Source organism: Cnephaeus nilssonii (genome assembly GCF_951640355.1).
Source record: "Cnephaeus nilssonii genome assembly, chromosome: 9".
Classification (NCBI taxonomy): Eukaryota; Metazoa; Chordata; class Mammalia; order Chiroptera; family Vespertilionidae; genus Cnephaeus; species Cnephaeus nilssonii.
In genome coordinates, this window is record NC_137080.1 from 31,927,872 (window position 1) to 31,999,960 (window position 72,089).

The following is a 72,089-nucleotide window of genomic DNA, read 5'->3' on the forward strand; positions in this document are numbered from 1 at the left end:
AACCAGCCCAATTTCTCTGGCATTTGCTCCACAGCACACGCTGGAGACTGGGAGGTTGGTTGCTGCAAGCCAGGCACTGCCTTTATTCCGCCAGAGTTCCGACCCTGGCTGCACCTTGCACAGTGATATCTTGGGGGCAGATTCGTGTTTGGGTGCCTTAATTTCTTATTCTGCAAGATACTGGATAACACTACTACATGCCATATACATTACATATGCTATACATACCGGGTGCAGATGAAATCTAATGGAGTTGTACACTTGAAACCTGTATGGTTTTGAAAATCAATGTCACCCCAATGAATTCCATAAAAAAAAAAAAACCACTAAAGAAGAAGAAAGGCGGGGGGTAAACTAATGTAATGCCTTGAAGCTCACTCACTTCCTTGGGCTGAGTAGTCTGTGGTACTTGGACACCGCCTTTTAAAATGTGCTCGCACGATCGCGAGGGGGCACTGTGAGTCTGCTTTGGCCAGGGAGAGAGTGGGAGCTGCGCAGGGCGGAGATGGCCGTGTGCTTCCCGTCTCCGAGCACCGACCTACCCACCTGCCTGCGGGGGGCAGCGACCCTAGCTCGGGTTCCCAAAGAGTGTGACTGGGGGAGGGAAGAGAGGGGAGGCCATGGTGGCCCCACACCTTTTTGCCCTCATCCCTCTCCCCCCTATCACCAGGTTCCTTCTGCCAGCTGTTCTTAATTTGGGATCCGTGAGTCCGGGACTTGGGAACCCAGACAGCCTCCCCGCTCCCGCACCCCCTGCCCACTCCGTGCCTCCGGAACTGTAGGGAATATTTTTGGTGCGCTTATATCTGGTGTGGTCCTGGGCAAAAGGAAACAAGCTGTCATCTAATCTTTAGGGTATCTGTGCCCCCAAAGGGGTTAACGTCTTTTGATTTAGGGAAAGGGGGACCTCCCTGCCAAGGGCCAAATGCTCAGGACTAGAAAAATGCTCAAGGTTAGGGCTAGCCAGCGGCTGGCACATCCCACGCAGACTCCTTCCAGAAAAGTCCAGTTCAGGTTCTGGAATAGCTCAGGTGAGAAGTTGAACAGCCCTTCTGAGAAAAGGGAGGAGACAGTAAACCTGCCCAACCGAGTACCTAGACCAAACTCCTCTTTGCCCCCCAAATAGGTCAGATGTTCAGGGAAATTTATATGAGGTACCGGGTCTGTTCCATCTGCAGCTCCTGTCCCCACCCCCAGGCGCTAGCTCAGGCGTTGCACTCGATGATTTTGTTATTCTCCAGAGGAGAAGTGCGGCGGGCGGGGACGAATGAGCGCCCCGGTAAGGCAAGCTGGCTGGTGGGGTATCCATGTTCACACACCTCAGGGGCAGGAAGAGAGACATCTGCGCCCCGGGCTGCAGGACTGAACGCCCGAAAGTGTCCTGGGGGCAGAGTCACCCGGGGCGCGAGGGCAGAATGCAGGGCGGGGGGACTGGAGAGGAAGCACCGCGGAGGCGAGGCTAAGAGGACCCGGCAGAAAGTCTGGTGGAGGGCCGTGCGGAACGTCAACAGAGAGGACAGTACAACCCACCCCAAACTTTCACAGACCCGCGGGCCTAGGAAGGGCGAGCCAGGCAGAAGCACCTGCCACTCCCGCAGCCCCGCGCGCCCAGCTGCGGCGAGGAGGGGCCGCACGCAGCGCCGGCTGGACGCCCGCGGTCCCCGCGTCGCTCCCACCCGCGGGGCCAAAGCGCCGCCGCTCCGGGCACTGAGCGCCGTCCACGCGAGCAGCCAGTCCTCGGGGCTCCAATCTGCGCGCAGGCTGCGAGGAAGGGGGGTCCAACGCGGACTGGGAGAGGAGAAGGGAACTTGACCTCACAGCCGCGCCCAGCCAGGTGGGGCGGACAGGACGTGCCCTTGGGCAGCCCGAGGGCGCGCAGGCTGGAGTCGGGGAGGCTCCGGAGGAAGTGAGCGCAGAGATCTCCGCGGGCTGGAGAAATCGGATTAAAAAGAAATATGAAAAGCCATCCAAGCAGCCGCGGGAGCCCGGCAGTTTAGAAGACACCCCTCCCCACCAGGAGGACGACAGTGACACGCACTCGCGAAGACGAAGCGCGCCTGGGCGGCCGTGGGGCTGCGCGGAGGAGCCTCCTCCCCAGCTTGGGGCGTGCGTTCAGACGCCAGCAGCCGCCGCCAGAAAGCAGGATGCGCCGCGCAGCCCCGGGACGGCCCCTGCTGGGGAAACTCCGGGGCGGCGCCGCGGGCCGCTGACCCCGCGCGGGTCCGAGGGGTGTGCCGCGGCCCCGCCCGCCTCCGCCCACTCCCGCGTCCGCCGCGCGCCCCTCCCCGCGGCGGCGGTGGCGGCAGCGGCGCTTGCTGGGGCGGCGCGGAGCGGCTCGCCCAACCGCCGGTGCCTGCGAGCTTCAGGCTGCTTGGGGAATTCACTTTGCCGCTTTTACGCTTCGTGGTCCCCAGGATTCTTCTGATGGCTTTCTGTCTCGGGCCCTCCCCGTTCTTTTAAAAGGAAAACTTTACTGCCGTTTCCCTCTCCCCTTGGAGGAGAGGATTAAAAGTTCCAAGAACTGGTGCCGCCCGTGCGGCTCGGGCGCCGGGACGGTGTGTGGCGGCGGGGGTTCCACTCCCATCATGTGCACCAACATAGTTTACGAGTGGCTGAAAGCGCTGCAGCTCCCGCAGTACGCGGAGTCCTTCGTGGATAACGGCTACGATGACCTGGAGGTGTGCAAGCAGATCGGGGACCCGGACCTGGACGCCATCGGGGTGCTGGCGCCCGCGCACCGCCGCCGCATCCTGGAGGCCGTGCGCCGGCTGCGGGAGCAGGACGCCGCCGCCGCCGGCCTCTACTTCACACTGGAGCCGCAGCCGCAGCCTCAGCCCGCGCCGCGCGGGCCGCCCGCGGCTGCCTTCTCCACCGGCCGCCGGGGGGAGCCGCACGGCGGCCCGGCCCAGGGCACCCGCGGGGACCCCCGCAGCCAGACGACCGCCCCCCGCGGCAGGGAGCTGGTGAGCTATCCCAAGCTGAAGCTGAAGATCATGATCAGGGATAAGCTCGTCCGTGACAGCATCCACCTGAGCAAGCCTCCCTACTCCCGCAAGGTAAGGAGGCGCCGCCCGGGTGGCTCTGGGCGCGCAGCGGGAGGGGACGCGGCCCCGCCGCTTCAGCCCAGGCTGGTCAGCCCACTCCAGGTGACTGTGGGGAGGCAAGGATGCTTTGGGTATTTGGGGTTCTCTTCTATGTTCTTTCTGTATTCGCTCTTTATTCCTTCTCTCTGGTGCCTAGCGGGTTTAAGACTAGATCTTGGACCCAGGTGTTAATTCTAAACTAGGACCCAGTCTCCGTGTGGTCTCCCCGTGGTCACCTGTCAGGAACTGGACTCAGGGTGCTTCTCCAAAAGCACAAGGCAATCCTGATATCCTGTTGTAGAGTTTGCGTCTGAAGGGTACCAGGAGAACGGTTAACATCGACCTTATTTTCCGCCTTCCTTTTCCTCTTCCTTTTCCTCACCTTTTTGAGACACTCCCAAGGCAAATTGGCGCACTCTTTTCCTCGAAGAGTGAGAAATCATGCTCTGTTGTTCTCAACCCCGTAAGACCAAACCCCAGGACTGCTGCACATTTGAAAAGTGAACAGGGGCCTGGATATTCTGGTGGAAAAGTTAACGGAACACATGTCAGCCCACTTGGGGTAAATGTCTTCAGTTTAAGCATAGGGAGGTACTAGGTGCTGAAGGCTGGACGGCATGGGGCCACCAAGGAGTGTGCGGCGACCGTCTGTGCCGAGTCACCAGTTTGGTGCAGGGCCAATCCTGGAAAGATGAAGTAGGTCCAACTGCGACTTGTAGAAAGTCTGAGTGGCCTTGCGTTTGCCAGAGAAGGACACGGCACAAGGAGGTGTGATTTCAGGACCCAGCGAGGAATTCCCTGGGCAGGGAGCCTCCGGGAAGGAACTGGAAGTATTGGCAGCAGCTCTGTGCGGGAGGCAGAAATGTGGATTTGGGCATTGAATAGTTAAGTAACAGAAGGTCTTATTTCACACAGGAGTTCTGCCTCCAGCGGAATCTGTTCCACTTAGCTTTCTCCAGCCCTCTAGGTAGAGGGCCCTGACTTAAAAGGTAGAGGAGAGGAGACAGCACAGGTGATCCAGCCTGCCAGGTGTTACCCAGGATAAGGGCACCTCAGCTGGAAAATCAAGGCAGAGAGAGCCGCCCTCCCCCGCTCTGGGGGGATCTTACCCAGCACCCTCCCAGGGAAATGCTGGTAATCCAAATGTGTGCTCATCCTGGGCACACACACTGCTTTTTTATAGTCATGAGTAAAGGTCATAATGTCTGGGATTTAAGGAAGTTCAAGCAAAAACTTTGTAAAAAGTAGGTAACAGTATCTAGGGTGGACTTGAATAAAGGGTTTGACCTTATCCATATGTTATTTTGCAAACAGATAGGCAATTCAGAGAACCTGCTTGCGTATAAATTTGTTTTATAAAAACTATATAGAAGACAGGTTTGGAGGACAGTTTGCCTCAAATTAAACACATGTTCCAGTTACCCACCATAACTTTCCAGACTGGTAGAGTTAGAGTTACGTCTAAATGCGGATAGAGTTATGTCTAAATGTGGAGGGACTTGACCATCAGTGTAACAGCTCATTTCTGGAGTCAGCAGGTCAAAGGAGTTCAAGGTCAGACTATTGTGACTTCTGGCCCAGGAGGTGAGGTAGGCGTAGGTTGAGAGAATGTGAGTACCTGGGCTCATGGGAAGTTCAAATTCTGGCCAGAAAGGGAGGCAGAGAACAAGGGGTGTCATTAGGACTTGCTTATTCTTCAGGAAAAGAAATGTGTAATGGGACGGGGAAGGCAAAGGATGGGGCGGTGGTGTTGGAGGTGAGAGTGGTGTATTGGAAATCACACACTTGGATAATGATACTTAGACAAGCCTAGATGTCAAACATAGAAATTGAAAAAGATTCCTCAGTGGAAGAAGATTGAGTCCAAGGACATGAACTCTCTGGGCACAGGCAGTGGACTGTGGATTCCTGCCCAGATCAATGCATAATATCTCCATGCATTTGAGTGAGTGCAATTTATAGAAAAAAACTTCACATCGCATTGCGATGCCATTTACTTTCCATGTAAATAATTGTTTCAGTCAGCATCTATATAAATCCCATAACAATAATGCTTGAAAAATAAAGATAGACTCCCATTCATGTTCTGTACATATGTAATGGGGACCAAAAAATATGGAGCTAACAAATTTTATTGTAAAAAATATCCTGTTAGTGCATGTTTACATATTTGTTACAAGAAAAACAAACACTGACATTGAAACTAAAATATGATTAATGTACCCAAACTGAGCATGCATGTGTGTAGTATCAGATCATATTGGTCATTCTGAATTTGCTTATTAAGTTTTGCATTTTTAATTCTTTCAAAATTTGTTTTTTCATGCAGCTTATGTTTTTGCAAACCATGCTAGGACTTCTTTAAAATGTGACCTATGTTATAATTTCTCCAGATTCCTTGGCTCTGTCATGATCTGAATGTGTAGAGTTCATTATATGCATTTGGGATTCTACTTGTTAGAGAGGGCCTCACCTTTCCTTTCTTTCCTTTATGGGTATTTGCATCTTGATCCCTGTGATTTTTTGCACTTTGATGAGAATATTAGATGGCTTGAAAGTGGATTATACAAAGGGCAATCAAGGCAGGAACAGCGAATCTTTCAGAGGAAAGAAAGTTGAGAGATTTTTCCCAAGACTGTAGGATTTAGGATTTGCTACGGTGACATTCCTGTGCTACAGTGGTTTGTTTCTTAAATCTTATCTCCAATTGCCACTTCCCCCTCTGGGGTGAGTTAAAAGTAAGTTTTGCTTGCTTATGCAAAGGAAGTCTGAAAACCAGGAGCTGGGAAATAGCACCTGGACTCCAGTCCCTCTCCTGCTCTGTATTTAGCTACTCTGCCTGTCGAGATTGCTACCTTAGTGAGATGAGGATAAAATGTTTTCACAGCGCAGGGATTAGGGGGATTAGGCAAAGCTTTCCATACATCATTGCATTACTTTACCAAGCTTCTCTGCCAAAGCCTTCTGCTAGGCTCCAGCTTACTGTGGTTGGCATGATGCAGAGCCTGGCCCTCGAGGACTTGGGTTCTAGCAAGAAAGACATAAGGGGAATGAACGATACTGATTGTGCGATGACTGCTTTGATGGGGAACATGCTACCATGGACACGTGCATCTAGCCTAGTTTGCAGGAAGGTGAGGTCAAGGCAGACTTTCCAGAACTGGTACTTAATCTGAGAACTGAAGGTTGTGTGGGTTTAGCCTGAAGAAGAGGAGGGTCCTAGGAGACAGATGTTCTAGGCAGAAGGGACAGTGTGTGCAAAAGCCAGAAAGGGAGGGAGTTTAGCATGCAACAGAAATTTAAAGAAATTTAGCCTGGCTGGAGCACAGAATACTGGGAGGAAGTGGCAAGAGATGGATAGACAGACAGTGGCTGATCTTGGATGGCCCTGTCTGAGTTAGGAGTTTGGAGTGTATCCAAGAAGGGGAGCTATTGATGGATCCTGGCCAGAGGCAGGGTAAACACTTAGGAAGTCACTGAAGTGTCAGGAGAAATTTGCCCATGGCCTGGACTGTGTGGTAACAGTGGGAGAGGAACAATGGAGGTAATTGAATGACAGAATGGACAGAACCTGATGATTGTTTAGATGACGGGTCAGAGGGGAGAGAGGTGAGGATGACTTGCAGATTTCTGGTTTAGGATTGCAATGCCATTCCCTGGGGTAGAGGACCAGAAGAGCAGATAGAAGAAAGATGTTGCTTTCAGTTTTAAACATATACTCCCTGCCGGTGGAATAGAGGAACACAGTTGTGTAGGTGGCAGTTGGAAATTTGGCAGTGGAGCAGAGGAGAGATTCTGGGGCAGAAGGTCTAGAGTTGGGAGTCATCAGCACATTGTAACCATGAATATGAATGGGCTGTTGAGGGAGAAGAGAGAAAGGACCAGGGCAGGATGCTGGGAAACACCAGGATTTAGGAGATGAGCTGAAGAAGAAGAAGCCAGGGGGGCTCAAAGGGCGAGTGGAGAGGTGGGTAAAAGTGGTGTTCTGGGAGCCGATGCAAACAGTGAGGCTATAAGGAGGAGGGGCTGGTCAGGAGGGCCCCTAGTGGTCCAGTAGGACAAGAACTAAAGTGCACTCATAGGAAGTATCAACTGTGCTATTGGGGATCTCTGAAATAGCAGGTTAGGTGATGGGACAATAAGAGGAAGTAGGAACAGGGAACACAGATAATCTTTTTTGGTGCTTGTAAGACTTTTTTTTTTTTTTGAGCAGTTTTAGGTTCACAGCAAATTGAGAGGAAGGTACAGAGAGTTACTATATACCGTCTGCCCCACACATGCATAGTCTCCCCCATTATCAGCATCCCCCACCAGAGTGATACATTTATGACAACGGATCAATCTGAAACCAGAAAAGCCAGTGTTCCTGTGACCTGTCACTACCAGAACCAATAAGTAGAGACAAGGATTGAATCTTTATGGGCACTTTATTCAGATGGCCGGCCAGCTGAGAGGACAGCCTGTTACATGCCCTTAAAAGACCATCTTACATCTTATCTCGAGCCAACTCTTTGTAAGGAGAAGAAAAGTGTAGGTGAAGGGTTTGGAATTCAGGAAAAAGTAGGTAAGAGATTTGGAATTCAGGGAAAAGGTTAATCAGATAAAAGCTGCAGTCCTGTGAATTTCTGAGCTCCCTTTCACCTGCTGACTGGTGAAGCCTTGCCCTCAAGGAACTCGGGTTCTTTCTCTGCATCCTGGGCAGTGGGTGTCCTCTCCCTGGAGGAAATGACTCAGGTACTGTGGTCGCTTGCAGTCCTCCTGGGCCACAAAAGTTGAATTGCATCAGGTCTCCTGAAGTCAGGGCAGGTCCGGTCATACATTCCAGTTCCTGGAATAGCTTTCTACCTGCATTAATTGCCAAGCCTATCCTATGTCCTATATAATAAAAGGGTAATATGCAAATTGACCCTAACAGCAGATGGACCAGCAATGACTGGTCACTATGATGCACACTGACCACCAGGGAGCAGACGCTCAACGCAGGAGCTGCACCCTGGTGGTCAGTGTGCTCCCACCGGGGAGCTCCGCTCAGCCACACCTGGGCTGACAGCAGTGGTGGCAGGAGCCTCTCCTGCCTCCTCGACAGCCCTAAGGATATCCTACTGCAAGGGGGTGGGTGGGATGGGGAGTGGGCCTAAGCCATCAGTCAGACATCCCCCGAGGGCTCCTGGGCCAGTGGTCGGCAAACTCATTAGGGATGCCAGAGGAATGTCTGACTGCCAGCTTAAGAGGGCGCATTTAACTATATACCCCAGCTAAACATTTTTAATTTCTTGAGTTCCCCCATCAAACCTACATTATCGGATTATAATCATCTATAACGTCCATAGCTTACATTGGGGCTCACTCTTGGGGTTGTACATTCTGTGGATTTGGAAAAATGTATAATGACATGTTTCTACCATTATGTCATCACACAGAGTATTTTCACTGCCCTAAAATCCGCTTTGCTCTGCCCTCCCCCTCCCTCACAAGTTATTTATTTATTCTCTCCATAGTTTTACCTTTTCCAGAATGACATATAGTTGGAATCACACAGTATGTAGCCTTTTCAGATTGGCTTATTTTACTTAGTAATATGCACTTAAGTTTCCTCCATCTATTTCCATGGCTTGATAGCTCATTTATTTTTTTTATTTTAATTTTTTCAATTACAGTTGAATAGCTTGTTTTTTTGAGCACTGAATAATATTCCATTTCCTGTATGCACCAGACAATTTTTTAACAAAATTGGACTGAGAAGGTAGAACTGAGGCTACAGTTAGAGGAAGGAGGGAAAAGTTTTGTGGATTTGTATGGTTTGTTGTTTTTTTTTTTAAGGATAAGAGAAACTGGAATATGTCAGGGCATGTATGGGAGGCAACTGAACAATTTCTATCTCCCTTCCTCTCTTTCTAAAAATCAATAAAAATATATCCTTGGGTGAAGATTAAATTAAAAAAACATATAAACATTTCAGAATCTAGATATTCAAAATGAGCTCACTGGATCAATGACAGTGTTTCAGTTACTCAAAACATTTCTTAAACTGCCTCCTGCAGAACACTCTTTAGAGCATTCAGTAGCGGCAAGCCTTCCTTCTTCTTAGGTGGATCCAGTTTGGGGTGAACAGCTAAAGTAATCTGGAATCAAATCAGACAATGAAGAGTAATGACATTCAATAAAATGTGAAATGGAAAACAGAATCTGATAATAAAATGAGTATTTTTTTCTGGTTTGACAAACTGGTTTTAGATTTTATGATATTTTCAATCCTTTTCATACTTATGAATGCTTAAAAATATGCTCTGGGTGTGTATCCATGTTGCTAATATGGAAATTCCTCAACAGGCTTTTCTAAACAAAAAAGGCAATTCCTTATGTATTTGTAAAGAGTGAGGCACTAATCTTGGACTCTCCGAATAGATAATTAGTGTAAAGGTGACTGTGGCCCTAAAGGAGATGAATTAGGTAAATTGTGCCCAGCTAGTAAGCTGCAGCACTTGATGGGTTAATCTGAATTTGGGGAGTCTCATGGTGTTCTTTGGCTTTTCATTGGCTTGCCCTGTGCTTTGAAAGCTCTCTTTCCTACACTGCCATCTTAGGTCTTAAGGAAGTCATAGTTGTGCTCATTCTTTCGTCCTTACTTTTGGTGGGAAAAAAAAATGCTCAAAACAGAGGTAGCAGTGCTGGGGTTCTTGTCCCAGCCTTACAAAGGTTTCAGCATTCTGGAGAAAGGGGCTGTGCGTAGATTCAAGAAGGAGTCCAAGGACAAAAGATAATTTTGAAAGGCATTGGGGGGTCAGAGGAGCTTCAGTTAAAGGGAGCTAAAGACTTTCTTGACCAAGGACCCCTGCTTTTATTCAACACGATTTATCCTAAGGCAGGGTGGAAATATACACTTCAAAGGGTAAGGTATCAAAGCATATGGAAGCATTGTCAGTTTCAGGAATAGCCTACAGCTGTTCAGGTGTTTGGCCAACAGGAGGCAATAAAATGCCCTGAGCTATCTGGCAGCAGACAATTATTCTATTCAGGTGTGGGGGAAGTGCCCTTTAGCTGTTTCCAATGGGTAAATTACATGTCCCCAAGCTTCATCAACCTTTTGGTAAAACTCTTGTAATTATCACATGCTGGAATTGGTTCTCAGGCGGTAGCAGTATTAAGGATGCCCTCATTACCCTTGTTAGCTCTTAGGTAGTTGTCTAAGGTATACCATGAAAAATAAGAAAGAAATAACAAATACATTTTAAAAAATATATTTTTATTGATTTCAGAGAGGAAGGGAGAGGGAGAGAGAGATAGAAATAGCAATGATGAGAGAGAATCATTGATCGGCTGCCTTCTGCACGCCCCCTACTAGGGGTCAAGCCCACAACCACAACCCAGGCATGAGCCCCGACTGGGAATTGATCCCTGACCTCCTGGTTCATAGGTTGACCCTCAACCATTGAGCCATGCTGACCGGGTGATTTTGATAAAAAATTTTTTTAGATGATGTAAGTGCTCAGATCCTGGTTGACCAGAAAAACGTTCTGAAATGAATTTTCTTGAAGGAAAGTGACTCAGATGACATGGACTCGGCCAGGGCTGGTCCTTGACATAAATAAGGAGTATCCTAAGATATGTGGAAGAACATGGCTTGTGGTGAGGGGAAATTCACCGGGAACCATGGTAGCCATAGCTTCTCAAGGTCATGATGTTTGTAGAACTAGAAACACCATCGAGTCATTGGCTCTAACTAAGGCTTATTATTACTACTACTAGAGGCCCAGTGCATGATTGAATCATGCACGTGTAGGGTCCCCTACACGCTTTCGCTTTTGATCGCGGGGAAGCTGGGTGCCTGTCCGCTGGTGCACCAGGCCTTTCAGAAGCCTCCGGCGTGGCGGAGGCTTCTGAAAGGCCTGGTGCCGGAGCAGACAGGCACCCAGCTCCTGGTGCCGGAGCAGACAGGCACCCAGCTCCCCCGCTTTTGATGGTCCCTGGCGGGACGTGAGCTCGCTGCCCCAGAGGCCCCTTCTGTTCCGCAGCACAGCCATGGCACAGACGCTGAGCTCGCGCCGCCACTGGCTACATGAGCTCAGCGTCCTGCCGGCCCAATCGGCTACCCCGAGTCCCGCCCCCTGCGTCTCCCTCTGGCCCAATCGTGGGCGTAGCGGAGTGATGGTAATTTACATATTACCATTTTATTAGGTAGGATTAGCACTTTTGTTGAAAGGCTTTTAACAGCTATTTTCTAAATGCTATGGGAAAAAAATGCTATTTCAGATCAACCACTGATTTGGACTTGGAGAGGCCTGGGAAGTGGAGGAAGGGAATCCTTGTTTTCAATCAATATAAAAATGATTAAGGGCAAATAACTGTGGATCATGCCAAGAGGAATTTCGCATACAATCTCTCTTATGTTGAGACTAAGTGACATCTAATAGTTTAAAGAGTTTTCATTACTGCTTCTAATTGAAATAAATGGTCTAATGAGCTCTAATAACCTTACTGTTATGTTTCTGTAAAGTTATAAATATAAAAAAATAGATACATTTCATTTGGAACATGTCAGAAGGATAAGGAAAATAATTTATATATATTCTTTGTTTACCAAAATCATAATGAGCAGATTTTCCAAGTTATAAGGTGTTTTCCTTAGAACATAGGATAACTTTATAGTAAGATTAGAAATGTATCTACTGTATCTGACACCAAGAGTGTATCCTTTCTAACACCCACCTCTACTTGACAAAATTATTTTAAGTAATAGTCAAGGAATAATACACAGTAATTATTTTCTTTACATCTTCCTTAGTTTTAAAGCAATGAACAATTAAAATAAAGAATATATTTCAACTTTAAAGCATTTAAATTAAGTCAAAATATTTCATCTATGAAATAAAATTTGCACTTAATCAAAGTAAAATAGTACACCTTTCACTTTGTATTATCTCACTGTCTTGAATTTTCAACACAAATAAAAACTCCAAGTGGTCGCATAAGAATAATAGAATTCAGGTAACTGGAGTTTTGTTATGTTACTTTGTCAAATCATGGTGCTGGTATTGTTTACTTCACATCTGTTGTTAAACTTAGGAATATGTAGTACCATGGGGGAGACATGACCACTTTTACAAACTAGTCCTTGAAAAGGACTATTGTCACTAAGTTTGTGGGTTGATCCAACTGAAAAACTAGGAGTTTTCTGAATTAATTCCCCTGTAGAACTTGATGCTTATTCAAGGACAGGCGATAAAAGATGCTAATTTGATTGAAACACACACACATACCATCAAAACTCAACAGTAACTGTGGCAATGAGAATTGAAGCCAGCGAAAGATTGTTTTCAGGGAGGAGTATTTTATTATTGACACTGTTTAGAGTTCTCTGTCGGCCATGCTCATGACTTAAAGTTTTATTTTAGTTGTGAGGACCCCTTTCCTATCTGCAACTGGGGTGAACCCTTCCCTTTGTCTTGTCTTTGTAAGACTTAAGAAGTGTGATCATATTAGTTTAAGAGAAGTTATTTCTTCTGTGAAATGATGCCAGTATCTATCTCAAAGTGTTGTAGTATGAATTAAGTGGAATAATGTTTATGAAGTTGCTTTGTAAATTCTAAAAGAACTTTTTTTTTTAATTAAAAAAAATTTTTTTAAAAATATATTTTTATTGATTTCAGAGAAGAAGGGAGAGGGATAGATAGAAAGATCAATGATGAGAGAGAATCATTGATCGTTTGCCTCCTGCATGCCCCCCACTGGAGATCGAGCCCGCAACCCAGGCATGTGCCCTTGGCCGGAATCGAACCTGGGACCCTTCAGTCCGCAGGCCGACGCTCTATCCACTGAGCCAAACCGGCTAGGGCTAAAAGAACTTTATTGATTTAAGGTGTTCTTATTGAATGAACAAATCATTATGTTTGTAATAAAAAATTGAAAATATTTCTGGTTGAAAAGTAATACTGAGTTGGGAAAATTTGGAGAACAATGAAGCAGATCAATTAGGAATTTAAAAAGTCTGTATCATAATTTCTAAGACTACACTATCTATAATAATAAAAGTGTAATATGCTAATTATACCAGACAGCTGAATGACCTTCCAGATGTCCTTCCAGACGATCTTCTGGATGAAGCCAGGGCTGCAAGGGCCGAGGCAAGCCACCGCTGCGGCTCCAAGGGCCAAGCCCCTTGCACAAATTTTGTGCATCAGGCCTCTAGTATTTCTATAAAATCACTTATATGTAAGAATATATGTCTTGTACATTTACACAGATCTGGTATTACACTGTAAGTGGATAAGGGAAGGCTATTCCTATGCTGGCAGGTATCACTTAAAATGATTTTAATAGTAAGACATATTCTTAGTTTAGTGCCATAATTAATTTATTTATTTTATTGGGTTGAAACCTTACCCATGCTATTATTGATTACTAGTGGCCCGGTGCATGAAATTCATGCACAAGTAGGGTACCTAGGCCTGGCTGGCGATCAGGGCCGATCAGGGCCTTCCGGCTGCTGGCTGGGGCCTTCCTTCCCTAGCTGCCGGCCACCAGCCGGAGCCTTCCTTCATTCCGCGCCACCCCCTGGTGATCAGCACATGTCATAGTGAGCTATCGAACTCCCGGTCTCCTGGTCGAACTCCCAAGGGGACAGTTTGCATATTAGCCTTTTATATATATAGATTATACTTTATATTTGAAAATGTTGTGTTTGAGAAATAGTATTTCATCATTCTTCAAATTAGTTTTCTTAGAGTACCAGTTGAGATAATTTCATATTTGTGCCTTTTTATATTTATGTACTAGAGGCCTGATGCATGAAATTTGTGCAAGAGTAGGCCTTTTTTCTCCCAGCTGCTGGCACCGGCTTCCCTCTGGCACCCGGGACCCAGGCTTCCCTCCAGCCTCCAGCAGGCACCTGGGACCCAAGCAGCCCCGGGTTCGTCTGGAAGGTCATCTGGAAGGACGTCTGGTCTAATTAGCATATTATGCTTTTATTATTATAAATGGTCTGTTCATGCTGCTTGCCTGTTTTTTCTATTGGTATCAGACTTCTTTCAGTTACTTAGCAAGATTTCTTTACATGTTAAGGAAAATAATCTTTATTGCACAGAAGTTGTAGAGATGTTTTTTCTCCGGGAATGTGGCGTTTTATGAGATTTTAGGGGGGAAGGGGATGTCCAAAATTTAAAACACTCTTACATATTCTACCTTTATCAATAATTTTAGTTATTTCTTCTAAACTGAAGGAATATAGAGGGTACAGTCTCAGATAGAATTGAGCATGAATTCCTTTTTATCAATTACTTGGAAAAGTTATTTAATCTTACTAAATCAGAGTTGCCTCATCTATAAAATGGGTATAATATTACCTACTTCTGAAGGCTATTGTGACGAATCATTGAGGCGGTGTATGTAAAGGGCTGCATAGACTATCTGACACAAAGTAGTCACTCAAAACATCTTGCTAATACTTGTAGCATTACTAGCATATATAACCTAATGATTGTGAAGTTATTCACAATGCCAAGACATTAACTTAAATTGTTAGTTCATGTCCTTGCCATTCTGTTAATATTATTTTTTCATAATTTCAAAATGCTCTTTAAATAACAACATATAATTTTTTTCCTGGTATAACCATTGAAAATATTTTGCTGAATTTGTCATTTGCATCCTATGTTTTTCTTTTTTTTTTTTCTTAGTAGAGAAATAGAGGTAATCAACCTCTATTTTTGTGATTACTTTTATCCTTTTAAATCCTTTCTCTAGTCCAAAATAAGTTACTATTTACTTATGTCTCCTATTATTTTTTAAATTTTATTTCTGCATTTAACTAATCCATTTGAAATTTATGCTCTGATGATATACAGAATCATATGGATAATGTAATTTTATCACCTACTTTATAGGAACTGTAGCTTTTATTTCTGTGTTCTAGTCTTATTGCCTTGGCTGGAATTTTATATAGCGGTGTTAAATAATAATGATAATCACATAGCCTTGTCTTATTCCAAATTCTAATGGCAATGCTCAGGTTGTTTGTTGTTATTCTGCTATTGGCTGCCATCTTAAGATATTCATGGTGTTAAAATGGCATCTTTGTTTTCCTAATTTTTAGGCATTTTTATTGGGAATATTTAATGCTACTAAATGTCTTTTTAGCAACTAAAAATAATTGAGTCTTCTTCTTACTGGGGATTGCATTGTTACATTTTACATTAAGATATTTTCTACTAGTAAACCATCCTTACATAGCTGAGGTGAAGTAAACAATGAAATGATGTCTTTAGGAGCGAAAGGAGGAATTTTGTAATCTTGCTCCCAGATCATCCTGACATTCTTTTACATCCCATGTTCTTTCTTTCATGAGTAATGTTTGACCTTATGTTTGGTAACCACTTTGACAATTGTCATGATATATATATATATGGGTTGGCAAAAGTAGGTTTACAGTTGTGAGTACGCAAAACAGTTTCTTCTTATGTTATTTATTTATTTATGATTGTATTTTTATTTCTATTACTTATCTTCTTATTATTTTGTATTCTTCCTTATGACTTATCTTTTAGGTAATGACGGCTGCTAATTCACCCACTGTTGCCCACCCCTGTGTCTTACAGTTGACTCCCTGGGGACAGCTTTTTGGAAGTTGCACTCTGTCATTACAAGCACAAAGAGGCAGTGACCGCTGTGATGTGTGGGGACTAGCATTACACCCTTGTTGCTCAAAAGGCAACAGCCACGTAGTTGTGGGTCACAGTTTATAGTGTTCTGGTTCGTGCAGACAGTTTGGTTTTGAACCAGAGGGCAGAGACTCTGAAGGGGGTGAGGTTAGTTTGAATCCCTATTGATTTTACTGTTTTCACAGCGTCCTCCCACTCTTCCACTCACTGCCCCCCCGCCCCCCCGACTCCCCATCAACTCATCTGATCCCTCCTGCCCCTGCCCCTTCCCAGGTCTTTTAGTGGAAAATACAGATGGGGCTGCTTGCCAGATGCCATGCTGAGTTCCAAACCCTTATTTATAAAAGAAATGGAAGTGGCATTCATCTTAATTTGAAGGTCTGGCTTTGCATAGAAACAACAGCCCAATGTGCAACACACCTAGAACTGAAAGCCTCTGTTGAAATATAATTATAACAGATCTTTGGTTTACATTTACACATTTGCTAACAGGTCAAATGGAACGGTTTTTTTAAAGGTCACTGAAGCAAGGCTTAAAGATGGGGTACAGGAATGGTACATGGCTGGAGAACATAGCCACAGCAGGTGCTGAATTCAGCTGAGTTTGCAGAAATGGAGGCATCCACAGTTCTCCAAGCTAGCCATCAATCATGCAGTAAAGATGTAGCCACTTAAAGGGACCATGTATCAACAGGAATGGAGCATTGCTGGATTATGAAGCGCTCCTCTGGGAAACTCCTGATTGACAAAAGTCCGCACTGCATTAAGTAGCAGCAATATTTTCATAGCCAGGATGTCATAAAACCATGGTTAATCTTTATGAAGAGAAAATATGTTTTACGTTAAAAAAAACCAGCGAGCAACGTTGGGACTCGCTTCCTACAGGATCTGGTTAAGGTGGAAAGTCACTCTACCTAAAGGCGAGAGAAAAAGTCGTCCATTTGGTAAATTGTTCATTGCATCCAAGGTCTGTGCTCTAGTCACTGTCGTTCATAAGGCATCTAAAGAAAGGATGGAATTCGTTGCTATTGGGGAATCACACAAACTCACTCTACCTCTGGCTTGTTGAGGCTTGTACAGAAGGAAAAAATTCAGGATATGCATATTGTATCCATTATAGATTAGAGTTGAGCCAGAGGGTATGCAAAGTAATTACTCTTTTGAGATCTACTTCATTACCGAGAGGTGATGGAGAGCTGGGGTTAGGTGGGTGCCATTCACTCTGAGTTTTATTGCTGTGTCATTTTAAATCAGAGATTTTACTGCCACTTCTTGGCATCACAGCTTGAGCCAGTGTATTAATCTGATCCCTTCTGTTGATAGACTTACCTTGAAAACAGTGTTGGATGGAATCTTCTGATCTTCTCATGGTAGTTTATTAAAACACGGGCAGTAACATGCTTGAACTGCTGAACCATATTAGTCCTGTTCTGTATGATATCTTTGTCTCCACCCCCCCAAAAAAAAACATCGCTGTTTTGAGATTCACTTGCTAAATAATATGTATTTTAAAAGTGATTTGTGGGGAAAAGGGGAGAGTGATGGTGTTCTTTTGAAAGCAGGCAGATTGAAAAAGCCAGGGCTCCTAGAACAGCGAGCTCAACCTGTGTTCTGAAAACCTTTCGTTGTGCTTTGATTTCATTAATGGTGAAAATTAGGCTTATTCTTAATGCAACCAGATGCTAATTACTTAGGAATGTTTGATATTCCTCTTCACAGCTGGAGGGGACTTCTCTTCCTGCTTGCGCCATCTCCCTTGCTCTCCCTATAGGGTTTTGAAAGCTAAAATATTATTTTCCATTCCCACCCAGATTTACTTATTTTTAGTTAGACTTGCTTCCTGCTGTTGGAGGCCTCTTCACATATAACCTAAGAAAACAGCTTTGAAAGATGTAGAACAATAATAGTGGTAACAGTTTATATTATTTGTTGACTGCTTTACCACATTATTTCATTCAATTCTCATAACAGCCCTCGGAGGGAGGTGCTATTTTTGCCATCCCGGTTTAATAAATTAGGAAAATGAAGCTCAAAGAGATTAAGTAGCTTGTCCAAAGCCACACAGTTAGCAAATCTCCTTTAGAATCCCGGTGTGCTGACCCCGGAGCCCATAGGGCCCATCACATGCAATTCTGCCTGAAAACATTGTGTAAAGGGATTTGTCTGTCCTTCAGTTGTGAAAAAATAATTGTGGGGGAGTTCCTAGAGATTTTAAATGAATCTGTGAATGTATTTGCATGTGTGTGCACACACACATGCTCAGGATATGGAGACAGAGAAAAAACTAGAGACAGAGATAGAGGTAAAAACATCACTTGGGCTGTTCCCAGATCCTGGCTTTTGTAAATAATTCTATATAATAAAAGCCTAATATGCAAATTGTCCCCTCAACCGGGGAGTTCGACCGCTTGCTATGATGTGCACTGACCACCAGGGGGCTGCACAGAACATGGCAGGCATCGGAGATGCGCTGAGATCTCTCTCGCCAGCTACCTGGGGGCGGGGGTGACAGGGATGGAGGTGTGATGAGAGTGCGGGGTGTCTGCCGAGCTCACTCACACTTCCCCTGCTACTCTCCCCCAGGACGCCACCTGTGGGGCCACTCCACTGGACTGCAGGGGCCGGTTGGGCTCCCCGTGGATTCACACAGGAGCTGGTCTGCGAGGCTGGCCGGGAGAGAGTGTGCTGCCCGCCTGGCTTCTGTGCGGCACAGCTGGGTGGCCCAGAGGCGCATGCTGCGTCCTGGCCCACGGTGTCCAGCCGTGCTCACCGCATCTCCGCGTGGGGACTCGGGCACCATGACTCAGGCGGAGGGGGGTGCATTGGGGTCCCGGGGGCCCAGGTGCTGCCCAGGGCCCAGAGGTCAGCTGGGACCTGCTCTTCCATGCCAGATGCTCACGCTTCGATTGTCGGCCAGGCCTAGGGACCGCACCCGTGCATGAATTTCGTGCACCGGGCTTCTAGTGCTGCTATAAGCATAGGAATGCAGATATTCTTTCTAATTGGTGTTTAGGGATTCTTAGGATATATTCCCAGAATTGGAAAAAGAATGCACTGAATGGGAGAGCATATTCGCCAGTGATACATACAATAAGGGGTTAATTTCCAAAAAAATATAAAGAAGTTATACAACTCAACACCAGGAAGACACACAATCCAATTAAAAAATGGGCAGAGGACCTAGATAGACACTTCTTCAAAGAGGACATACAGATGGCCAATACACATATGAGAAAATGTTCAATGTCACTAATCATCAGACAGATACAAATAAAAACTACATGAGATATCACCTCACACCTGTCAGAAAGGCCACTATCAATAAGTCAACAAACAACAAGTGCTGGCGAGGATGTGGAGGAAAGGGAACCCTAGTGTACTGTTGGTGGGAATGCAGACTGGTGCAGCCACTGTGAAAAACAGTATGGAAAGAGGGATAGAAACATCAACGATGAGAGAGAATCATTGATCGGCTGCCTCCTGCATGCCTCCCAACTGGGGATCGAGCCTGCAACCCCGCATGTGCCTGACCTGGAATCCAACCCTGACCTCCTGATTCATGGGTCAATGCTCAACCACTGAGCCACACTGCCTGGGCAGTCACCTTCCAAGGCACTGGAGGGTAGGATTTCAACATAGTAATTTTGGAGGGGACACAATTCAGCCCATAACACTGACCTAAGGAGCTTTATCCATGCTATACCACCTGACAAAAAGTCGTGTTGTTGGGGCTTAAGTCAATCCGGATCACGTGGTTGGAAACTGAGCTTGGATCTAAGACTTGAGGAGGCTAATTGCTCAGAAGCTGATGGAACTAGATTGTTGCCTAGTGACAGTGATCCCTAGTGAAGAGCTCAGTCTCTAGCAAATCTAGGAGCAGTCCATATTAGTCATTTTAAGAAAATTTGGAAACCGTGACCATAAATCCATAGCATCATTGTATGACATTTACTAGAGAATAACAAACGAAACAAGTGCTAACCCGTTCAGTTAATGGGATCCCAGGCTCTCAAGTCAGATGCAGGAGGCTCCCTCCCTTTTGATCTGTATGATCTCAGGCAGATGGCTGAACCTTTGTCAGCCACTCTTTCCTTATCTCTCAAGGGAAGATAATGTTTCCTACCTCATAAGATTGTTCTGAGGATTAAATGAGAAAAATTTATGTCAAGCACTTAGCATAGTCCTTGATATGTATGTAGTAAGCACTCAATAAGTTAATCAAATATGTATTCCATGTTAGCTGTTATTAAAGATGAAAATGATAGATCTATTCACAGGCATGTTAGCAATAGAATTGTTAGCAAAATATTAGTTTTTTGCAGCCATATTTATGCAAATTGAACAAATCAGCTTTTAAGTTGGCAATCATATGTTTTAAAAATACCATGAGTATTATTTTTGTAACCTTACCAAATAAGACTACTTATTCTTGTATTATACTATTATTGAAGACTGACTTGTCTTAACTTTCTTCCAATAATTTGACAAATACCAATTTACATCTAACTTAGGTAGATTTAGCTTCTGGAATTGAACATTTGATTCTGCTAGTAGTATAAACTCGAAGTGTCTTAGTTATGAGGTATACACACAATAAGTTATTTCTTTGTGATGGTAAGATACACAGAAACATTGGATGTCATTATTGCTTCATTGTAGATAACATCGTGGGAAGGCTCCAGGAGTTTTGCATAAAGCAAAGGTAGTACTCAGAAAATGCTGGATACACTCATTAGTCATGACTTTACTGGACCTTTTGACCTTCCTGCCTACTTTATCTCCACCTCAGAGTAAAAGTGTATATTAATACTTTTCATTTCACTTATTTTGCTAGTACTATGCTCATCTTAGAACATTTAAAAATATCCAACAAAAATAAGTTGGGAACTTATAAATACTTGGTAATGTAAAGCTGTTTTGAATATTATCATAAAGTAATTCTTTCAGGGTTTCCCCAGTTTATACAATGAAAATGGTGACAGAGATACTTATGATTTATATTGCATCTTTAAAAGAATAACATTAGTAAAAAAGGTTTATTAGTTTTAGAGATGGGTTGAGAAGACATTTAAAAATACCAGCCCTGGCCCTAACTGGTTTGGCTCAGTGGATAGAGCGTCGGCCTATGGACTGAAGGGTCCCAGGTTCGATTCCGGTCAAGGGCATGTACCTTGGTTGCAGGAGGCAGCTGATCAATGTTTCTCTCTCATCGATGTTTCTAACTCTCTATCCCTCTCCCTTCCTCTCTGTAAAAAAATCAATAAAATATATTAAAAAATAATAAATAAAAATACCAGCCCTGGCTGGGTGGCTCAGTTTGTTGGTCTATACACCAAGAGATGGCTGGTTCAATTCCTAGTCAGGGTACATACCTGGGTTGCAGGTTTGATTCTCAGTCAGGTGCATGCAGGAGGCAACAGATCGATGTTTCTCTCTCTTTCTCCCCCTTCCTCTCTCTAAAAAATCAATAAAAGTAAAAATTCTATATAGAGTTGGGATTCTTCAGAATTTTTTCTTACGGCAGTCTTTTCTTTAAAGTGGGTTAGTCTTTACCATATACAGAAAGATATTTTTCTGACATTTAGGTTCTGCTTTAAAATGACAAACAGAACCATCCAACAAACATATTAAGGGTCTTTGCCACAGGAAGGGAAATTGTTGTCTATGTTTGAGATTTCACTTTAGTAATAATTGATTTCGTATTTTTAACTACACAGAGAGGTGACATGGGCAGGAGTCGCATTAATATGAGCGCACACACGTACATTGTACTTGTTGGCATTTACCTTGGAACAGGGCTGTGTGCAGTGTGCAGGAGGCAGGTGCAGACAGCTTTCCTAAGTGATAGGCATGTCAGTTCTCATTTCCTCTTGGTGGAGAAGTACGAAGTGAAGCAGCCCGCAGTGCCCTCTGGAGCCATCCAACTCCTTCCTTTGGTTGGCATCTTGGAGACATGCCATGCAGCCTCAGCCCCTGCCTCCTCCGCCACAACTGGCTTGTGGTTTTGTTTTTGTTTCGTTTGGTTTTTTTAATCTTTGTGGTTAGTGTTGAGGATTGTGCAACTGATTTAATAAGCAGAGCAACCTGTGAGATGCAGACCTTGCAGACAAAGGGTTTGTTGTAAATGCTAAGCATCACCAACTCAAAGGAAGAGAGTGGGCGTGGAGAGTGGCTTGGGCTGGAGTTGAAGAGTTAGTGAGATGTGGGGCCCGGCCAGTGCTTCCCAAATACTGGAAGGAGAGTCATGCTCTGGGTTCTGAGCTCTGGGCGTTTCGCATAATCAGCCTTCTTTGCAGTTTCTGCTGTTTAATGTCTTGATGTGTTATTCTGAGAACTACAAAATCATGGTACACATCTCCATGTTAACCCCTGTCTGAACTTGACCTACTTTCCTTTACAATTAGCCTTATTTAAAATTGTAAACTACCGTCTTTGACTACAGCCCTGTTAAAGACTGTTCTGTTTATAAAACCTCTGCCTTTTACTTATTTTTTCCCTACTGTGGATCCTTCCTTGCTTGAGAGGTCTATATAACAAAACCAGAATATATATTTCAATTATCCCAGGAAATTTAAACTTTCAAAGACTTAAAAAGAATAGTTTTTTTTTTCTGTGTTAAAAAATTTAGGGATTAAAGAGGTTCTTTGGGCTCTAAATGCTCAATTAATTTTTGTCCTAATATTTTGGAAAAACACTTTAATTTTGTTTATGTGAGTAAAGTCCAGTCCACATGGGAAATCTACATTAAAGTCATAATAGTCAGTTATGATTATGTACCTTGTAGGAGTGAATTTGGCAAAGCATTTAAAATATTCTGCCGGAAATTGCAGTATTTAATTATAATTTCATGTTATTAGCACGATAATTGCTGTTTTATCTGCTTAGTTCCATAAGATGTGAAGGTCGGCCCATGTGATACTCGGCTCTTTAGCCCCAAGGCCCCGCACCCAGCCAATGTTGCCCTGAACGGAATGCTTACTAAAAGGACACTTGCCTCCATTTGCGTCTTATTCACTAATGTATACAAACGTATCAACCACCATTCATGTCAGAACTATACTCATTATTATAATACTAGAGGCTCGGTGCACGGATTCGTGCACAAGTGGGGTCCCTCAGGTTGGCCTGCGCCCTCTCATAATTTGGGACCCCTTGGGGGATATCGGCCTGCCAGTTTCGGCCCGATCCCCGCAGGTCAAACCAGCAGTCCGACATCCCCCAAGAGATGTAATAGTGCACGAAGCAGCAGGCGGCCAGGGAGGAGCCCGAGCCCTCCTGCTCATCCCAGCCCCACTGCTCCCGCTGCTGCCGCCACTTGGTAGTGCTGCTGAGAGGCTTGTGCCGCTGCAGCTGTGCTTGCCAGCCATGAGCCCGGCATCTGGTGCCCATTGGTCAACTGAGCAGTGCTCCTACTGTGGGAGTGCACTGACCACCAGAGAGCAGCTCCTTTGTTGAGTGTCTGCCCCCTGGTGATCAGTGTGCATCATAGCGATAGGTTGTTCGGTTGTTCGGTTGGTCGGTTGGTCACTTAGGCTTTTATATACATAGATAGGTTGTATAGGGTGGCTTCCAATAGAATAATTTAGTCCATGTCAGCAGAAGCATTCTGTGGGAGGCAGTTGGAAAGTGGAATATACAATAAGGCATATTATAGAGTTTATTATCCTTTTGTAAATGGTATGCTACATATTCTTCATGGCAGTAAAATTTATAATAAATTTATGAATGTGTATGTCTACATATATTTCCATGCCATGACCCCCTGGAGAGCCAGCTATTAAATGTTTAGCAGCATCACACTGAGGCCTTCCTATTATAACTTCTATGATTTTGGGTAGTAAAGGTTAACTGAAGTTCTTCTGGGCCGAGAGTGGAAGAACAGTTACATTTGGCGTCCCATGGTAAACAGCCGTAGGGTGCATCATGGCCCAGGAATGGTCAGGCGTTGGGTAGGGAAGGGGTCTGGCAGCACTGACATTGGCAAGGTCAGCACATTTAGAGTTCATACTCCAATGCAGGGCCCAGACGAATCCACTGAGCCCAAGGGTGGAGCCAGGTTTTATGAGGCATGAAGCTTTTAAAATTGAAGAGGGCCTATTTTTAAGGAACAGAATATACAATTAGGTAAAAGGCCTGAAAAAAACTCAGGTAAGTAGCCCTGAGGCTTCAACTTCATGGTAGACCTGCCTTTGATCAAGCAAAGGGAACATTTAAGAGATCAAGCAGGCTCTCAGGCTGAGATTGGGAAGGGAGACTACAGGATTCCCAAGAACAGAAGGGGTGGCAGAAGACAGAGTCACTCCAGGTCTACCAGGAAGAGCCCTATCTGAGAGAAAGAGAACAAAAGGGGTGTGTGTGTGTGTGTGTGTGAGAGAGAGAGAGATATTTTAAGAAATTGACTTGCACAATTATAGGGGCTGGTGAGTCTGAAATCTGCAGTGCAGGCTGGAGACCCAGAGAAGAGTTGATGTTGCAGTCTGTATCCAAAAGTAATCTGGAGGCAGAATTCCTTCCAGATTCCTTCTTGGGGGTGGGGGTGGCGAGGGCTTTAGTCTTTTCTCTTATGGTCTTTGACAGGTTGGAAGAGGCCCACCCATATACTTATGCAGGGTAATCTACTTTACTCAAAGTCTACTGATTTAAATGTTAATCACATCTAAAAGATACTTGGCAGCAACATCTAGACCAGGCACCATAGCCAAGCCAAGTAGACACATGAAATGAACCATCACAATCCCCAGGGCAAGTTCTTGGCCTACACCAGCACACGGGCTAGGAGAGCAGATCTCCACCAGCCACAGTGTGGAGATGGCCGGCGGCACCTAGAATTGGGGAGAATGGTTGTAAGTGAATATGGTGATCAGATCCCTGTTTTGCCATTGGCTACTTTAGATTTGGGCTCTGAGGGAGGCAAGCCCTTCACCTTTCCAACCTGAGTTTTCTGCTATATGAAATGAGAGCATTTGTAGATATGTGCTATGTCAGAGGTGAAAGGACTAGGATTTGCAATGGTTTGTTTTTTCCTTGTAGAACCCTTTTTAAGGCAAAATCTCATAAGAAATCCCAAAGCCAAAAAGAGCATCAAAAGTAGCTTGTGTGTATGAGTTCTCGGGGCAAGGAACAGGAACACCCCCTCCACCCCCCCACCCTCAGAAGCTGGGTAACTCTGAGGATCATGGATTGAGAATCACTGATCCCGTGTCATTCTAACCCTACTTCCTCATCCTGGTTTTTTAAACCACTAAACCAATGTCCTGAGATTGTAGAATGACAAAAGCAAGATTTGAAGTCACAATCCTTCTAGCTGCAAAATTCTTTTTCTCTGTTGAAAGATGTGTCACTTGGCCTTTGCCGGTATTGATTTGCTTAAATGCATGTATGTTTTGACAATTCCACATGAGAGCACCATGGCAGATATGACTCCACTGCTGGAGAAAATTCTAACGGGAACAAAGTAAGAATTCTATAATTTAACTGAACTTCTACAGGAGTACAAAAATTTAATTTTTAAAAAATTTATGGAGTCTTTTTGTTGGTGTTTGTGTACTTGAATTGCCTGGAGCCACATTGGATATAATGATCAAAATATACAATATTTAGGTCTAAATAACTTGTGAAAGGACACCTAGTTCTAAAATTATGCAAGTGTTAAGTATTTAGAATTATGGTCAATTTTTTTTTAATACTTCCAATACATATCTATGGTCTTTCTTGATGAACTTCTAGTGGTTGATAAGAAAGGACAGAAATTTATGAAATATTAAATGCATAAGGTAAGTGATAACTTAAGGCAGCAAAAATGGAAAATTGTGATAGTTTTTAAATGAACCAAGAGTTTAAAATAAGGAGAATGAATTCTTCAGGATGGGGTGATCTGGGAATTTATAGCCTAAAGAATGGCATTTGAGTCCGGTTTGGATCTGGGTTGGGAGGAGGAGGAGTGGAGGCATTCCAGGAGACTGTAAAACACAAGCAGACGTGTAGAGTAGGAAAGAATGTTCCAAGGAGAGAAGGACACTCTCTTTTTAAAGATAGTAGAAAAGATATATTTAAAATTATAAAGATACTCACAGGACACTAACGCCCTTAAGGTGCCATTTTACAGTGCATAGAAATTTATAATGCATATGACTTATAAAAAGACTTCTTATAGTGGCACAGTCTTATTGTAAGAAAACTAGAGGCCCGATGCACTAAAATTTGTGCAAGAGTAGGCCTTCCTTCCCCTGGCTGCCAGTATCGGCTTCCCTCTAGCACCCAGGACCCGGGCTGGCTTCCCTCCAGCCCCGGCTTCGTCTGGAATGATGTCCGGAAGGACATCTGGTCTAATTAGCATATTACCCTTTTATTATTATAGATTGTTGGTTTCACAGTGTTGTAGCCTCTATTGTGGACATCAGGCATATTAGTCATAGTAAGTATATAGAAACTTTGATTTTAATAGGATAATTACACTGCATGCTCAGCCATGTGATGTAATACATACTTTATCGACATACATATGCTCATGTGAATTCCAGTGATTACAGAATATTTTTAAGAGGCAGTTATTAAATCATTCACTATTAAACGTACACAGAAAGTTATGTTCATAGTACTGCCATTCCTTAGAATAGCTTGGAGGGCTCATCCTGTATTCAGTTCTCATAGACACAAGTAAGAAAGTTTTCATGGTTCCCCTTTTGTAATTTGGTGACATATCGTTGTCATTTTTAGTAAGGAGATTTAATAATGATGTTGGAGGATCTACTGTGGTCCGAATTACATCCTCTGGGTGAAGGTGGGTGTGGCAGAGATTTGGAAAGATATGCACTATTTTAATAGCCTTCGTGGGTGGTATATTCAATTTGACTTTTCCATTGTATTTATTTTTTTCATATTAACAGTTTACTATAGAGATGTAACATCCTGAATGAATAGAAAACCAGCCACATAATTTTGCTCCAGAATTCGCTCCCCAAAGTTGGCAGTGTAAAATGCTCTTTATTGCTCTCGACAAAGCAAGTGCTTTCAAAGGTAATTTTGAATAGCTGAAATTCTTTGGCAACAAGATAATTCTGAATACTAGTAGAAAATTTATGGATTTCAATTAGACTTTGTAGGGTATCCTAAGCCCAGTTTTATATGCAGTTCATTGTTTTGGATTTTTTTAAAACGGGGCCAGTGCAGTAATAATAAAAGTGATTCCAAACGCACCCAGTAATTACAGAGATTCACTATTGCCTTTGCGTTAAAAATGATGATGATTCACGCTTAGTGGAAATTGCAATCTGTGGCTCTATTTAGGGTATTCTTGCTATTAAGCTGCTTATTAGTTATGGCCAGTGATTTAAAGCTTAAGAGCTACATTAGAAGGCTGTAAAATAATTTATTCTTTAATAGATAATAGTAAATTTGAAACAGACATTAGGTTAATTATAATCTTGTACATTAAAGGATACATATTAGCCTTTGTCTCTTCTTAGGGCTTTGGAAATTCATTTCAGATAAATGGAAAAATGGGTGACTGGGTTAGACAGTCTGGTTTATAAATAGTTAACATCTTTTCTGAATATTCAGGAAAATAATTTCACTTCTCATTGTGAGTCCTTCTCTGTGTTAAACAAATGCTAGTTTTCATTTTAAATTTGTCCTTGTTCCAGGTTGGCATTGCTTAAATTAAGCTCAAAACATCAGGGAGTTAGACACTTTTTGTGATTTGAAAGTCAGGGTAATGGGGGACGGGGATGGAGTTAATGGTTAGTATACTTTAAATTGGCATTGCAGTAACTTTAGTTTGTCATTATTCCTATTATTAATATGTATGTATGTGTAAATTTACATAGATATACGTGTGTATGTGTGTATTTTAAGATTTATATGCTCCTCGTTGTTTTATGTAAGACAGAAATCCAGTGTAAATATCAGATGTGTAAGAATGTGAATTCCTGTAACAGTAATTAAATTTGATATTCAAATTTAATTACTGTGTTAATGTTCTTATGTGATGCTTGAATGTTATACTAAATTCAAAAAAGTCACAGATAAAGAAATTCTGCCTAAACCTGTCAAATCAAATCAAGTGAGAAAATATATGTACATTATTCTGGATAATAGAGTATTATTAAGCTATGCTGTAATAAGAATATACCACCCCCACCTGCCTCCCCCCATCCTGATCTCACAACCTCAATAAACAAATACTTATTTCTGGCTCCTGCAAAGTCCAGTGTATGTCGGTAGAGGCTTTCTTCCATCCAGTAACTCAGAGATCGAGGCTCCCTCCTTCTAGGGTCCTGTCACCTGAACACATGGCCTCTTCCGGACAAGAGAACCGCAGATCGGCTCAGGATATTTTTTAAGAGTGTGGCCTGCAAATGACTTCTATTATTTCTACTTACATTCCATTGGCCAGAACCTCATCAAATCTCCCCAACCAATTTATAGGGGAGCTTGAGAATTATCGTCTTCCTTGGTGCCAAGGAAAAGGAAATAAAAGGGAATTAGGTGAACACTCAGTGTTTCCTCTACTGCAGTACATAAATGCTTCTGAACTCTCTGCATGTAATCATGTGAATTTATAATTGGGAAAATGCCAAAGAGGCAAGACATCTTTTAAACAATTTTATAATCTCCCCTCTCTGTTCCAACCTACATACCAAGAATTGGAAAGAAAATCAGTTGGTTGTGCCCAAATTCCTCTCACTTGTGACTTGGCATCTCTTAGTTTACCCTAGTCACTTTGCCTCTTTCCTTTAGTGAGGTTGGTGGCCACACGCAGGCATCACACAGCCACCGGGCAGGTAAATGCCACAGTGTTTCCTGTCAGTCTGTCCCACCTTGGGTCCTGCTTTTCCATCACTGACCCTCCTCCCCTATTCCTCCTGGGAAGTCCTTCCCTTTCATTAGAATTAATGTCACACATTCTGAAGGTTGGAAAGAGTCATTATTTAGCTGTTTAACAGAACACTTCAGCCGATAAGTCTGGTTACGTGTTGGATTAGTTTTCTGTTGCTGCATGACAAATTACTGTGAACGTAATGGCAAAAAATAACACCCATTTATTATCTCATAGTTCAGGAGGTCAATAGTCTAGGCCCGTGGTCGGCAAACTGCGGCTCGCGAGCCACATGCGGCTCTTTGGCCCCTAGAGTGTCGCTCTTCCACAAAATACCATGGCCTGGGCGAGTCTATTTTGAAGTGGTGTTCGAAGAAGTTTAAGTTTAAAAAATTTGGCTCTCAAAAGAAATTTCAATCGTTGTACTGTTGATATTTGGCTCTGTTGACTAATGAGTTTGCCGACCACTGGTCTAGGCAAGCTGGACTGGGTTTTCTGTTCAAGGTGTTATCAGGCCAAAGTCAGCCTGGTTTCAGATCTGGAGGATTTGGGGTAGAATCTGCTTCAAAGCTCATTTAGGCTTTGGGAGAATCCAGTTCCTGAGAGCTGTGGGTCTGAGGCCCCCACTTCTTTGTTGGCTGTTAGCCGTGGGCCACTGCCTGCATCTCGAAGCTGACTGAATTCCTTCTCATGTAGCACCTCCATCTCCTAACCAGGAACGTGGGTCAAGTCCTTCTCATGCTCCCAATCTCACTGACCTTCTGTCTTCTAGCCCAAGAAACACTATGCTTTTAAAGGATTAGAATTCGATTAGGCCAACCCAAAGAATCTGTTTTGGTGTTTGTTTGTCTGTCTGTCATATAATTTAACCTAATCACAAGAATGACATCTCATCATATATTATTAACAGGTTCCATCTATGCTCAAAAGAGAAGGGGTTGGGCTCATTCTTCTGCCTCCTGTACGTGTTTCTGCCCAGGATAGGTTAGAAAGGAAGTTTTTGTTTAGTGGAACCTGTATTTTTGCCCAAATACATATTTGAAAGGAAAGATTTCTTTGTACAACAATTAGATGTGGGTAGGGGAAGAGAGGGTGGTTGGGGTTGGTGAGGAGAGAGGATGAATTTTCTTTTAAAGGCTTTGTAATATACAGTAATCTTTGGTTTTCCTCCCATGAAAATGAAGGCATGGTATGATAGATTGGATTAATGGGCTCTAAATCACTCTTTCTCATTGCGCCTCCCTGTAGGGTTCTATGTCCCTTCCCTTTGAACTAAAATAGACACATGGCATGCTTTGGTCAATGAAAGGTGAGAACAGTGATGTGGATCTCTTTCAAGCAGAAGCTTTACAAAATTGTGATTGGTTCACAAGTTTAATCTTTTTTCCTGAAGTCACAATGACTGGCAATGTTCTTGACTGAGACTATTTTGTCACCTTTGGTCCTGGAGTGAATGAAATGGCACAGAACTATAGTAGACCCACGTTGGATTTATAGCACGAGAGAAAAATAAACCTTTGTTGTTGTAAGGCATTGAAATAGTGGGGTCATTTGTTACTGCAGTGTAACTGGCCCATCCTGACTGATACACATGCCTGATACTTGGTGCACCAGTTTAAATCATCTTGGCCTTAAACTATTCCAGCCACTGATAAGCAAGCAATTCTGCACAGGCTTCAACTCACAGCCTGACAGCTCATTGGCGGAAGCCCCTGCCTTTTGCTTTATGTCCAAATACACCTCTGATTTTGTCATGCACTCCTATGGGAGCTGACTAGGCACTCAAACCTGTGTAAATAGGAAGTGCAGGGAGATTGACGCCCAGGAGGCAAATCTTGACAAATGGGTAATAGATGCTGAGGTATAAATGTTTCCCTCTTTCTTCTCTTACATGCACAGTTCTGAGATGAATTTCTTAAGGCTCCTCTGAAAGTCTTGCAAAATTGAACAGCATATCACCAAGTGGCAAACTCCATAAACATCCGCGTGTTGGCTTTCCCTGGTTTATTTTACTTTTCCCAGCCCCTAAATAAACTGCCTGCACATAAATCCTTGTCTCAGGCTCTGCTTGGTGGGGGAACATGACTGTCACCAGTTAGAACCTCATTTAAATGATCCAATCAGAGCATTATCCACCACCAGAATGAATTACTTACATAATTTGGCAGTGGAAAGAATTATACTGTGCATTTATAGAAACTTGCAAGCATAAACACTTTGCCACTCAGCCTGGAAGTTATTGTTAGATTTGCTGATCCAAAAATAAGACCTCCCTCCTCCCACACACACAGATTAATCTGTCATTAGTTTTGGTCCACAGTTGTTGGTTGGGAGGAACTCAGGTTTTCAAGATTTAGTGATTTGTTGGATAGTATGTTGTTAAGCAAATGTTTCCTTGTGACAGCACAACTGAGGTTGTGGTAGACCTGTAGTTCTATGGTACCTTGTTGCCCTTTAGCTCTGAGCTGCCAGTCCACTGACAGTGCCATGTGGGATGTTTGTCAGGCATCATGGGAGATGCCTTGTTTAGGAACTGAATTGGTTCAGTTCCCATAGCATCTTGGCTCTGTTTCTTCTCTGCCTCCTTGTCAGTCTATTCCCTAGAAATCTTAAAATCACAGCACGATAGAACTGGAGGGTGTCTTAAGATCATCTAACCAAACTCCTGTTTCATAGGTCAGAAAACAAGTCCACAGATGTTAAGGAAAATGATCTACTTGGGGGCGGGGGGAGCAGGAAAAGAAATTGAAGGGGATGTAATCTATAAGAAGATATCAGTTGTTTTTTTTTACATAATTACATTCTTGATTGTGATGCTCTTAAATGAACCACAAAATTCTAAGCACTCACAATGCAAGTGTAATTTTTAACTAAGGCTTCTTCCCACACCCCACCCCCAATCTGAATGTTAAGGTGGCAGATGCATAACTAATCTTAGCTGAATCTATATTAAGAAATCAGCAAGGTGTCTTTATTTAACTTGCATAATCTGTGAATATAATGTAGTGTTAAATAGCATGACTTTGCACATTATGTCCTGAAATAAAAACAACTTCTCCTTGAAAGTGATAGTAAAGTGCAATAATGTGAAAGGTTATTTTACATTTGTTCTCAAAGGGAATGAGAAAAACAGAAGGAAAGAATTGAAGAACTTGTTTGTAAATGTGATTTCAGCAGATGTATGTACCATTTTAAATTCTGTTTTATCTGAGAGACAAAAGTCAGCTATTGGGGTTGCATTCTAGGTCATACAGGAGACGCTCCTGTCAACGGAAGGGGGGTTAAAATCCCTTGTGATACTGGTTTTGAATTTCTGAAAAATATCCAATCCATTGAGCTTCTGTGTTTTTGCTTGTGGATGTTTCCATGGATCTGTGTTAGTTCCAGGAAATTGGGGTCCTTCATATTATCTCTGGAACCAGGCGTGGTTCCTGCAGAAACTGCATGGGATTATCAGTTTCCCTGTTTGACGTCGTTGCTATAGTGGGTCGGGTTCCTGAAGGAGAAAACAATGACAAATTGTAAGGCCCAACTGGAAGATTGTGTGGAGAGGAAAGACAGCTATTCTGATTGAAGATAGAAAAAATGTTGGCCTTTAGCTTCTTGAAATACTGCTCTGAAGTCTTCTTGGTTGACATACACTAACCAGTGCAAGCTTGTAGCTATGACCACTCAGTATTCTATTGAAGCCGGGATGCTGGGGTCTGATTTTCACTTGGTGAACCAGTTTTTATTTGAATGTATTTGAATTTTTTCAAGAATGTGAAAGTGGCTCCTAATTCAAGAAGCATGGACCCTTAAGGAATTAATAGAAGGGTCCTAGAAACTATTTGGTACCAACCATTGTGAGTGGATATCTAGTAGATAATGTTTTGTATACATTTACTTGAAGGTGTTCTTAAGTTCTTGGTCACTTTTAAAGCAATACTTTTTCTCGATCAAAGGGTAGCAGGAAAGTAAGAAAAATAGAATAATAAATTTACTTTTTCTTTAACATGTGTGTGCATGCACACACATGCACATGTGGGGAGGGTCTATGTTTTTAAAGAATTAAAGAGGTCTTCATGCTTGCACAAACTGAGAACTGCTACTATGGTGGTTATGTTCTATAGGATATGCTTCACAAAGCTAAGTGAAGTTTTTAAAAGTTAATGGCTAGACAGTGCTTAAAGCATACACATTCATGATTTATTCTAATAACTTTTGTGGATGACTAACTTAATGCTGCCACACATTTGTTATGTTTTATCCTGGAGATGCGACTACATATCCATGCCTCTTACAGGGTGGGTTTATGTCACTCAGTGATTTAACCAGGCAATAGAATTCCATGCCTTTTATGGGGAAGAGCTTAGAACAAACATCTAGATACTTATCTATACTAATAAAAGGGTAATATGCAAATTGGTCACGATGCCCTCACAGTAACAACTGAACAGCAGGCTGCTGGGGCGACATGGCTGGCAGGGGGGTTAGAGAGGGATGACCAAATGACTGACCAGCAGGCTGTGTGGGGTGACCAGACTGTCAGGGGGGGCAGTGAGGGGCGACCAGGCCAGCAGAGGGGGGCAGTGAGGGGTGACCAGGCCGGCGGCGGCGGGGGGTGGGCAGTGAGGGGCGACCAGGTCGGCGGAGGGACAATGGGGGTGACCAGGCCAGCAGGGGGGGCAGTTGGGGGGCAGCGACCAGGCCGGCAGGAGGGCAGTTGGGGGCGACCAGGCCGGCAGGGGGGGCACTAAGGGATGACGACCAGGCTGGTGGGGGGGGGCAGTTAGGAGTGACCAGGCCGGCAGAGGGGGGCAGTTAGGGGCAATCAGGCTGGCAGGCAGAGGCAGTTAAGGGTGATCAGGCAGGCAGGTGAGCAGTTAGGAGCCAGCGGTCCTGGATTGTGAGAGGGATATCTGACTGCCGGTTTCCGGCAGTCGGACATTCCCCCAGGGGTCCCAGATTGGAGAGGGTCCAGACAGGGCTGAGGGGACCCCCCCGCCACCCCCCCACACATGAATTTATATATATATATATATATATATATATATATATATATATAGAGAGAGAGAGAGAGAGAGAGAGAGAGAGAGAGAGAGAGAGAGAGAGGTACACTGTGTCAGATACTGTCCTAAACAGTTTTATGCCTCAACCCTGTGAGAGACGTAGGTATAATTGTTGGTTCCATTTTTTAGATGGGAAACTGAAGTATAGAGCCATTAGGTTAAGTAATATGCTCAAGGCTACCCTTCCAAGAAGAAGGAAACTGGGTTCATTCCAGTCTGAGCAGGGATCGCTGTACTGTTTGCACAGGGGACTTTGTTTCTCTCCTGACCGGAAGGGATTCAGTGACTGCTGAGGAATACCTGGAGGATAGGCTGGTTTGGATTGAGATAGTATATACCCCACGTGTCCTCCACTCCCCACCCAGCCCTAACATATCGTGCGTGTACACCACCCCCCCCCCCCCCCCCCCACACACACACACTACCCTGAGCTTACTCTGGACACTGTGACATTAGGCTACCCTGGTGTAACTGCAGTGCCCTTTGATCTGGGCTTTGCTCCCAAACCTTGCAGAACTGTCACTTCATAACAGCAAGTATGCGTGGTAAAGACCCCCGGTGTATAATGGGACTCAGTCCTATTTGCCTATTTTGCTGCTTCAGGTAACCCATTTACATGTCCTCAGAGTTCATTTGGACAAGGCCAGCATCTTGAGGATTATTCAGATGACTTTATAGGTACTATGCCTTTAAAGGAATTAGCTGTGGGTCCTTGAATCCCAGAATGATGGTGTCAGAGCATGTTACTTTCTTGAGACATTTGGAAGTGCCCCTCCTTCCCCTGCCAAAACCAGAGAAGAGGTGGAATGATAGAAAACAACATAGACACTCTAGATAGTCCTTCACTGGCTGCCAATAAACATGCAAATGTGCTTTCCAAGGAATTGCTGAAGAGGATATGGTCATAGTCTTGCTTCTCTGCCCATTCTAATTTGGCAGGTGAAGTCAAGGCCCAGTGGAGGCCCTGCTCCAGTGATTGAGAAGCTGGGACTGGACCAAGGATTATATTGATGCTGCAGGCTAGAGGTTCTCAGAATTGCCCAAGTCATTTCAAAAGCTGTTGTTATTGTCAAGGTTGGCAAGTAGAATCCCTTAGAGAAGTATTTTTTCCTGGCCAGCTCAGCTGTCTTTGCAACCTCTCTCACCAGACAGGTGAAGAAAATCAACTCACCTTCATGGCGGGAAGCCTGCAGACTTTGCATGGGGGCAGAGCCAGATGGGGGACCAGGAGGGTGAATACAGAGCAATTGTTAGGAAGAGCTCTCATTTCAAAGCATATACTTACATTGCAGACTAATGAGTTGATCTGAGGCTTGCTGGTGCTAATTTTGTGACCTTTACCTTGACTCTCCATCTAGAAGTGGTGTAGGGCAAGGGTTCTCAAAGTGTGGTCCTCACATCATTGGGGGTCTCAGAGATCCTTTTAGGGGGTCTGCGTGGTCATAATTGGTTCATATCGATGCTATGACATTATTGGCCCCTTTCACCTTGTGGACACTTGCACTGGGAGCACAAAAGCAACAGTGGTTGAAAGTGCTGGCACATTAGTGCCAATCAAGGCAGTGGCACCAAACCATATCAGCACCTATTGTAGTCTTCATCTGGACACATGCCAAAAAGAGCCACTTGCCTAAAAATATCCTTGACGAAATAGGGGAAATTTGTAGGTTTATTAAAGTTCAACCTTTGCGTCGGTTTTTTAAAAAAATATTCTGTGCCATAAAATGGAACTACTCATAAAGACTGCTGTTGCGAATGAAAGTGTGTGTGTCCCTTGTCTCCTTGCAAACCACTTCTGCTGTTGTTTGAGTTGCTAGCTGAATTAGCAGCCTTATTCATGGAACATCATTTTCACTTGAAAGAACAACTGAAGGACAAGCCATAGTTAGACTTGGGCTTTTGGCAGATAATTTCCTCAAAGATGAATAAAGTGGACCTAATATTTCAAGAAAAACAATTGAAAGTATTTGTTAAGATAAAATTTAAATATTCAAGTAAAAATTATATTTTTGGAAAATTTGTATCTGCCACAATGAGCTTGACAGTTACTCAATAATAGACTTGAAGGCTTTCTTTGATGAGAGGGGTGGTGATATTAATAAACGTTCTTTTTTTTACATTGAATAATGATACGGGTTAACATTTGGAAGATCTGCATAACTCAAGAACCCATATTTTTTAAATGACCAATGCATGATGTTACCAAATCACGATGGGAAGAGATCCATTAAGAATGGAAGATGGACCAATGGTTTTTATGTAGTAGACAGAGAATAAAAAGCTCATTGGTATGGTTTCAGATCTCACATTGCAACTGACTTTTTTTTTTTTAATATATTTTATTGATTTTTTACAGAGAGGAAGAGAGAGGGATAGAGAGTTAGAAACATCGATGAGAGAGAAACATCGATCAGCTGCCTCCTGCACACCCCCTACTGGGGATGTGCCCGCAACCAAGGTACATGCCCTTGACCGGAATCGAACCTGGGACCCTTGAGTCCGCAGGCCGATGCTCTATCCACTGAGCCACACCGGTCAGGGCACAACTGACTTTTAAGACACTATCTGTTGTCAAGTTTTGTCATGGTATCAAAAAGCATATCTATAATTACCTCTTTAAAAAAGCTATTAAAATATTTTTTTTCAAATGATACATCTATGGAGGCCAGATTTCCTTCATATATTTCATCTAAAAAAACATATTGCCATAGAACAAATGTGAAAGATGTGAAAATCCAGTTGTCTATCAAGTAAAGAGATATGCAAAAATGCAAAACAATGACATTCTTCTTATTAATTCTTTAGGAGGGAATATATTTGTTTTACATAAATTTATGTTGTATATGCTAACATATAAAGCATTTAGTATTTTATATTTTAAATGAATTTAATATTTTAAATCTTTCTTGGTTGTAATTTCAAATATAGTAAATATCAATAGTTATAACCCACATAAACAGAAGCTCTTTGGAATCCTCAATGCTTTTAGAAAATGCTAATGGCTCCTGGAACTGAAAGTTTGAGAACACTAAAATAGAATAGTGAAGTGTTTGCCAGCTGGAGGTTTCTGAGCTGTCAGAGGAGTTAAAAAAGTTGTCCAGGTTGGGAATAGTGACTATTTAATTATATATCTTTAAATAACTCAATAAAAATTATTTAAATGTTTTCCTCTTTAAAATGAAACACTCACAGAGCTCAAATATAACTACGCTGCATAGTAAACTCTTCCTCATTCTTCAGTAACTGATATCAAAACAGAAAAATACTGGCAATTATATTCAGCCCTAATTTATTGGAAATAAAAATATCCACATGTCTAGTGTGTTATTTGTAGAAAATGCTTGTAAATAGTCACTGAAACCTCTCTTGTCTTACAACTTAAAACAAATCATAAATATTTAAGTAAATAATAAATAAACCAGTGGATCATAAGCAAAAGAAAAACAATCCTTTCACATGCTGATTTTCTATTTTTGATGTTGTAGTACATAGTTAAATATCATTCTGCATTTTAATATACATGGAGTCCGTGTATAAACAGTGAATAGTTTTTAATGTATTTTTAAGTCCTATTTTTCTTACATAATTAATTTAAACAGTTTGCACCATTAATTTAATAGGTAATAGTCAAAATTGTTCTTATACATTATGAATTACATTAGATATCATAGTATATCTAAGTAATCATTTTGCACATTTAATATTCTGAATAAAAACAAAATGAGGTGATTAAAAATATTTCTAAGAGCATTTGAGAAATGATGCATTTATATGAAAGGGATCTGTATCAGTTTCGGAGGGCTGCTGTAACAAAAGTACTACTAGCATGTTCCCAGTCAAAAATGATTGGGAGTGCAGACATATTTTTACAAGGTTGGACTTTACTATTGGACACAAGCACTCTGTCAGGTAATCTGCACTTGAAAGTCTCAGATTTCTCATCTATAAAACTGGGTTTTATGATATCCATTACATTGGCTTGTGAGAAGTAAGGGGATTATGTATAAAAATATACAATGTTCTCAGCACAGTGCCTGATGCAGAGGATGGTCACTCAATAAATATTAGTAGTTTTTACTCTTGCTAGGTTAGGCAGGTAATGACAATCACAATACACACTATAAATACACAGTTAAAGGCAAGTTTATTGATGATAATCGTAATAAGAGTTAGTGTTAATGGTGATTTCAAAGTGCACTAGTACCTAATAATGGATGGTTTTACTGTGAGTACATAGTTGAGAGAGAGGGAGACAGAGGGATACAGGGAAGGACAGAGAGATGAGAACTTTAAGTGAGTAGCCAATGAGCCATGTTTAGAGACAGACATTGCTATAGGCTAAATGTTTGTGTCCTCCCCAAACTCCTAGGGTGAAACCTAATCCTTAATGTGATGGTATTTGGAGGTGGGGCCTTTCGGAGTTGATTAGGTCATGAGGGTGGAGTCCTCATGAATGGGATTAGTGCCCTTAGAAAAGAGGCCCCAGAGAGCTTCCTTCTGCCATGTGAAGACACCTCGAGAAGATGGTATCCATAACTAGGAAGAGGCCCTCCCCAGACACTGAATCTGTGGACACTTTGATCTTGGACTCTCCAGTATCCAGAAATATGAGAAATGAGTTTCTGTTGTTTACAATTCACCCGGTCCATGGTATTCTGTTATAGCAGCCTGAGCAGTCATCAATAGGACTTTTTCATCAAAAGACTTACCAAATATATTTTATTGAAGAGTTGCAGTGGAGGACAGAACCCTGGTGTTCAGAATGCTCTAGCATTTATCATTATCTTGGTTCTGGATTTGTGTTACACGTTTATAGGCCTATGTCTGTCTTGATCACTATTTGGGGAGGTATTTAGAGACACTGAAGCATAATACAAGGGAACTCTAAAAGCCATATCACTGTAATTCCATGCAGTCCAATCCAGCTCAATCTGCCCTCTTGCAGCTGTCAAAGTGACTCTGTGCAACTTCCCTTAGTGGCTATTTCAGACCACCACTCCCAACCTGCGCCTCTCAACAACTATTCTTCAAATAGCCTTAGCTCCCTCATTACTGAGAACCGGAAGTCCCCTGTAATGAGCTCCCTCCCTGCCTCCCTCCCTCTCTCCTTCATCTCAAAATGTGTTGGCATCTTTGCCTATCTGCTCTTCTTTGCCTTTATTTCGGATGAGGAATTACTAATCCCTCCCGTGATATTTACTCTTGGCCCAAGTAATAATTATGGTCCATAATTATCCCTTTATTGTCTTGCACTTAGTCTCTCTCCATAGAGTCCTTCCACTCCCTCTATACATTCCCTTTTTGTTCCCGAAGGCACTGGCCCCACCAGCTACCATTTTGTCTCCTTAATTGTACTTTAAACTTCTGGAAAGAGTAGTGACCTAGCCCCAGCTTCATGTTACGACAAGCTGTTAATTATTACAAAATTATTGAAAGCACAGTCTAGAAGTCCCAACAGTTAATCTTCTTCCTGGTAGAGATAAGACACGGCTGTCACTGCATGGCCGTGAGGAGGTCCTGGCCTCTGAGAGCTCGCTCTCCCAGAGCTTGCCACCATATGCAAGCCACAACCCCTGTGTGGGAATTTAGCAGGTTCAGAGTACTCAGTGATGATTATAATAAAATGCTTTTAAGAAATCGGATTTACATAGCTGTTTAGTTGGGAAGAATTATAAAATCAGTTAATGCCCTGAGGATAGCATAAGCAAAGGTGCTTTTATCTTTGAACCCCTGAATTTGTTCCTGAGAGTTTTCTGAATGATAAGCAGGTAGGAAAATTTCCAGCTTCTCCAGTATACTTTGCATTTGCTGAAAACCTGTGTATAAGTCCCGAGTGAAGATTAGAACCATGTGGGTTGTGAGGAGGTAGTGAGAAGCAGTGCCTTTATTAAAACCCACTTACTTCGTTCCAGGAAGTAGGCAATAAGTCATTATTTGCCAAGGACACACCATAGATGAAGACAGGATGTTAGTCCATAAAATGTGCATAGCATTTGGATATTTGTGTGTAAAGTAAAAAAAAAAAAAAAAAAAAAAAAGTATATATGTAGCCCTGGCCTGGGTTGCTAACTGGTTAGAACATCAGCCCAAGCACCGAAGGGTCTTGGATTTGATTCCTGGTCAGGGCAGGTACCTGGGTTTTGGGTTCATTCCCTGTCCCCGGTCAGTTCATGCAAGAGGCAACCAATCAATGGATGGATCTCTCTCACATAGATGTATCTCTGTCTCCTTTTGCTCTCTTATTCCCACCTCCCTTCCACTCTCTCAAAAAAATCAATGGAAAAATATATATATATATATATGTAGATTATTCTGGAGGAAATCAAACATTTTCCTAGTCTGTAGAGTCCCTAAGAAATCTATCCTTAAGACTCCTCTAGCAGAAAAAAGGACCTGCATCCAGCTAGCTGTCTAACATAAGGCATCCTCCAGCCTGTTGGGGTCTGGGAGGCAGCCAGGGCCTCCCCAGTCCAGCAGCTTAGAAAAAACCCTCTGAGGCCTTTATGGAATTGCAAGATGGCCATTAAGATACACATGGGCTTAGTGAACATACTGGTATATTGATAACTTTCTCTCCGCCGTATAGGCAAAGGAATTTATACGCCTTTCTGACTTGCTTGTCTAAAATGTCCCCATAGGATCTTAGATTACTGAGAAATTCTATGTAAAAATTATGGTGCGGACAAATTAATCAACCAGCAATAGTAGTGTGTGACGTTATAGATAATGTCCCCTAGGGAGACATAAAGAAGTCTAAAATGTGGTTTCTGCCCTTGGAGGAGTTTACAATGAAAAGGGGGCTGTATTGAAGCTCCCTCTCTCCAAGCAGATTCCCAACCTTCCTTGGTCCCATGACGATAGGCCGTGTGCCATGGCTGAATGTTGGTCAACTCACCTTGAGAAAGTCATGGGAGGAAATGTGTCCTGTCACCACGCACCCAGAGGCTCAGCTTAGTGCCCCTTTTTTGCCCTCTAGGAGGAGAGAGGCAACATTTGTACTGTCATTCCTAATTAATTTTTTTCCTACAAGACATTTGCCCCCAATTGTAAAGAAATTGCATGGACTGTCAATGTATAGTTACCCAGTTTTATTTATTTTTTTACTTTTTAAAAAATATATTTTTATTGATTTCAGAGAGGAAGGGAGAGGGAGAGAGATAGAAACATCAATGATGAGAGAGAATCATAAATCGACTGCCTCCGGCATGCCCCACACTAGGGATGGAGCTCTAAACCCAGGCATGTGCCCTGACCGGGATTCGAACCGTGACCTCCTGGTTCAGAGGTGGATGCTCAACCACTGAGCCAGACCTGCCAAGCACCAGTTTTATTTTTTATCCCAGCAACCAAATGTGGAGAATTTATGTTTGTTGGTTCTGTATCTGCAATGGAGCTACATCCTTAGAATAATATCACAATAGAGAAATAACTTCGAAATGGGTTAGCCCACATAAGATTCTGATTGCCTTTAATTAGGGGCAAATCACAAGCTAAAAAGAGTTACAGATTTGAAACCAGTTAAAAATAAAAATAATAAAAGGAGAAAAAAATGTAACCTAAATCTTAATTTTTAGCTATAGAATTATAGTTTCTTTATTCATTAAATAACGTTTTCTGCCCCTCCTATTTCTCTGTTTGGAACTCTAACATGGATTAGGAGAATTGCCAAATATCTATGAAATGAGAGCCTTTCCTCCCACCCTTCCCATCCCCCATAATAGCCCAAAACAAATTAGACTGAGAAAGTCACACAGTTCAGCCCAAGAAATAGGTTTGTGCGGCCCTAACACAAGAACTCTGTGATTGAGAGAGGTTTCCAAGGCAGGTAAGGGGAGAATTAGATCAGCTAGAGTATAGACCTTTCAGTAATGTTTCCTAGAAATAGGGAGATAACATTACAAACTGCTGGCATTCATTTACAAACTGGCTATAAAAATAGCAAAACTTCAGGAGCATTAACAGAGCCAAAAGTAGAACTTGCTGTTTATTGTCCCAGAGGTTGGCTTTCATGAAGTTTGAGAAAGGTCCAGATTTGAGGCCATTGCTTAATGATTTTTAAGTCAAACTCCTGCTACATCCAGAGAAGACTATACACACATATAAATAGATTATTATTATTGCTTTGGTGGCATGAAGAAAGAACTTTTTTCTTTGTGGGAGTATGCCAGATAATTTAGGGGGGATTGAACTATGAATAATGTGTGCTGGGGGGAGCGGCTGTGTGAAACGAGGCTGGACTGGCCGTGCCCGTGTGCCCAGAAGACTTCTTTTCATCAGTTAGCTCCTTCAAGGTGGTCAGAATTTTAAGCTTCTGCTCATTCCTATCCCACTTGAACAGGAATGGGACCTAGTAGGAGCAGGGCTGTCCCAGTGCATGTGAGCCGCCAGAGCAAGGGCGACCGTGTGTAACAGGAAAATTACCAGTGTTTCTATGGTCATGAAGCAACATGTGCCCGGCTAATTACTGTTCTCTGCGACTGCTCTCACCTCTTGAAACTCTCCATGGCCCAACCACGGAAATCCTGTTTGTCTGCCTCCCACCCTCTGGCCCAAAGAATGAAAAACAGTAACTTGCAAGGCTGGGCTTGTTTAATGAATGCGATTTGTTTTTGTTGAGCCAAGGACGCGAGGTTTCTGAGGCTGTAAACTTGATGCTAGATTTGTGAATGACTCCATGTCCTCATCTTTAGATAAGTTCAAAGGGTGTGTCTGTACTTGCTGGATGATAACCGGTCCAAAGGCGTTTTTCTTTATTTTTATAGGCTCCTAGAATAAAGTGACCGTTAATGGTAGGCGAGGCCCTCTTCCTGGCTTCAGGCAGAGCTAAATCTAGCATGGTGACATCTGAGCATCTTTTGTGTTAATAAGCATGTCCTCAAGATGCTGCCTCCTCCCTTGGTGATCCTGTTCTTTCCCTTAGTAACTGCTGATGTTGGAAACTGTGGCTCTTTCTGTTTATTTGTTTTGTTTTGTTTTTCTGATAGAAATAGCGAGTTATCTTGCACTCTAGAGTAACTATAGAGTTTGGTGATACCTTTTCATTTATTCGTTATTAGAGCGTTCAAAACCAAACAGTTTTGCCTTTTTTATAAAGCTGAACTTGCCCTCACTCCCCACCAAAAAAACCTTAGTTTTGTCAAGAAAGATTGAACATCACTTTTTCAAAGTGTGTAACAGGAGGTATTTTAAATAGATGTTTTGGCTTGGCTGTGGTTTCTTTGAGTGACTACTTGAATATATTAGTTCATAATAAATTATTATTACTTAATATTACAGGAAAAAAACACCTGAAAATAGCTTGGTTCTCTGGAGAAAGAAACTTTCTGTGCATGGTTAGTAATACTTTCCGTATAGATGCAATTGCTGGATAATGTTACCCAAACTAATTAATGATGACATATTAGTTAACATATTGCCATCAGCAGGTGGCTATCTGAGCAGAGGCGAAAATGGCATGTGCTCAAACAAATGGTTGTACCCTCGAGAAATGTATACAATTGTTTTTTAAAAGAATCTTTGTACTGATGCCTGGAATATGAGTTATTTTTGTAAAGCACAAAACTGGGGGCAGGTAGGAGAGATGCAAACTAGAAAAAACAAAACAAAAGAAAGCAAAATTGGTTCCACCTTTTCCAAACGCTTTTCCAATTAAAACCAAAAACAAAAACCCAGCGAGAGAACAGTTGAATCTACCAGCACAATTTGCATGTCCTGTCAGAGTCCTGGGAAAGACTCAGGTGCCCTCTCTTCCTTCGCACTCTCCTTTCTTCCTCTCCTTTGTCCATTTCAGAGCTGTCAGGGGAATCTTGGCACGGGGCATGGCTGTGACAGATGGGCAGGAAGCTGTAATCTGTTGCTGTCCTTCGATTTCAGAGGAATCATTGTGACAGTGAAGGGGTTAAAATGGTCAACACCTATCAGAGTTTGCCGACAATTAGTGTAACCTCAATCCCAGAACACTGACACAGATGACCACACAACGGTGGATTCTACTAGGTTCTGCTTTGGAAGAAATCCCTATTAATCTCTTCCCAGCACGTGTGCAACCATGCTTTTTAAATGCATATGTGAAAAAGTTACTGTTTCTGCATAATACATGTGATTATGATAAGAGATGATTGTGAATCAGTTTCATTTTGGAAGGTGCATTTTGAATTAGCACTTGCAGATACAGGTTAATTGATATGCACCCTCTGAGCCTCAGGCGCGTAGCCTTTAGAAGGTTTCAGAGTGTGTTGACTGTTACTCGATTAGTAAAGGATGCCGAGGTACAGTATTGAGTGGTGGTTTAGGAAGGCAAGATACAAGTTTATGTAATTTTGTGTTACTATCTTGTCTGACAAGCAACATAAAAGGAAAAAGAAACAGACCTCTTGAAAACGAAACTCGAGAAAAGTGGGCTTGGGAAGAATAAAATATATTTTTGTTGATTAGCTTCAAAGAGAAAATGCATAGATAAAAAGCAGACCTTAAAGCTGTTTTTCAAAAAATTCCAGGTGGTAACCAGAAAGGGATAAGTATGACTTAAAAATAGGAGCAGGACTCCATGCTGAACTAGGGGAAGAATGGGTAAAGGAGAACTTCAATAACCCCCCTATGTTCAAATCCACAGGTCCCATTGGCTGGCATCCTAGAGTACTTAATGAATTGGCCGAAGTCATCACAGAACCGCTAGATATCATTTTTGAGAACTCGTGGAGGACTGATGAGGTGCCTGAAGACTGGAAAAGGGCATATTTAGGACCTTCTTTCAAAAAGGGAAATGGATGGTGACCCTGGAAATACTCATCAGCTTAAATTTTGCTTGGAAAAATTCTGGAATAATCAGTACACTGGGTAACTAACCTACAAATAGCTAGAAATGAGGCAGTGAAAGATCACACGTTAAGAAGTGCCGAGTTCATTTGTAAAGGACACATCATTGTGAGATACAGTCTTATGCATATTTTGGGATTCTTCCCTCTATTCTATGAGCTCTTGATGAAAATAAATTAGTTTGGCTAAGGTTTTTGGGAATTAATTTTAAGTGTAACACTAGACAAGAAGCAGGTTTCTGGCATTCGCTAGTAATTACATCATTTTGAAATTAACCTGTAACTTGAGAATAGTAGCTTTAATTTTGTATTTTAACATACTCTCCCCCCCCCCCCCCCCCCCCACTTTATATAGGATCATGTTTTCATAGGTTGGGATGTTTATATAATTCTATATAGGATAGTTTGGTGAGGGAAATCTTATTTTAAGGTGCTTTCTATGGTCATTTCATATATATAGGTACATTTATAAAGCTGACTAATTAAGGCACATCACCAAAGGAAGCCGATTTTTTATAACTTTTTTTAAAAAAAATTTAATCTGGCTGAAGTTTAGATTTAGGGCCAGTAGACTGTCCTGCTCTGACACTCACTGAGCAAAGGCCAGCTCTGGCCTTGGTGACTGGTTTTCTTCATTCGATGGACACTGCCACGACCTGTGCCTTGTCTCACCTCACCCTGCGCCCCAGGGGTCTGACCTCAGGTCTGTGGGGGCAGGGAGGTGGGAGTTAAGAACCCTGTCTAACCGCAGCCAAGATGGAGAGCAGAATGAGGTGGGAGGAGGAAATTAAGATGGCTCTGGGGTTTTTCTGATTCCTGTGGTTCTTGCCTTTGGGTATTGGCGGTTTTATTTTCCATGTTGGTAGGACCAAAAATTTAGTCAAAAAAGATATAGACTTGCAATAAGCTCTCGAGTCAGGCAGCTCCAGAGAGGAGCTGAGCAGAACCTTCCCTGTGCTACTGAGAAGTAAGAGATGCAGGTTTACAGCAGCGTGGTGATGCTCCAGAGCTGGAAACACTCAAAGGGAAAGAAACCTACATTCATTTCTTCCTGGTATGCACCTGGGCCCTAGGAATGGGGGGGCAGGGAAGGGTGATTTTATCACAGTACTGCTTTAAAAAATCGAAGGTTTAAAAAAATAAAAAAATAAAAATAAAAATAAATAAAAAATCGAAGGTTTACATGGTTTAGCTACTTCTAGAGATTAATTTAGATACTAGATAAATTCAGTCTCATTCCTCACTATAAATTCCAGGAAATTAAGCTCTAAATGTATGTACAAGTTTTCTTTTAAACATACATAGCTTGCAGTTTTATAAGAATTATATTCCAAACTTCAATCATTGTTCTTCAAGTGAACTAGAGTCTTTAAAATTAACAAGCTATTTTAAAAAAATGATTTTAGAGAGAGAAGAAAGGAGAGGGGGAGAGAGAGAGAAAGAGAAATATCAATATGAGAGAGGAACATCAGTCATTTGCTTCCCACACACACCCTGTAACCTGGGTGTGTGCCCTGACCAGGAATTGAACTGATGACCTTTTGGTACTTGGGACTACCCGCACTGGCCAGGGCAACAAGCTATACTTTTTAAGGAGTGTGTCAGGGGATCTCTGTAGGTCACAGATATAATTTATTATGATAATAAATGGCTTCCTGTTGGAGACCTCATTTCCAGGTGCAGCACCTGTGGCGGATTTATTTCACAGACATACATTTATATGCATTTGCTGAACTGCTGCTAGAAAGGGACCTAATTTCTGAAAAATCTATTATTTTCACTGTGGGCATTATGGTACAATGTAATGCAACAAAAAACAGGACTTTTCTGGTCATTTCAAGTTTTTTTTTTTTCTATTTGTGTGATGTCCAACATCAGTTATCTTGCCAAATTTAAGTCTTCTCTGTGTGTTTGCTATTAGAGTTTGAAAATAACAATCCTCTACCTAATTTAAGAGTCACAACCTAGAACGTGAAATAGCTGATGGATTTTAAAGATTTTTTACCTAAAACTAGAGGAAGAAGGCTTTAAGCAGAGCAGTATTTCATTAATTCCTTTGCATTAAATCAAGATGAGGTAAGAGTTAGAATGTCAGAGAAAGTTAGTCAACTTGCCATGAATTGTATCTGGCGATAATTGCTCTTACAAGGAGTCATCTTTTCCCCAGTGTTTTTCTTTTAAATCTAACATTTGTGATGCCCTTAAATTTTTTTTATGCAAAAAAAGTAGCTGAGGGACAAGTGTTATCAAAACTAGAGGATTATCTTAATTTGTTTTTCCTAGAACATCAAGAGAGATTATTTACTGACTTCATAATATTGAGGAATTTGGACGAGTATGGCAAAGTTTACTTCAAGTTCATTTTAGAACAAAGTTTGGGGGGGGGAGGGAAGAAAGATTTTATTCAAAAAAATTTTTTTCTTGGCCTAGGGAATACATAATTACCAAAGGACTTTTCAGCAATGTAGAATAGATGCACTCAAGCAGTTTCTCCGTCCAGAGAAATGCATAGCACCTTGGTGTTGTGAAAGCAACAGGAACAATAAGAATTGGGTTTTTACTTTGGAATTCCTCAGGTCTTAGTTCAAAATCAAGATCACATTCATAGCTGTTTTGTCTGTGGTGGATCTAAGAACATAAACTTAGATAGCATGAGGAATGATCTTGAACAATTATTAAATTCATCACAGCCTTTTATGCTTGTCCATAAAATGGGGAAAATAAATACCTCCTGTAGTGCTTAAGAGGCTTAAAGTTCTGCAGCCTCCACTCACACAGTCCTTGGCTCAGTTTGTGGCACATGGTAGGTGCTGAGTGCCTCTCTCTCTTTCCTTCTTTGCTACCAGTTACCTTAAAACTGACCAGAAAACTCAAACATAAATTGACCTGTAATTATTGCTGCCTTGAACCCACTGACTAAGGCCCCTTTGCTTTCTTTTAGGAAGGATAAAAGAAAAAGTTACAGTGGCCCCTCGCAGTAGGAGTTGTGTAAATGTTTACTGATTGCATGAAAGAATTCATGAGGCCAGCACTTGTCAAGTCTGGGAGATAGTCACATAGACACATATGAAAGTATTTTGCTAATTTTCCTCTTTTTAAAACAGATTTAGACTTATAAGTTTGGTGTGCAAATTAGTGAGTAGTATATGTGCATTTTCCTGTGATTTTGTGACTTGATTTACAAATTATGGGTTTAAAGGGGCAGTCCCCAATCGCTACTTCTGGGCTATAGTCAGTTAAGATATGAAGCAGATGACGGTAAACAGCAAACTCTTCTATGTGAAGAGAAACCAGATGTGCCAGGGCCTGGGAAACACCTGCCAGAAACCGAGATTGTTCTCTCGTGAGAGTCTCACTGCTGGAAACAGGTCCCTTGCCTGGATGCTGAGGAAGGACAAAAGGAGAGATTCAAGAACATTATATTTTGGACAGAATATTTGGTTTATGTAACTTTGTACAAGTAATACTTAATTAGGTGTCACAACACCATGTCGGTGGAAGAGTTCTGAATTTCGAAGGAAATAAAGAATAAAGAGTAGAATATAATATCCAGAGATATGCACAAGAAATGAGCTAGAGCCTGATCTTACATCACCAGTTCTCCATTCAGACCAAGGGCCAAGTAACAGGGAATCCTTAGAAGAGATTAGCTGACACCTTGTGCTTAGAATAGAGCCATGTAGTTGCTGTATTAAAATATACAAAATAGATTATGCAGAGCAGAGCAAATCAACTAGGCTTTCTTTCTCTTTCAGAATTTCTAATTTTACTCTATGCAGCCTCAATGATCATCAATTAGACATTCCTACATAGATATTTTACACTGTTCAGATTCTTTGATTATAAAATCCCATTCAGCTTTATATTAACTTCTAAGGAGAAAAAATAATCAACTTTCTACTCCATGATCACTATAGTAGATATTTCCTTAAAAGACAAAAAAAAGTAGTTTAGAAACATGAACAACATAACATTTTCACTTATCAAAATAGATGTTTCTTTTAAATGTTTTAAATTCCTGAAAATAAAGTTTTATTTGTTGTTGTTAAACGATAACTTTTAGAGGAAAAGGGGGGGTTTAATTTTACATGTATGAGCTGGGTGGTATTTTTTTTGACAACTTGACCAACATTTCTTTCATTGGAACAAAAAGAAGTCACTTTTTTAAGTATCACTTAAGATGACAAATGTCTTTTCTAGATGTATTCTGTAACATGCCCTTTGTCAGACAAATTTTCCCTTATTATTCCAAAAATGAAATGCTGTATTGCATGTGTTATGGGCAAGGTAGTATTTGATTGGGACAAATGTTAGAAATTCTACTGTTCATTGCAGTTGTCACCCTGTTCCCCAAGCTTGACAGTATTTAAGATCCTTTTTGGGTTTGTAAAGCCATTATTCATGGAACATTTCTGCCTATACAGAAATGTGTGCATGGCCCTGTATAACCTATATAATGTTCATGTGTACATCCAAGTAGCCCAGCACAGAGTCATTCCTAGTGAAAACTGCAGGTTTGGTTTTGTAAATGCAATTACAATGGACACTTCCCCCCCTTCGGTTATTGTTTTGAAAAGGGATTGTATGAGAAGGCACTATGGAAAGCCTAATTGGAACAGCATTATGAACCATGCAATGTATGCCCGTGCAGCCCTGTGACTTGCGAACATATGTTCCTTCTTCAATAAATGTTACGGCGTTCACAGCGGTTCCGCCTTGGCCTCTTTTGTAGTCGTTTACGTTGGATGAATGGAGTACAGCCTGTGCGTTGTTTAAATGGATGATGTATAAATGTTTACAGCACTGTAGCATTATGGTTAGCCTGGGAAATTAGGGTTCTAACTCGAAAGAAAGGAAAAAACAAGGCTTCCCACACTGCTTGCACAATCCAAATAAATCATTATGACGTGTACTTAGATGCTTTTATGTGATTGTTACATATGTATATGTTGTGGCTTTCTCCCTATTCCCTCCACCCCACTTCCGACTTAAACAGTACCTGAGGGTGACAGTATGAGATTCTGTACCAGTAATCCTGGCCCACCACAGTGGTGCGGGGGACGGTGGGATATACTAGTACTAGTATTAGGTGGTAGGCAGGGTCATAGGCGGAGTTTCTCCACATGCAGTCCAGCTGTGGTTCCCCAGCCCCCGATTCTCCATCTCAGGAGTCATTAGATCCAGGGTCTACTAGAGTCGGTCCCAGCCTTACCACTTTCTGGCTTCAGGACCTTCAGAAAATGGAATAATTATTGTAAATGCTTAGCAAAATAATTAGCACATGATAAGCAGCCCAAAAACATTACTTTAAAGAAGTTTTATAGTAGTGTTTTGGGTGATGTAAAAATGGCATTGTGATATGTTTCAGTGATTATGAATGGCTGATTTTATTCCCACGGAAATGAGAGGAAAGTAAATTTAAAGCAAGGAGATGTAGAGAAAGAAATATGCAAAATTTGAATTTTAGAAATGAAAAGGGACCTTAGAATAAGCACATCTGACTCAGAAAGTATGTAGGTAAGGCACCAAGGAGCCAAGAGTTTGTGACATGCTCACGATAACATGGGTTTGGTGGTAGAAATGGAGATTTTCCCAGATCCTCTAATCTTTTTGTCTGATATCAGATCCTAGAAAGTATACCTAAAGGTATCTGTGGTATCTTCAAAAAACACCTATCTTCTAGACTGGCCTTAATTTCAGCTTAGATCCATGATTTTCCTAGATGTAGTATTAGAACACTTTTGCTCATCAACGACAGCCCCAGCAACCACAGGGCTCTGCGGGAGCTGAAAACCCAATCTTTCAGCTCTAAAATCTTAGGCTTCAAGTCTTCCTTGATCTGCAAAAAATGGGCTGAGGACATGAAGAGACACTTCTCCAAAGAAGTCATATAGATGGTCAATAGACAAATGAAAAGATGTTCCCCATCACTAATCATCAGAGAAATGCAAATCAGAACTACAATGAGATACCACCTCACACCAGTCAGAATGGCTGTTATAAAAAAGACAAGAACTAAGTGTTGATCAGGATGTGGAGAAAAGGGAACCCTTGTGCACTGCTGGTGGAACTGCTACTATGGGAAACAGTATGGAGATTCCCCAAAGAACTAAAAATAGAACTACCATACCACCCAGCAATTCCACTCCTGGGTATATATCCAAAGAGAATGAAAAACACTAATTTGAAAAGACTATGTGTTCCTGTGTTCCTATATTCATTTCACCATTATTTATAATAGCCAAGATATGGAAGCAACCCGTGTCCATCAATAGATGGATGAAGAAGATGTGGTGCATATATACAATGGAATATTACTCAGCAACAACAACAAAAAAGAAATCTTGCTATTTCCAACAACATGGATGGATCTAGATGGTATTATGCTAAATGAAATAAGACAGAGGAAGACAAATACAATATGGTTTAAATTATATGTGTAATCTAAAAGAAGAAACTAATGAACAAACAAAACAAAACAGACTCATATCAGAGATTAAACTCATGGTTCCCAGAGGAAAGGGGTTGGAGGATGGGTGCTAAAGGTGAATATAGGAAATAACATTGTTACAAGTTGGCATGGTAACAGGTGATTAATAGACTTAGTGTGATGATCACATTGTATGGTATATAAATGTCAAATCGTTATATTGTACAGCTGAAACTAATATAATATTGTATACCAACTATACTTGAATAAAAAATTTTTAAAAGTCTTCCTTGATCTGTCAAGCATATTTAGAAAAGTTAGTGATTGGTGGGTAGTACTAAAGTGTTGTTTTTTTTCTAATCCTCACTGGAAGATATGTTTTTATTGATTTTAGAGAGAGGAAGGGGTGGGGGAGAGAGAGACATTGATGTGAGAAACATAGATTTGTTGCTTCCCATATGTGCCTCTACTGGGGATCGAACACACAACTTTTTGGTATAAGGGATGATGCTCCAACTAGCTGAGCCACCTGGCCAGGGCTGAAATGTATTTTTTAAAATGGTGAAATACAATGGATGCAGTAGAGACTCTTGCTAAGGAGTATTAGTGTGATAAAGAATAGGATGATAAAATATCATTAGTAAAATCACATAAGGCAGCTTTTGAAAAGTCTTTCATCTGAACCTGGCAAATGAATACCTTCTAGTGTCATTCCAGGCCATATGCTTCTCCACTGAGGATTTTTTTTTAATTTAAAAGAGGAATCTTGAACAAGTTTAAATGAAAAAATTACTCTTCCCTCTTCTAGAGTTACCCTGAGGACAGAGTGCATTCATGTAATTATGGACACTTTTTTGGCCAACCTCCTCTACTTTAAAATATATCCATGTATCTTTAACAGGATGTCTGTGGAATCTCATCTGTTTCTCGTTTGAATAATGAGTGCCGGTTGTGAATTGTATATATTCAGTGTGCTTTTTTTTTTTTTTTACATCCATTGTGCGCAATTGAACTTTATTTTAGAAATTAATCTACATAACAGCATTTGCAAAAATAACCATTTTGAGTGAAGAATATGCATTTGACTTTTTCTAAATCCTGACTTCTCAATCAGAAGCCCTGAATCCAGCCTTGGTTTTCCTGGTGAGTAGCTAAGCCACTTTTGTTTTACACCTTTACTCTCTCCTCTATAAAAGTGTCCAGAGCACAGCAGGACTGAACACACCCTGGGAAACAGGCAGTATTTGGAGAACCTCATGTTGTTTAGAAGAAAGTCAGTGACATGGTCTAGTTTTTTTACTCTGACCTGCAGGAAACTATGAATCCACATGGTTTGCCTCCCCTTCCCACTGGTATTGGTCCCCACTGTGTCTTCTATGGTTCCTAGTGTATTTTCGGACACTTTGTGGGCGCTCAATAGTACAGGGTGAGGCAAAAGTAGATTTACAGTTGTGAGTATGCAAAACAGTTTTTTCTTATATTATTATTTATTGTGATATTTTCCACAGGAGTAACTGTAAACCTACCTTTGCCTCACCTTGTATTGTTGCTTGAATGAAGGACTGGATAGACGTTCTCACACACCGAAGGAAACTACAAGCTGAAGGCAGAAGAGTGGGCTCTACCAGGTTATTTCCTGGTTTCAGGGGACTTGCAGGACCGCTGTGACCTTGTGTTTTGAAGGAGAGAGCAGGCCTTTCACCCCAAGACCCGGGAAACCAAGCTTTTCTTTATCAGAAGTTAACCTTGGGGTGTGGTTTTCTTTGTTATTTAGGTCCTCTCTGCTGTTTTCTTTTATGTAAAACCATAAATGTAAATAATTTATAAAATAAATTTACATATTCCTTTAGGTTTTCTTTGGCATAAATGTATTGAACATTGTAATTTGTGAAGGCACATGAAAATACTCAAATGACACGCTATTTGAATTGCGATTTTGTTTTGGTCATATTTTCTTAATCTGAATTGTAAGAGGCGTATCATCCATTCTTGTAATAAAGTTAAGAAAAGATCAATCTATTTCTGCAATTAAAACTAATCAAGTTGTGATTAATGTATTTATCACATAGATGCTAGCATATGGGGTGCTGCTAGATGAAATTCAAAGATATTTTGATAACCTGCTCTACACAAACATTAACTTTCCTCTTAGATTGTATTTTACACACACTTCCTTTTAGATATATTAAAATAAATATGTGACCCATGATTTTGTCCCTGGAAATAATTACTTCTTCCATGAAGTTTATTTCTACCTTCTAGCAATAGAAAGGCAAAAAAAAAAAAAAAAGTAGAGTAGTTAAAAAATAAAAAATTTCAGTCCAGGGTTGTTCAGACCCAGGTTTGAATCCCACAGAGCTGCTGAGAATTATAGTTGCTTGACCTAAGAGGAAACTTGCAACTGTACAGTGATTATATGATTTTCATCCCCTGATATGTGTGAATTATGTGGATAGGAGGGAAGAACATTTAAGTTTAGGAGTAACAAAAACCTGGGTGCAAATCTCAGCTCCCCACACCTGGCTGAGTGACTCTAGGCTGGTTACAAAATTCTTTGTTTGTTTTGCCACCTGAGAATTCAGGTTAATAATACCCCCTCCCAGAGGTCTTGTGGGAATTGAACAAAATAACATGTAAGATAACCCTAGAGGAGGGTCTTGTGTTGGAGGAACAAGAGTTCTTACTACACATCAGTTAGGCAGTATTGGTAGGTAGGGATGGGATGTGAAGAGAGATTTGTGACTCATGAACTACAATTGTTTTCAAGATATGTTAAGAAAAAAGCTTACATTCTTGAATTGATTCTAGAACAACACTAAAAAGTATAGCAATACATGCCCAGTACTGTTGAAAGCACATTACATATATTTAATCTTCACAACAACCCTGTGAGGTAGGTGTGATCATTGTGCCCATTCCACAGATAAGGACACTGAGGTAAAGACAGATTTTTGGTAATTTACCCGAAGCCACACAACTAGTAACCAGAAAAGCTGGAATTTGAATCTCAGCAGTATGTCTTTTAACAGTCCTGTTAACCTTTATATTCTATGGGGGCAAATTGAACACAGGACCAAATAAAATGAGCATAAATTAAGAAATGAGAGAAGCAGATTAATGAGAGTGGGGTTTATGATAGAAGAGGGGATACTTGAGGGGTCAGGAGACTAGGTAAAAAAGGCATTAAGCATATGGCATTCCATCAAATCTAAGATGCCCTAGGGCAAGATACCAGTATGTGCCCAGTGAGACTATTGCAAAATACTGCTTTTTAACTAAGATGTTTATTTTCAACTTATTGACAGCTATCTTAAACTCTTTATACATAGATATTCATGATTTATTTTTACACATAAAAATAAAAATAAAACTAAGTAAACATGAGGTAACCCTTCAACTTTTTTTAGGCGGACATTTTTATTTTATTTTATTATTTTACTTTTCCCATCACCATTCCCTCTATGCCCTCTTCCACCTCCACCCCCAACCCCAACCCCAGCAATCACCACACTGTTGTCCATGTCCATGAGTTGTCTCTCTTTTCTTGCCTTTTTTTGCTCAACCCCTCCACCAACACCCCCAACGACCCCTTCCCTCTACCGCAGTTGTCTAGGCAGACTTTTCTGAATTACTTCTCAACTCGGATCCTCCAGTGCCCATCATCCTCACTGCTAAAAAGTAGCACACCTGAGAGCACCTTGCTCATCTCATCTCCGGGTTTCACCCAAACTGTGCTACACGTTTAGATGCTGGTATTTTTCTGATCTCACTTGCGGTTGTCTGCAGAAGGTGGCTCGTTTTTTCTTTGAATGCGTCTTAAGTGGTTTGCTAGCTGAAATGTCCTGGGCTCAGACTCTGCAAGTGCGCCACCAGGAATGGGCACCGCATTAGCTCATGTGCAAATGGTGGCAATGGCACCACTGGCTGCCAATCAGAATTGACTATAGTTCTCCATCTGTTGTCCTCCACCCTGATTTCACACAGGATTGAATATGAAAATGCATGCATTTGATTCCATGAAATATGCTTGTCTATGGAATTACAAGGAAGTTTCAACAGCCCATCTCACTTTACCTTCTGTCCTCTACTTTGTCGATTATTATGTATGAGTAATTTTACCTGTAGCTGCCTTGGACTCAGAGTAAGAGTTCCTTTTGATTCTCTTCCTAGTTAAGTCTGTGACAACATTATTTTCCACTGGAGAGTGGTCTCTGACATAATTTTCCCCATAGACACATAATACAAATTGCTTATGTTTAGCTTACTGTTTTCTATGTTTCATGGAGATTTCTGACTCATTAAGACTGAATTAATTCTATAAAATACTATTGAAATGATTTAAATATTACTTAACACTTTTTCTCGTGGAATGATTAATAATTTATTTGGGTATTTGAATTTTTAAACATATGTTTTTATTGATTTTAGAGAGAGAGAGGAAAGGAGAGGGAGAGAGAAACATCAGCTACCTACTGGGGATCAAGCCCGAAACCCAGGCATGTTCCCTGACCTGGAATTGAGCTAGCAGCCTCTTGGTCCACTGGACGATGCTCAACCAACTGAGCCACACCAGCCAGGGCTGGGTATTTAAATTTTTAATAATTTTGCCAAATAAAAAATACCAATACATCTGCCTAGTCTTGGAAGCAAGTGTTTGTTCTCACTGACATAAGAAATACTACATATTGTAATTAGAATTCCAAGTATCAGCTCAAAATTTTCTATTTGTCCTTTAAATATTAGAACTCTGTTACAGTATTTGAAGTTTCTAAATGTCTTTGGGGGCTTTTAAGGCTCCCATTTCTTGTGATCCAAGTATGTGTGGTATACCGGAAAGAGGGTGACCTTGGGGTTAGGGAGAAGGGACCCCCAAAGTCCTCATTACTAGATGGGCTTGGTAAAAAAATACCAAGTGGTGGGAGCACATTATATGCAAATTCCATTTCATTCTTACATAACCCAATAAAGTAATTGCTGTTGCTGATCTATTTCATAGGCAAGGAAACAAAGGCTCAGGGAATTTAAGTACCTTAGGAAATTCACTTCACCTCTGTTATCCTGGTGTCCTTAGGTTTATAAAATGTTGATTTGTTGTGAGTCTTAGCGGTACCACATATTAAGCACACCGCACATATTAGGTGCTTTACTGCAAACATTTTATTACACTGATTTTAATTGCTTTTGTTCTATAAAGAGTATTAAATTATCATTTGAAATCACCTTATAGATTCTGAGAGAAAAATGAACATTTTGAGATTTTTGAACCCAATTAAAATAATTTTCTATTGCATAAATTGATTCTTTTTGTCATAAGTAATTGATAAACTTAAAAATTTTTAAATTAGAAAATCCAGTAGGCAGCATCATATCAATTTACAGGGCTTCCTACTGACTATTAATATTCTCCATGACACCTAAGTTGAGGAATTCAGGGATCAAATACCTTTTATAGTGGACATTTGGGTGAGATAATCTAATATATTGCATACATTTAATGAATCAATAACCGAAGTCAGATACATAACAAACTATAATTTTCAATAGTTCTTATCTTGATAAAATCCCAATGTCTTTATTAGAAATATTTCCTGTGGAAAATTATTTCATTGTCCCTACCAAATACAAAACAAGGTAGTATTTATATACATGCTAAGACAAAGAAGGTCATTCAATAATCTGATAGATATAATTTATTATGGCATAGTTTTGAGAAACATTAAAATCATTACCTCAAATTATTGATCTTCTATATTTCCCTTCCTCTCTTCTTCCCTCCCTCCTTCATCCCTTCCTTCCTTTTTCTCTCTCCCTTTCTTGGAACTGACAATAAAATGAATTGAATATATATCTCTTTTAGCCCACAAGTCCTACTCATCTGCTTTTATTTTTCTAGGCTTTAATCTTCTTCCAAGTACATTTGAAGAATAAGTAAATATGTGTTATGAAAATGTTGGCACATTTCCTGGATTTTGGAGGTGTAAGGAAAGGGTTGACAAAAAAGTGATTTTGAATGAAAAATTAAGTCTATATTTACATTTAAAATCCCCAGAGACATCATTAATATGACTCATAGTAGTCATTTTCAGTAAGAAAAATAGGAAGGTTGTATTTGATCTTGATGAATTATGAGCATGTAGTAAAAAGCATGTAGTAACTGAATATATATGTAAATCTAGTACCTAGTTCTTAATATTTTTATAGCAAGGACCATAGTGTAATCTTAACCAGTAATAGGGAAAGAATAAACGGATGAGGGTTCTATTCTGGCATCACATACACTATGACAGAAGTCCAATCTAGCAGAATAATAGCTCTGTTAAATCAATGTAAGGCAAAGCCTCCCACTGTGTCATACGATGGAGAGAAGTTGGAAGACATTGACAAAGCCTGTTTCATGGAGTCATGTACAGCTGAGAGAATAAGGAAGGTCAGGAAAGTGCTGTGCACTTAGTTCATTGCACATCAGAAGAAGTTCATTGCTCCTCTGCTTTATATTTTTTAAAACTGATTTTTAGAGAGAGAGGAAGGGAGAGGGATAGAGAGATAGAAACATCAATGATGAGAATCATTGACCGGCTGCCTCCTGCATGCCCCCTACTGGGGATCGTGCCCGCAACCATGGCATGTGCCCTGATTGGGAATCCAACCGTGACCTCTTGGTTCCTGGGTCAACGTTCAACCACTGAGCCACACAGCCAGGCTGCTTTATAATTTTTTTAATCTTACCTTTGAATTTTTTGACTCTAATAATAATTACTTAAGGTTTGTTTTGTTACTCTGCTGCTTAGATGTGGTATTAGTAGGATGTTGTGGGTCTATCTATATACAGGCAGTCCTCGGATTACATCGGAGATCCATTCCTACGGCGCGACATAATGCGATTTTTGCTGTAAGTCGGAACCCACGTATGTAAGCACCTACATCACTCACATGGAGCACATACACAGCAGTAATGAAGTGAAATAGTAAAAAAAATTTAAAAGAAAGATAACAATTCCTGACCTTTACTTGTGGTAAATAAATACTAAAAAACATAAAGTACATATGTACATACGTTGAAATGACGGAACTTTTTTTTTTTAATAAATACTGTAAATGGGAGATGGTGACATAACCATGAAACGATGTAAGTCGAGTCCGATGTAACCCGAGGACTGCCTGTATATAAAAGCCTAAGCGATCGTTATGACTGAATGACTTAAATGACTGGAATGACTGGTCGACCAGTCACTATGACGTGCACTGACCACCAGGGGGCAGAGACTCAATGCAGGAGCTGCCCCCTGGTGGTCAGTGTGCTCCCACAGCCAATCTCCCACAGCCAGCCGGCAGCGTTGGCATCCAGAGTCTGTTTATTCCGTGCCCAGCGACCATCGCCTCCTCTCCCGACCCTGCCAGGGCCTTTGGGCTCTGGGCAGGGATGAGGAACCAGAGGTGGGTGGCGGCAGACACGGCCCCTTTCCAAGGGGGGCCGGAAGCCAACTTCCCACACCCTGTCCTTCCCCCCAGCCAGCAGGCCCCGATAGGCCCACAGCCCCTCCTCCTAACCCTTCCCCTGGCCGGCAGGCCCCAGTCAGCCCAGCCCTGATCGGCCCTGATCGCCAGCCAGGCCTAGGGACCCCACACTTGCACTAATTCATGTACCAGGCCTCTAGTCCTATATAATAAAAGGCTAATATGCAAATAGACTGAACGGTGGAACGACCGGTTGCTATGATGTGCACTGACCACCAGGGGCCAGATGCTCAATACAGGAGCTGCCCTCTGGTGGTCAGTGCGCTCCCACAGGGGTAGTACTGCTCAGCCAAAAGCCAGGCTAACGGCTGGTGAGCACAGCGATGATGGTGGGAACTTCTCCTGCCTCCACGGCAGTGCTAAGGATGTCCGACTGCCGGCTTAGGCCCGCTCCTAAGCCAGCAGTTGGACATCACCCGAGGGCTCCCAGACTGCGAGAGGGTACAGGCTGGGCTGAGGGACACCCCCCCCCCCAGTGCACAAATGTCGTGCACCAGGCCTCTAGTTTATATATAATTTACTTGGCTTCGTAAACAGTAAATGATATGGAGCAACTAAAGTATGGTGCTCTTTTCATTCCCACCTCCTCAAAGAAGAGTGCCCTTAAGTTAGGAGGTTAACCTGCTCTGGGTAATGCTCCTCTCTGCTCACCTTGGAGACACTGAGAGAGCTTTTAAATCACATTAGTTATAAGATACTATATGAGAATAAGTATGTCCTTTTTAAGGATGAGTTCATTCTTTGTATGATTCAAAAGTAATACTAATACATTATGTATTTATAGAAAAAAGTCAGTTCTAATTTCCTGCTTGATGGTAAAGTTGGTTATAGTAGACATGGAGAATGATAAATATAGGGTTGGGCAAAAGTAGATTTACAGTTGTTCATATGGAAAATAACACAATAATTAATAAATAATAATATAAGAATAAACTCTGTTTCACATACTCCAAACTGTAAACCTATCTTTGCCCTACCCTATATTAATAGGTTATGGCCCACACTCTGTAGTTTAAAATACTTTCAGACAATTTGGAGCTAATATCCAAAGGAAAACTTCAGTGAGAACAGCTGGCATGGCTTTGAAGGAGGAGTGGGAAGTGAGGAACCAGGGCAGCCAAGTGTAGTCAACTTCTTAAAAGATGTTTGGCTGTGAGGCTGGGGGAACTGGGTTAGCTAGCACTTGAGGGGGTGAGAGGTGGGTGGAGAATTTGGAGGGGGTCTTGTTTTCTTTTGAAGGCAGGTTAGAGTTGGATCAAGTAGAGGGGTCATATCTATATACAGGCAGTCCTATATACAGGTTGAAGATACGATGTGGGAGAGGGAATGAGCAGATAGATAGATGGTCCAGAGAGGAGGCTCCTGAGAAAGGGGGATGGATGGGGCCCAAGAGCAGGTGGAGGGAGAGACATCAACCTTAGGCAGAAAGAGAGACGACTTTTAGTTTAAGGAAAGGAGCTGTGTGGTCGCAGCTAAGTGAGTAGGCTCAGTGGGTGGCAGTTGAGAGAGGTCCTGTCTGAGTGCTGAGTTGGCCAAAATTAGTTTTATGTCTAAGATTCTAAAGTGACCTTTATATATGCACTGAGCGCATAGAAACATGCTCACAAAAATCGCCGCAAGCCCAATCAGCTGTGCTTCTGAAGGTGGTATAGGGCAGTGGTCGGCAAACTCATTAGTCAACAGAGCCAAATATCAAACAGTACAACGATTGAAATTTCTTTTGAGAGCCAAATTTTTAAAACTTCTTCTAACGCCACTTCTTCAAAATATACTCTCCCAGGTCGTGGTATTTTGTGGAAGAGCCACACTCAAGGGGCCAAAGAGCCGCAGTTTGCCGACCACGGATATAGGGCTTTAGAAAAGTGCCTGATTCTCTCTCCTCCCCAGGACTTCTCAGCAGCAAGCAGCTGCGATGCTCTAAAAAGAAGAGGAGCCCAGCTGGTGTGGCTCAGTGGTTGAGCATTGACCTGGGAACCAGGAGGTCACAGTTCAATTCCCAGTCAGGGCACATGCCTGGGTTGCAGGCTCGATCCCCAGTGTGGACATGTAGGAGACAGCCGGTCAATGATTCTCTCTCATCACTGATGTTTCTATCTCTTTCCCTCTCCCTCTCTGAAATCAATAAAAATATATTAAATAATAATAATAAATAAAAAAGAAGAGGATCCTTAGGTGCCCCCCTGGACTAAACTAAAAGCAGGAGTGAACACAGCAATTATTCTGGCTTCTCCTCTCTGCAGTTGGTATTGCAAGTGCATGGTTTTAATTTTTAAAACTCTATGAAAGTGCATCCTGGAATGTCTAAGGTGCAGAGCCCTAAGCTGGGAGTGAGGCTTCGGATTGGATCAGCGCTGCGTCCAGAGGCCCAGTGTCAGCAGCAGCTGTCTGTGTGAAACGGGTCCTGGTGCCCGGCTGCCTGTGGCTCTGGTGTGTGCAGCTGTACCGCTATTGTGGCAGGTGCTAGGAAACCCCGTTGCTGCAGGCGTATGGGGTGCGCTGGGATCTGGGTGGTACCCGCCTCTGAGAAAATCTTGTTATGCAAAATGAAAATATGAGTAAACATTAAAATACTTAATGATTTCTTAAAGTAACATACCCATTCATTAAATAAAAACAGGATGTATAAAATTGATATCTAGTTTTAAACATAAACATTTCATTACATGAATATTTCTCCAACGTGAAGCCGAGCAGCTGTTTCTCCAGATGCCTCCACAGGGCTCTGAAAGGAATGGTTTCTACATCCAATGCCATAGTTAGCTAGATATTGAAAGAATTACTACAAGGCGTCTCTGGTCTAATCAGTAAGGCTCAATGAACTAAAATGTAAACACAGAGCATGGAATTAATGTGAGAATTTGGATTATATTCTAAACAAGGGAAATGGAATTGCTATGCTTTTGTGCTTCTCCCGTTCTGATTTTTATTATTTAAAACCTATTAAGGATCCATCACAAGGAACCCCTCTTTGTTTTTCCTACAATCAGTTGTCATTGTAGGCCAATTGCATTGAAAGAGGAAGTCCAACATTAGTATTTATGAGAAAGAGCTGACACACACAGTCCATGTATTTAGCTGACTCTAATATGCCTGGGCCAGCACATTAAATCATATGCATAATGACTTGGAAGATAGGCCCTGAAGGTTACAGGTCATTTTTATGCAGGAACCATCAGCTCTATACTGAAATAAAAACCTGCTCATAAAATAGTTCATAACCTATTGCCATGCTGCACCGCAGAGTGGTAAAATGAAGAGCAGGAGAAATTTATGGAAGGATTCCATTGCTCTAGAATGAGCTACCTGATAATTATGTAAGAAAGTGGAATTTTAAAAAACCCACAGAACATTGGCAATTTACCAGAAAGAAATTTATTAGAAAAAAGAATAGTTGATTTTTTTTTTAAATGAAAGATAACCTTCTTATATGTTCAATTATTTTCCCAAGTTAAAAAAAAAATTTAAATACTCTAAAATACTTCAAGGAGTAAATAATGTTAGTGAAAATTTATACAGTGTATACATGTAGGGAAATTCTTCTTGGTGTGATTCTAGGCATTTTTATTATTTTTCTTTTATTAATGAATATTAGTACTGAGCATGTATTACTTCCATGATTACTAAGACACAACCCACCCCAAACCCCTGAAGTGTTTCAGCACACTGTTATGGAGGGTTCATAGGCATCATTCAGACATTTGTAACTGAGTACTTCCTTTTGTTTATCCAAGAACTGTTCTTTGTCTTTAAGTTATATTATATTGATAAAGGAATTCTTTAAACTATGTAATTTGATCCACTGCTTCTTTAACTCTTCGCAGCTCATGTTTCTTATCCGAAGATGCACTAGCCTTAGACAGTGGTCACCTAGACAGAAGCTGCCTGAGCCCTTCTCCTCCACCTGCTTTTCCAGGGGCCTGGCCCAGCCTCCCAGGCCCTGCCCTGGCCAGTTGCTGGCCCACACTCCTTCTCCTTATTGCTGGGCAATGAGGCTTATTGCTGGCTAATGAGGACCGTGCCAGGCAATGTGAGAACATCTTTGTCTGGTATTTGTTCCCCTGATTCTATAAGAATCTTATCACTGATGAATTACTACATGCATTACAATTATATACAAAATATGTTAGTGCAATGTACCTTCTTGGAATAAGTATATGAGGACACATATTTTTTTTGGAGTGTTTCATGTAACTAATTACATTAGCCGTGTTAGGGCCTAGCAAAATGTAACTTGTCTGTTATCTTTTTTAAAAATCTTTATTGTTGAAAGTATTACATATGTCCCCCCTTTTCCCCCATTGATCCCTTCTGGCATGCCCCTGTCCCTCGCCACATGCCTTCACTACCCTGTTGTCTGTGTCATGGTTTATGCATATATGCATACAAGTTCTTTGGTTGATCACTTCTCATTCCATTCCCTGCCTTCCCTCTGAGATTCCAGTCTGTTCCATGCTTCTATGTCTTTGGATCTATTTTGTTCATCAGTTTATTTTGTTCATTAGATTCCACATATAAGTGAGAGCATGCAATACTTGTTTTTCTCCGACTGGCTTATTTCACTTAGCATAATACTCTCCAGGTCCATCCATGTTGTCCCAAATGGTAAGATTTCCTTATATTTTTATGGCCAAGTAGTAGTCCATTGTGTAAATGTACCACAGCGTTTTTATTCACTCATCTACTGATGGGCACTTGGGCTGCTTCCACATCTTGGCTAAATAATGCTGCGGTGAACATAAGGATGCATATATTCATTCGAATTAGTGTTTCAGGATTTTTAGGATATATTCCCACAGTGGAATTGCTGGGTTATAACAGCAGTTCCATTTTTAATTTTTTTTGAGGAGCCTCCATACTGTTTTCCATAGTGGCTGCACCAATCAGCTGTACCAACAGTTCAGGAAGTTTACCTTTTCTCCATATTCTCTCCAACAGTTATTTGTTGATTAACTGATGACAGCCATTCTGACAGGTGTGACTTGATATCTCATTGTGGCTTTAATTTGCATTTCTCTGATGATTAGTGACAATGAACAGCTTTTTATATGTCTACTAGAGGCCTGGTGCATGAAAATTCATGCACTAGAGGGGGGAATCCCTCAACCTGGCCTGCCCCCTCTCACAGTCTGGGAGCCCTCAGGGGCAGGAGGCAACCCGGCGATCAGGGGAAGGAGACGCCCCATCACACCTCTGCTGCTGCCACTGCCGGCAGCACAAGCCTCAGCCGGACCTGGTTACCTGAGCCTCGGGCGGCCCTGGGCAGCTGGGCAGCCACCATCCAAGGCTTTCCTGTGCCTCGGGCCAGCCCTGGGTGCCTGGGGGGCTGAGGGGACTGGGGGACTCCAGAAGCAGGCACACAGCAGCTGGGCCCCCCTGGGGACGGGCCCGGCCTTGCTGCGCGCCTGCCACCCCAATGGGGCTGGGGGGCCTGGGCGCCACCATTTGTGGCTATTGGCATGGCCATCTTTGAGGGTGGGGCAGTCAATTAGCATATTCCCTCCTTATTGGCTTTGGGGCTACCATCTTTGAGGGTGGGGCAGTCAATTAGCATATTCCCTCTTTATTAGATAGGATTGGCCCTCTGTATGTCCTCTTTGGAGAAGTGTCACTCAGGTCCTTTGCCCACTTTTTAATTGGATTGTTTTTTTTTTTTTTTTTTTGGTGTTGAGTTGTGTAAGTTATTTATAAATCTTGGGTATGAACCCCTTATCAGATGTATCATTGGCTAATATGTCTTCCTGTTCAGTGGATTGTCTTTTATTTTGTTGGTGGTTCCCTTTGCTGTGTAACAACTTTTTAGTTTGATGTAGACCAATTTGTTTATTTTTCCTTCTGTTTCCCTTGAGAACTTTGATTTTCTTAAATCCTAAGGCTATCTCAGTTTGAACATATACATGTATACATGTTCACACCATGGATGCTAAAAACAGCTAATGAAAGAGTAACAATTCAGTGTTGACATAAATCCTATCAAAGGACAATAAGAAGAAAGGTGATTTAAATAAAATTTTCTTGCTGTCTCAATTCTAAACAATGTGTTCATGGCAAAAAGAAATGGGTCACCTCGAAGAACGCGGTGGGAAGAGATTAGCTCGGAGCTGAGGTCGCAGCCGTCTTTAAGGATGGCCATCGCGGGCGCCAGGGTTAATTAAGGCATCTGCCCGTCATGTGGGCTTGCATCACGCCTTGGAAAGGGCAGAAAGCGGCGATATTTACATAGGGATCACGGCTCATACTCAGAGCACTGTCGCCGCTTCTTCTGGCAGCCTCTGACTTGTTGGCAAAATGTCTTCAATTACGGGCAAACTGCCTAGTCTCATCTCATCACAAACCAACTTGTCAGCATGAGTGTATTTGGAAAGCTTTGGAAACAAAAATATTTTACTTATCGTACAAGAGTGGAGGAAAGCTCTTATGGACATACATTCAAAATGATCAAATCTTACAAAATTTCACTGTTAGATAAATATTTAATAAAAATTATTATGCCTTTCGTAAGGGAAACCAACTAGAGAAGAAATACCTTTGTTAATGGTGATAATTCTGTGACTGTGTACAGAGAGATTGAGGAATGGAGATGCTAAAATATTTCTGCCTGATTTCTAAAAACTAATTTCCTCCATACTCTGATAATAAAGGTGGCTAACATATTAGCTATTAGCCTGGCCTGTGAAGTTCAGTGGTTGAGCGTCGACCTATGAACCAGGAGATCATGGTTCCATTCCTGGTTAGGGCGCATGACAGGGTCATGTGCCTTATCCTTAGTAGGGGGCATGCTGGAGGCAGCCAATCAATGACCCTCTCTCATCATTGATGTTTCTATCACTCCCTCTCTCTTTCTCTCTGAAATCAATAATATATATATATATATATATATATATATATATATATATATATAAAGTATTAGCTTTTATAATTTATATTATAATATAAATAGGTAAATGAGATAAATAAAATGATACAGGGAGTATAGAAAAGAACCTACAGCAACAAAACTAATGAAATAAAAGCCAAAATGAAATACATTAGCATTTTGCCATTTTTTTTGCTCCTTGTCTTTCCCTTTCCCTTATAGGTTGTAAGAAAAAAAAAATTCAAAAGAATGGGAACTAATAAACAATTATTAGTACATAAATTTTGTTAACACAAATTCCATGGCTTTTCACCTGCAGCTTTATATGTTATTATAAACTTCGAGAATAACTGCTTTCCTGCAAAGCTGATTGTAAAGTTAATGCTGATAAAATGAATGTTATTCTTGTACTAGATTTAGTTGTGGAGTTTTAGAGTGTTTATCTATTTGTGCATTTACTTGTTTAATGCTTGTCTTCCCTGCTAGATTGTGAGCTTCAGAAAGGTAAGGCGCCTGTCTTTTTCACCATTGTATTCTCAGCTCCTGCAGCAACTCTAATTCTTGCTAAAAACTATTTTTTAATAACTCTTAAAGATATGCTGTTCTGGGAAAATATTGTGCAGTATAATACATCTAAAATTTTGTAAAATCAGTTGAGTTAGGAGGTGGTTGGCACTCATGTCACAATGAATATATTTCTATACCAACAGCGGTACATCTGCAGGCCACTGAATTTAACGTACAGTTGGTACTTTTTCTATGGTAGCACTTTATAAACTCGGTAGGACTTTTCCTCTTCTGGTTCGTCCTTCCACTGTCTGACATAGTTTGCCCCTCCCCATGCACCAGAGCAATTACTTATTTTGTTCTTTAAGTTCCTAGGACTTACCCCTGCCTCTGTTTTACCTCTAACGTTATAGTAACAAATAGAGCTGGACCCTGAGGCTTCATCTCCCTGAAGGATGTTTTACTACCTGGAAACTTTCAAAGTTTGAAGCTTTGTATTTTTCAAAATAAATTGTGGGTCTGCTCTTTCCACCCTTTAAGTTTAAACCTGTCTCTATAGACTTCTTACAATGGGAGGTACTTGGGCTTATAGGTTTTCTAAACAGAAGCAAAGAAATTAAGGTGACATAAACAATAATGTGAGGAAATAGAGGATGAGGAACAAAGACCAGAATCAAGTTGCTTTAAATTTCCCTAGTCTATTAAGAGGCATCGTTATGTGCTAATTAATAAATCTTGGTAGGACTTGGAAGATAGATAGGTATCTAATTTGTTTTCAATTATTTTGGATAAATATACAATGTGAATAACATTGGTTTCAGGCAATCATTTCAGTTCCTTTAATAAAATGTCATGTAGTCTTATTCGGTGATGTGATTTTGAAATAGACTTTGGAAGATCTATAGTTTGTTTATCAAGATAATATACTTTGGATACTTGTAAGGATCAATCACTTAACTTACAGAATGTGGCATGTGGGTGTTTTTTCCTTATATGTCTTTATGCTCATTTCAGCTAGCAAGTTGATTCATGGAAATACAGGTATGATTCCCTGAGAGCCCTGTTGGGTTATCACACCTTCTGTTTTCTTCCTGTTACCTTGGCATTAGTATTAACAGCACCCATTTCACTTTGAAAAATTTGGGCAGTAACTTATTCGGTCAGTTGATCTATAAGGACTTAGATATTATGATCCTCATACTTTGAACATTTCCCACTTTTCTTCATCTCTGCTTCTCTAAGACCAAGCTTTCCTTTCTCACATATGCCATGGAGACACATCAAGTGTGGCCATTATACCACGAGGCATAAAGGATTGGGAGCTGGAGCCACATGACCCGGGTCTGAGCCTGGCTTGGCCTGTTGTGCACTGTGTGAACGTGGGCCAGCTAGCCAGTCTCTCCAAGCCCCCTGGCCCTCACCTGTGCCTGGGGTAACAGTCACACTTATTAGAAGGGCAGTTAAGTGCAGCAGTTACAAGCCTAGACTTTGGTGCCCAACTACCTGGGTGTGAATTCCAGAGCTGCCACGGGGTAAGGCTATGAGAGCGTTAAACGACTTGATGCACAGTACACAGTATAACAATTCTGAAAATAAAGCCAGGCACAGGGAAAGTGCTAAGTAGATGTTAGCAATTGTTATTAGTGCTCTGAGAATTAAATATGCTATAAATGCCAGTGCCTAAAACACAGCACTCAGTAAATGAGACCTAGTGATGTTACTGGATACTGACCTGGCATTGTCTCGGGCTCCTACCCCTGACTAATCCCAGCAATAATATATTCATCAGATACTTTAAATGTGTGCATACATATGTATGTGTATATGGGCCCGGAATTAGAAACTCAGAGCAGATATTGCTTCCATTTCCAAATAGATGGTTCAGGGCTGCCAAACTGCAGTTAAAAAATCAAGCAGAATGCCAGCACATTTCAAATAAGATGCAAATGTGAGATTCACTTGCTCTGAGAGGGTGTATAAAGGCTTTGCTAAATTAAAAATGCAGAGAAGGGAGGGTTTATTTATCCTGTTTATTTGAAGTCAGAGCCAGAATTGTGATGGCTTAATGGTCCTAAATATCTCATTAGGATTTTCCAGGAGAGGGAGATTGCACTTATCTCTTAAATGGCCCTTAGCTATTTCCACATATGAACTGGGGGTTCTGTTTCTTTAACATTCCTCGGGGACGGTGTAACTCAGTAGAACGTGAGCTCCTTCAATGAACGGAGTACCTGACCTGTCTTGTGCCTGGGGTGGGCCCTGCGTGGGCCTGGCACCGGCCAGAGCTCAGTGTTTGCTGAGCTGAAGGAGGTCACACCCCATCGGAGGGGCCAGCCACTGTTTGATTTCACAGTTGTCTTTTTAATTTTTCTTTACCAAGAACAGAACTCAGTAGTAAGAAGTCTATTTGAGCTCACGGAGTGACCCTTTAATGCAAAGTTTTGGACACATTCTTTGTGACCAGCTTACATTTTACAGCTCTCAGTATAGCAATCAGCATTCTAGCACATATTCAATTCAGTCATATATCTGGGGAATGTGTTGCTTGCTTTCCATAGAAAAGGGGCTTTTTATTAAGCAGAAATAGGAGATTCTTACTAATTTGACTTCCTGCGCTTAGAATAAGGGTATAAGGATCCCTGTGACAATTCTGGGAAATGACAAGCACGCAGCACCCATGTTTAGAGGCCCCCTCTTGCACCCAAGGCAGCACTTGTTCAGGGAGCAGGAAGCTCAGAATCCCTGAGCCACCTCGGAGGAGGGTGTGGCCTGCAAGCTGTTCTCCTGTCTTCTTTCTCCAGCCTGGGGGAGGCCACTTAGGGGCGTGGGAAAAGCAGGCCAGAGTTAGTACTGGAGGTAGGAGAGTCTTGCTGTCTCTTTAGGCTCTGGAGTGCCTCACCTTTTATGTTCAAGGAGATGTTAGGTATGCCCTAAACAAAGCCCTACCTTGGCTGATAGGAATTGTTTGATTTCCCCAGTGGCTTTATTTTGTTCTTGTTTAAAGGGAAAATGTTTTTCTCCCACCATGCAAATGAAGAGGCAGCTATAATAGTGTAGGGTTAGTGCTAGGAAAGGGGTGCCAGGTTGCTGTGGGAAAAAGAGGAGGGGCACCTGACATGTTCTCAGGGGTTTAGGGAAGACTTCCCAGAGGAGGAGGCGCACAAGTTAAGATGCCAGCACATCCCCAAAGAGAAGAGTGGTTCCTGATGATTTAAATAATGAAGTCCAGATATTAAAGCTCTACTCAGTTCATCTCCCATCCACATTTCTAGACTTCTTCCTCACGCTCGACCTACTCAACCTACCAGGTCCAGCACCACTCCCCTGGTCCCCAAACACTTTGGGTCCCATGGATGTCTGCCTTCCCTCTTCTCTGATTCAGAAAGTCCTTGCCCTCACTCAGGTCCAAGGTTGCTGGTATATATTCTTTTCTCGCAATGAACAGAGCAAATAGAAGTTACCTCTTTTGTAATTTTTTATCCAATAAACTCTAAGCTCCTAAAAGACTGGGTCCATGTGTTAATAATATCCGCCACCATCCGTACTAAGTGACGTTAATGATTATAAACTTTAGTTATAGCTGTGAAGCATTGGGCAACATGCATTTGTAAAGCAGAGATAATGATATCTCTAGTGAAAGGTTGCTTAAGGAATAGTGAGAGAACATATGTAAGGTGCCCAGCCTGGTACCTGGCATATAGTAGGCATTCATCGATGGCTGTAACAGCTGTTACCATTATTTGTTTTTCTCATGCTGTGTTCAGGATCTGTAACATCCATTGAAGGTTGAGGTCTTGAACCTCCCTCAAGCAGAAATGTAATAATAGACTCCTGAAGCCAGATGAGACTTTTAATATCATTTAGTCTGGAGGGTTTATTATTATTTTTTAATTATGTAATAAAGTCCTAGGACATGACCCAGGCGTGTGTGGTTTTTTGTGTCTGTGTTCATGTGACAGGGAAAGGAGTTGTGGTAGATGAGAGTGACTTTGCCAGGTCACACCAGAAGTTAGGGTTCACAACTGGAATCCAGCACCCAGGCATTTTCCATTCACTCACTCATTCATTCATTCATTCATTCATTTTATTGAACACTGAGAGCCTACTTCATATCATGCACTAGGACACTACCTGGATTTAGAGTAGCAAACAAAACAGACCTGGCTCCCTGTCCTAAGATAGCCTACAGTCTGGTGGAGAGGCAGACAATATACAAATAAATGTTAAAATAAATTTATGATCAACATATTGAACCTAGAGGACAGGGGAATTAAGGAGGAGGGTGGCGAACCTCCTTTAGGTTGGTGGGCTAAGATAGGCCTTCTATACACAAAGTTATCAATTTAATGGAGCCTTTATTAGTTCCTAAAAATGTTTAGTCAATAAATCTGGTGTGTTCTTTATAGTTACTATGCTTGAAATAGTAGCTAACACCCCAGCTTTGTACAGAGGGGCTGGGTACCAGGCATTTGCAGTTGGCTGAATGTAGCACTGTTCAGGCTGCCTGTTTTGGAAGGTTTCTCACAGACACTGACATGACTTGAACATGGATTTCAAAAGGATTAAAATTGCAAAGTCATGCATCAGTGTCTGACTCCATTGTGCTTTCCGTAACCATTTCCTTTCCTTCTCCAGGTCTGAAGACTTAGAGACACATCCATTGTAAGAGGTCTACTTAGATCTTTTGCAGACTCATCCGCAAGAAAGTAAAGCAAAAAGCAACAGGAGCCAAAAAGTACAGTGCAAGCATGCGCGCTGCCATTTCCTAGCCTTACTTAGTTCGTTTGTGCACGATCTCTGAGCACTTTGATCTTTTTTCTCTCCCCTCCCTTGCTCATCTTTTGCTCATTTCTTTACTTGTTAAGACTCGGTCAGAGGTTAGGTAAGAGAAGAAAGAGGAGAATGCAATACTCTCCTTTTCATCAACAACTCTTGTAAAAAGTCTTTGGTGGCAGAGAAGATTGGAGGTACAGTGAGATTATAAAGACATTTAGCGATGCCATTGATTTTAATTCTGCCAAGTTCTGAGCAGCAGAGATCATTGAGACTGAGTTGATTCTACAAGTTTTCATCTAGTCCATTATGTTACAAAGACAGGTATTGGTAAATAGCTATCTACGCTTTAAGGTGTATAAATAGAGTTATGATGATGGCCAATTCTTTTGAGTAGTGAAAGGAGAAAGATACTAGGCAGGAGGATGGAGCAGGGGGAAGTTCAGACACAATCCAAACTGCAACTGTATCGCTGCAAAGATAACTCTAATCACTCTTTGCTAACAAGAAGTAAATCAGAAATTGTCACTGTCTTGTCTGTGAACTTTGCCCACATGAGGAAAATTGGGATTCAGTCTGCTGGTTTTCAGGTAATTCAAGAGGATGAAGTACCTTCTGAAGCCTCATAGGAAAACTGAAGTAGCTTCAGTGTCATTTTTTTTAAGTATTGGTCCATGGTTTTCTTGGAATTTGGTGATGTGTGTGAACCTCGAAATGTGACAGCTCTGTTTACCAGAATACTTATTCACTTACTACATCCTTTCTCCCACCCCGACTGGAAAACAGAACTTTGTGTACTTGCCTAAAACTACAGAAGAAAAACTTGGTGAAGGTATTAATTTTGTATGGTAGGACAATTTTCATAAACTACCTTAGAACTTGCTCTACCTGTTAAGACCACAGCGTAATATGTCATCTTCAGACCAGATCTAGCTCTTCAAACAGCCCACCATAAACATTCCCAGTATACTAAGAGAACATGAGATCTGTTTTTCATAATAATAACAATGATAGGCATAGCTATTATTAACACAGTACAAAAAGCTTTATACACATTATGTAACTTAATCGTCACATCAACCCTATGAGGTAGGTAGTATTTTCCCCCATTTAATAGTTTGCAGCTAAGAATAACTTTCCCAAGAGTGAACCAGCGGAGCCGAGATTCTAAGTCAGGTCTTCAGTGCAGCCTTCATCCCCTTGCTATTCTGCCTCCCTAAGGATGAAGGTGCCCACTTCCCACCCCATCTTTTGTAGTGGTTGCACTACTCAATTTTAATTTGTAGGCAAGACATCCATACTTCCCATGCCTCAGTGTTCTCATCTGAAAAATAATGATAATAACTTCCCTATACACAAATCAATGTTATTCTTATTATTTTATTGCTAGAGTCGTGGTGCATAAAATTCATGCACGGGGATAAGGGGTGGGGTGTCCCTCAGCCTGGCCTACACCCTCTCCAATCCAGGACTCCTCGGGGGATGTCCGACTGCCTCTTGCAATCCGGGACCGCTGGCTCCTAACCACTTGCTTTCCTGCCTGCCTGATCACCCCTAACATCTCTGCCTGACTGCCTCATTGCCCCTAACCAC

General features: G+C 41.7%; 1 protein-coding gene across 2 annotated transcripts; it reads left to right on the forward strand.

Annotated features, from left to right (window-relative positions):
* The first annotated feature begins 1,819 nt into the window (after positions 1–1,819).
* Positions 1,820–49,350, forward strand: SAMD5 (sterile alpha motif domain containing 5). 2 transcript variants are annotated; one of them, XR_013813971.1, is made up of 3 exons: positions 1,820–3,056; positions 44,217–45,547; positions 45,596–49,350. XR_013813971.1 is itself a non-coding variant. In XM_079780354.1 (2 exons), exons 1-2 carry the CDS (start codon positions 2,586–2,588, stop codon positions 44,277–44,279), a joined length of 534 nt encoding a protein of 177 aa, XP_079636480.1. In that variant the 5' UTR covers positions 1,820–2,585; the 3' UTR covers positions 44,280–49,350. The 2 variants fall into 2 exon arrangements, 1 of the variants encoding a protein (XP_079636480.1); XM_079780354.1 differs by having other exon boundaries at positions 44,217–49,350.
* Positions 49,351–72,089: the final 22,739 nt, after the last annotated feature.

Bases quoted from the DNA above. Each gene is read 5' to 3' on its own strand.
- SAMD5 (XM_079780354.1), top strand. From the start codon at position 2,586: ATGTGCACCAACATAGTTTACGAGTGGCTGAAAGCGCTGCAGCTCCCG. The intron at 3,057-44,216 runs GTAAGGAGGCGC...TCAAATCCACAG, and splicing joins AGCCTCCCTACTCCCGCAAG to GTCCCATTGGCTGGCATCCT.